We start from the raw sequence: 72,089 nt of genomic DNA, 5'->3' as shown, positions 1-72,089 counted from the left end.
CCGCGTTGCGCTGGTATAAATGGGATGAGGCCAAAATCGACGCCCTCATGCGCAAAAGCATCAAGGGCGTTCTGGGTTTACGTCTCACTACCAGCACCGCGCGTCTCATGCAACTAGGCACGCACAACACCCTGTCAGAGGTGATTGAGGCCCAATGAGTGGCCCAAATAATACGAATCTCATCTTCGCGAGCCGGGAGACGCATCCTCGAAACCGTTACATGTGGTCACCAGGAAATCATGGAGAGCAATGCGACCCTATCACGTGTGGTCCGAGATACGTTCCATGTATATCCCATGCCACGTAAGGTCCACCCTCAGTACAATGTAGGGCGCCGGGTAGCCCGAGCTCGTTCCCTGCTAAAAATGGCTGCGGGCACCCCGAATCTTGCATGTTTCGTTGATTCCGCCCAGTACAGGCGCTCTGATCACTATGACGTAGTTTCAGTTGACTACAATGGCACTCTCATTAACTCAGCATCCGTGCGGACTGTACAGGGATTTGCTTCTCACGTTAAATGCAATCTTGGCACATTATCAACTTGCTCGGCTGGCGTATCCGCTACCGCATCTTGGACTTACTAGACTTCGCCGATGCTCGTCGCGATATGCTCGCGGCCTATAGGGCGCAGGACATACTACCAGACTCCATCAAGACGCTATTGTGGCCGCAGGGCAGTGCGCGCACTCGTGAGCGAACTTTGGTGAGCCTCTGTGCATTCCTCGGACACACGGGCTTGATGTCCCGTCTGTTTACCTGCACGCAGTGACCGAATTCTCCGCGAGTTCTACCTTGAACGATTAATAACTTGACGCCCCACTCCAGTTGCAACCAACACAGTGCTGTGCGCGTGTGTGATTTAATTCCTCTAAAATGAACTAATCACGCGCACAACCTGGACACATTTCTTCTTGTGTAAATAGTTCGTACATATTACTTCTCCCCCTATCCTCTCTTCCTGTCCCCTCACCTCTTTCATTTCATTTCTCCATTCTGCCTGCTATCCTTTATTTACGCTGCCCCAGCTCAGGTGCATCAGTATTGATGGCAGATGCCGGGGCTAGAAAAAATTTTTTCCTTCCTTTTCACTATTATTTTTACTAAAACCACTACCACCACCACCTACTAGACCACAGTCGTCGGCCTTTCGCATGCTCCAAACGGAGTCGTTCCCCTCCAGGGGCCGATCCAGTCACTTCCCGCCTAATGTAGAACCCCACTGTCGAGACTGCGGGGACGCGTATTGCTCTTTATCTCATATGCTCCGGCAATGCTCTGCGTTACGCAGCTCATCGCTTACCACTCTATCCGACTTGGGAGGCAGCCCTTAAGAGCGGCGACCTCTCAGAGCAACTACGGGCTGTCCAGAGGACCTGCGACACGGCGGATGACCACAATCTTCCGACCCCGACGTGGGTACTGCCCGCGACGGCTGCGGGGACTCCCTGAGAAGGCAGGTACCCTAACGTGGTTCCTCAGGACCACCAATAAAGTTCTTTGTCTGTCTCTCTGTCTCTATCTCTACTGCTACAGAAATTGAAAAACTATAACAGGTTATGAGGAAAGGAAATGCCGCACTGTCTCACGTAGATCGGTGGACACCTTAACCGCGCCGTATGGAATGGGCTAAAAGAGTGAGTGAAAGAATAAAGCAAGAAAGAGGTGCTGTAGTGGTACAATCAATAATAATTGGTTTGTGGGGAAAGGAAATGGCGCAGTATATGTCTCATATATCGGGGGACAACTGAACCGCGCTCTAAGGGAAGGGTTAAAGGAGGGAGTGAAAGAACAAAGGAAGATAGTGGTGCTGTAGTGAGGGCTCAGGAATAATTTCGACCGCCTATGGATCTTTACCGTGCACTGACGTCACACAGCACACGGGCGCCTAAGCGTTTTGCCTCCATAGAAACGCAGCCGCCGCGGTCGGGTTTGAACCCGCGAACTCCGGATCAGTAGTGGAGCGCCCTAACCACTGAGACACCGCGGCGGGTGGTCTCCAAACATTATTTTGGATATCTTTAACGTGCACTCACTTCGCACAGCACAAGCGCACCGTCTGCGTTTCGATAATCATCGAAACGCCGCCGCCACGTGATGTGTCTCGCTTACTCTGCCGCAACTTCTACCTCCAAATTCATCGTCTGTGTGCTGGTATCCTTCCTCACGCAGCTTCACCTCGTCCTCCATGTCGGCACCATCCTCTTCTTCACTCCACGCAGATCCATTGTGTGGCACGAACCAACTTCTCTTTTCCACAACATATGCTCAGCTTGACGATGGACTTACTCTACGTTTTAGTGTCACTGACTGGCGATTTCTTAGAGCGTGTACATTTTATGCTTTCTCTGAAGATCCAAAGTGCAGTTGCTTCCTCCTGTTTTGAGATAGCCACCTTGGTTTTATTAGATACATTTAGCATAGCGCTAGCGCTCTCGCTTACCGCGCCCCGCTACTGCGCACGCGCAGATCGCCCTATGGAGCCACATATTGCCACGTTTTCGTCAACAGCGTGCAAGCATGCCGCGTCGGGACCAATCACCGTGTGCGTACTGAGGGGCCCAGTACGTGCTCTGCCAAAAGCACTTATGCACTTCCCTGCCCACCGGGACTAAAACTTTGTGGTGAAAGATACAAACATATTTCTACACTTCTTACGTCCGCCACAGGAGGAGGCAGTTTATTTTCATTATAGGTAATGAGGAAACCACGAATGCACTGCAGGACGTATTCAGCGAAGATGACCGCTTGGGGTTGGGCAGTGAAGAGCTCCTTGCGTGTATTGCGGTCAAACTGGAGAGTGCAAAGTCTGCCCGCGAAACGGATATCGTGGTTGGAAGGACGCAATCGCAGGAATAAGCTACGATGTCTTAATTTGACCCTTTTCTGAGCCTCTGTAAAATGTAGTTGCCGACTTGACGGCGACTTCGAATAGCTCCTACATTCTAGTATCACGACAATGCAGTATCGGCAACAAACCGGAATTTTTCGTGTCCTGCCTCCATTGAAGAGGGGCGGGGGGCGAATTCAAACCCCACTTCTGGGTCAACAGCCGATTGCCGAAGCCACTCATCTGTGGCGGCGTGTTCTTTTATTATATCAAAGCCAGCGATGATACGGCATAGAAATTGCCGCTTCAGAGGATGAACTCCCTGCGCGCTATTCCAGTAGTTCGCCGACTGTACGCATTTAATTAGAGGAAAGGAGAAGTATCATTTTCACCACTGAGAGCCTTGATATCTTTAAAGACATCATAAGTGTCCGGATATAGTGCTGAAAAGCAGACTCTGTGACCTGGTAACTTTTGACCATACCTGTACACGATGAGTCCAAAGTTGTTAGGCAACAAAGTGTGCCTCTGAGCAGTGCAGTCGGACATATGCAACAAACTTAAATTTCAAATTCTCTAAGGCGGTACGAAATGCGTCGTTGTCACTTGTAAAGAGCTTAATACTTTCACATGTGTCGCAGGTGGCAGAATGAGCTCCTGAATACTACACCCCCTGGTCTGGGAGCTTTTGGCGCACCCTGTACATGATTCCCCAAAGACACGATAAGTTCAGAAACATCACTGCAGTGCAAACGATACTATGAAAATCTCATCACACTATTAGCAAGCTGGATTTTAAGAGCAAACACCGCTCCAATATTTAGCAAACAAAGCGTGGTTTGTTCCTGAGGGAGTGTCTTCCGAGAGCGCATGACAGAACTTCACGCCGTCAGGATCCTTATCAACGAGCCCTCTTTACCGTCTGTTTTAACTGCATGTGTGCACAGGAAATCCCATATTGGTAAATATATTAACGCATAAATAAATGAATGATGCCGAATTACTGGTTTTGGCTACCTTCTGCGTTTGCAGTTTGGTGATAATCACAAGGCATCTAATCTACTGTCACATGAAGAGGTAGTGAGTCAGTGCGTGTTGGTACAAATTGGCTTGCATCGATACGGATTATCCATAATCGCTTCTCATTCGAACCGCAGCTAAAAAAATTCAATCAAAACAGGGTATGCTTCATTGCACTTTTCACTGCATATGCACTCCTTCGATCCATAATTCATAGGATGTACACTGTAAAAAAATTCCGTACCTATAATGTAGAGTATGTACGTTTTAAATACAGAACCACTTCTGCTTTCAATGAAACGTAGGGAATGACCGTATATTCAGTTCAGTATTGAAGGAAACGTCTGTGTTCCTCTGTAGTCGTTGCAGGGAAAAATACTAAACATTCAATTTAAGGGATCAAAACTTAACACGACAGGACGGAATGACCCCATCGACTATGTGTTGCACCAACCGCACTAATAACGTGCTTAAAGGCAGCAAAAACAGAAGATGCTTATGATGTGACGCCACTTTTACACGATGAACTGCTGGCCCGCGGACTATAGGCATCACATGACGGTCTGATTTTTTATTTGTCTGGTTTACTCTTAGCCAACAATGTCCGCAAACTAGCATGGCGAACGACCGTGAGCATGTCTAATGTGATTAACACAATGAAGAGCCGAGGAAGGGTGATAACGCATTACGTTGCTTCAAGGTTGAGTGATTGGTACAAATTGTGAGCAACGTTAAATAACAAAGGCCTCAATTTGCTATAATGTTAAAAGCTGACTTGATGAAAATATTTTTCGCTACATTGCTAGCCACATGATAAAGTAACATTTAATAAAAATGTTACTGCAACATTTGCTTTCTGTGAGAAATGCTGCGTAATGAGGTTAACTGTTAGAAAACATTTATACACAGACAATGGTTGGACAAATTCTCCAAAGTGAAACTGAACACCAGCTGAAAGTACATTGCAAACATGATGAAAGTGCACAAGTTGAAAGCCGAATTTCCATCTGCCATTTGGTAAGGAAATAAACAACTGAGTAAACCAAAAGCATGGGCAAACAAATCTGTGAATGCAGTGCTATGTAGCATTTACATCTTTGCTACACAACCATTAATCAAAAACACCAACTCTTTCATAGATAACAAAAGCACCGACACAACAACATATTACTCAATGCAGTGTTTAATTTAGTAGGTACCCATTGCCGCCCATTCATGCCTGCTCTTCCTGCAGATAAATGAAACACCACCAAAAAGCAGCGAGCAGCCATAATTGCTGCAGTGACAAGGAGGATGTGCACCATCGATGCTGTTCCCCCATCCTGAGTAGGAAATAATAGCAGTTTTTTTCTGGAAATACTCTGAAAGCACGAATTTTCTATCCATCGTTTACTTAGCTTGCACTGACACGACCCATTGTGTACTCGGTACCTTTGACAAACAAGGGGCCAGCCGATAGGCACACAAGACTGTAGAACCTTGCTAACTTGCAAAAAATCAATGCAGAGAAAGAAAAAGCTGACAAAAAAATGAGGAATTCCTTAGTTGCACTTTTTATACAATACTAAGAATGTGGCTAAGATATGGCATGAACATTGTTATTTTCTGTTCACTTACAAACTTTCCAGCCTGTGCTAGCATATTACTGTGATGAATAATGAAGCATGCCAGCACTGTACAATATGCTGTAACACTTATGAAATACTCCCCTTCAAGGCTACCGCATGCCTCTTACATGCGGTAAAGTTTAAATCTTCCAAACTAGCTAGTCTGCAAGATGAGACGCCAATGTGTACCTCCCATGTAATTAGAGTGATTGGAGATGCTCCTTTTTGATGGCATTTCAGTTGCTGGGTGTGGAAGGACCAGATATGAAGGGCAACAACTAGACACCAACTTTTTAAGCAACATCACAATAAGCAATGTGCCTTAGCTTTCCTTCTGTCCAAAAAGGAGTTTCATTATTTATGTTCTGTGTTCACATAACTGCTTGCATGTGGACATTTCGGCTTGCTGGGAGGTGCTTTCCTCTGTTAAACTACAGTTTTAACTCTGGCCTCAGTCTTCTGCGCCTTCTTAATTTTTTGCTAGCGTTCACCTTAAGTCGCGTACAAACTCACGCAGATCTCCACTTTTCTACGTTTCCAGCTGTCACATCTTCTCTGCCTTCGTCATGTCCACCACTGCATCCAATGCCTTCAAGTCTGCTGTGTATAATCATTTTAATTAATCTGCCTACACATGTATTTATGTTAGTCGCTCTCCTCTCTTCGATGCCAATTGGCCCTGAGAGTAAATAAGTGAAATGGTAGTCTAATCTAGGTCTGAGCAATCACGCATGATGTTGAGTTTATTTTACCACATTAGCCAGTAGAGAGTGGAAGGAAAAAAAGCTGCTAAGTGGAGCTCGACATGCCTCTCGACCCCTACACTGGAAAGCAGCAGACAACAAGGCATACGTAATCACTAACGACAACAGAACATGACAAGTGTGAAGTAATTCAGTAACGTTCGTCGCACTTACCACAGTGCATACTCGCTGCTCAGTAATTTATTACCTCATTAGACATTCTTCAAAGAGTGTACAATTATGTGTTTTGTTTGAACATGGCACCACAGTACAATGACAATCATTAACCTTGTGCCAACACAACATAAATTAAACTTCTGCCCAGTAAATGCATTGCTTACAGTGCCACCACGGCACCTGTTTAGAAAATAAGCTCAAAATATTAGTGACATTAAATTTGAGCAGACGGTAATTCCCCCACCCCCTCCCTAAAAAAATGAAAAAGGGTCCTCTTCCGACGGTACGTTTGTACGCTGTAATATTTGCGAGTCCAACTACGTGTGAAATTCAGATATAAATAATTAACGCCAAAGCATTCGGTTGAATGCGAGGCGCCAGGGCGCGGGCAAACAGTAATCGTCTTCAGGTATCCACTGGTGCCACGCCCTGAGGGCCACTGCTCGGCGAATACCATTCATGGCCACGTTCACATCCAACAAGCTTGCCACAAACATCACACAGGTGATGATGCAGCAGCAGTTCATCAGTGCTGTTGGCCGGTGCTGAAGAATTTTTTGGCGTGGTAAACGGAATCATCCACCGAAACGCGCGTCGACTGTTACTCGCCAGATTCTTGCAGTCCCACGAGGGAGAGCAGCTTTTCCGTCGGCTTCGTCTCCTCTTTCGTGCATGGCCACTGGCATTGTAACGCACATTCTGCATGATCGTTTTACTACGCACCGGTGCCGCACGGGACAGCGAGCTGTTGTATGTACACTCCAATGCAGCGTTCCGGCCACACACATACACACACACATACAAAAGACACACAACGCGCAGGACGCACGCAGCGAACACGGAAGAACAAAAACCCATTCCATAGCGCCTGTTCATTCAACTCCACACTGCGCTAACTGCGCACATGTTTCCGACTGCGGGCTCGGCTAGCGCTTCGACTTCGCCTGGCTAGCCATGGCCAAGCTGCGCTGCCGCTGGTGGTAATAACGTTCATGCAACAAAAAGAAAAAACAATATATCAAACGATTCAGGTTGTCAGCTAAAAAAGCTACCGTAAAATGAAATACATCTTATATGTTTTTGCCGTTGTGCGCCTTTGCGACATCAGCGACGTGAGCTTGAGCGCGAATACGCGAATGGCGCTATGAATTTCCCGTGTAGCTCCGTAAATTGCAAATGGCGTGGCTGCGCCGTTAACTTTTAGACATGCTTGCAGAGGTAGTCGGTGCGAACAGTTGGAAGTTCAATCGACTGGAATTGCTCAAGGAAAGTCAGCGGCACTGCATTTTTATTGTTTCTGTGCATTGCGAGTGACTTTGGCGGCAGCCACTCGGCAACGTCTCCGGTTTGGCGAACTTGTGAGAAGGTGAGCCTTTTGTTCTCAAATTTTGAAAGCAGTTTTTTGTTTGTATTGTAACCCCGCGTCTCGTCGCATGTTATGTTCACGATAACATCAGTACAACGTGCATGCGCTTTCTGTCTCTATTTAGAGTAATATTGGTCGATCAGCGTAAACTTTTGGATTCAATTAAGCACGAACTGTCCATGTTGGTACTGCGTGTCGAATGTGTTTTGAGATGATTCTGAGCGGGAGATGTTGTTCTGATAATTTGTGTACTACCAGATATAGTCTAGAGATTTGAAACCATTTATCACACTGAAACAAAGTTGGAAAACTGTTTTGTGTTCATGCATCTGCTGTCCTTAAACTTGAATTTTCGGCAATCATTCGCATGGCTCCTTTGGATCTGGAAAATTGACTACTGTTGCTAGGGGTGCCTGGTAGCAGAGCTCCTGGGGACGCCCAGTGGGTCATTTGTTTGTCCATGTGCCCAGTACCAAAGGTACCATTCCTGACATTTTTTCCCAGTCCGTTAACCTCATATTCCTGGCAAAGATTACAGTATGTAATCAGGTAGTAAAAAATTGGTAATTTCTGCATATTTCAGAACAGTTCAGAGAAATGCACATGCAGCATCAGTATTCTCTCGGTAGAATTTCTGAGACCTGGATTCATTTCTTCTAGGACTGTGGCAAGCAGTAGGTCAACTGTACATAAATTTATTTTCCTCTGGTGCAAAGTAAAGAGTGCAAACGTCATAAGACAAGTCACTAGTCTGTTTCATTCTCACTGCATTTGGCCAAAGCATAATATGAAATGCTGTATGTTTTATGCCCTAGTTTCCTTTACGTTTAGCAGTAGATATTGACAGTGAATAGCAAGGCAACTCCACTCGTTGACGGTTTTGCCTTCGGCAGCAAAACAGGGAATACCTTACCCCATGTGTTATCTCGAGAGACTCAAAACTGCGATGGACAGCTGCGTCCACAGCTGCTATCACCTCCCAAGTGCATGCGCTCGTAAGACACATAATAACTCTGGATTGCCATTAACATAGCCTTGCTCATTGCAGTTGCCGATAAACACCTCATAAGTGGTACTATTATGCACTCTTTTCTTTGGCACTATGTATGAGCTTCTGTTCTCGCACTTTCTAGAAATAATGCATGCAGTTTTGAAGTGCGAAATGGGAATTTACGTGTAACTATATTGTCATGTCAGTATGTTACAGCCAAATTGTACATTGATGTCAGTGCTGGTGGTTTCTTTTCATTATTTTAGGAGAATGTTATGATTTTACCTATAGCAAATAATAGCCCTCACTAATTAGCTGATTTTGTCCAGTATTTTATATGCTAAGCTACCAAAGCATGATTCAGAATGTTGTCAGAACTAAAGGCACTGAGTCTTTCGTGTCAGTAAAAAATGTGCTTTATACCCCTGTCACATGGCATTCCTCGAAGGCCTTTCCAGCAAAGGCACCATTTTTCACCAAAGGAGCGAAAGCTTAAAGGAGCAGCGATGCAGCTACACGGTGCAGCCCAAAGGTGAAAGTCGTTCAGGCTTAGCACCCGCTGCTATACTCGAGATGGCTGAAGTGAGTGTTCTAAAATTAAAGTGGTGTATTCTGTTCATTCGTTGAGCTTTGACAATTTTTTATTCTGATTGCTTCCTTAAAAGTACTTCAACAGCTACTCTCATCAGCAGGAGCAGCTTTTGTACGTGTATTGCCTTGGCCACTATGGGCGCTCGGTGTTGCCGCAACACTTTCACTGTCTTGAAATTTGAACATAAAACATAAACACCCGTACAAAAACCAAAGCCAGACACACCTTTCGTATTTGAAAAAAATGTTTTCAAACATTATTAGCTTATCTATTTTTTTATTGCTTTTACTTTTTGAATTTGAATGGTACTGCGATCACAGCTTCTCGAATGCCGCATCTTCGGGCTCCGAAGGTCTCGGTTGAACGCCTTCGCCTCCAAGGCCCTTAGCGACAAAGGCGCAACATTTGTACCGGGTAGCTGCACTCCTTACGCCTTTGGATATGATTCTCAAAGGCCTTTGCGGTGCCCGTGTGACAGGGGTATTAGTGTGGTATGGCTGCTTGAACACCTGTCCCTTGTATCTCACAAACTGAATAAGGAAGGGAAAAGCCTCAGGGTGCTTGCCGACGTTTCGACAAGAGGACTTGTCTTTGTCTGGCAAAGTGTTCATCATTGGTGGGGTTTAAATAAGGTTTTCACTTCGAGGCGAAAGGCCTGTTGTGTGGGACGAGGGTGCGATATGGGAAGGGCGTTACGATGTGGAGCGTGAACCTTGACCAGGCATGATAGCTGCTAAAGAAGATTAACCGGTTGACCTGCAAAACTGTGAAAACAAGAAAGCCCAATTCAGTAGAAACGAATCTCGGGGTATGGAGTGTGGATAGTGGGCTTGAATGGCTTAATGTCTAGCCGCAACAGGTGGCTTGGTATGGCTGGCTACCTTTTTCTGAAAAACTAGGATAAAGGAATTAAGCAGCATGGCAGAATAAAATACCAGGGGGGGGGCAAAATAATTTGAAGGAAAAAGAGAAAATGAGGGCAGGTTCGGAGAAAAGGCAAAAAGAAGGGGTAGGGGGAGGAGTATGGCAGCCAAGGTTCCGAGAAGTGATGTCAGGAGGTGCATGGCGTAAGGTTAAAGTATAACGATAAATTAAAGAAAGCAGGAAAGGAGGGGGAAATTATGGGTTGGGAAACCTCTGACCATGTGCAAGGCCTTTTCAAATAATTATGCCAATTCCGGAATGTACAGAGCTGGCCACATTTAGTGCAAACATGTGAGCGCATGGCCGCACTCTTTAGAGGTCCACTGTGTGCGGCGCAGCCACTCATCGCTGCAAAATGGCGCAAGAGGAGATGCACCTGGATGTGGTGCTTCGTGTCATGTTACACTTCGATGTGTGGCAATGTCAGACACAATGGCCCAAAGAGCACAGCCATGTGCTCGCGTGTTCGCACTAAGAGTGGACAACCCTGTACTTGATTCTAAGTTTCCTCTGTATATGTTGACCCCCGACGAAAACAAGTTGTCTTGTCGAAACTGCAAGCACCCTGAGATTTTTCCTTCCCTTGTTCACTTTTTGAGTGTCAAGAAACCATCTGCCTACTCTCTCTGTACCATGCACTCCACATCTTGTACGGTTATCTTTGTATGTATACACCAGTGATAAATCATGAAGGAAATCAAGGGATTTGTATTTGTATTGTTTAACACTTACTTTAAAGCTATATCATGAGGGTATAGTTGAAAATGTGCTACGGGGGCTTGGTTGTGTGTCGTGACTGGTTTCTCTTTATCACGGCTACTTGACAGCCACCATGAAACGCAGACTTTTGAAAAGTCGTTCCTCAAATAAAACAGCGTTTCCACTGTTACAATGAAAAAGTTATTTGTAAAAACTTCAATCATTGCAGTTCAGGGATTGATATTTTTCAAATAACTAACCTGAAGTTCAAAACCTGCAGAAGGAACTATGTAACTTCTTTCCTGCCTTAAAAACCCAGTACTTATTTGCCAGTTTAAGCAAGCAGAGGTCTGTTTCATGGCACATACTTTCCACTACCTTGCATGAAAATTGTGCAGTACAGGCCCACCATAAAACTAGGGGCATAGTATACTGCTTGTATGCAACTACTTTGGCGTTAGAGCATGCATAGCATGGTCTTAAAGTTATTCTTTTCATTTGCAACTGGTTCATAAAAGGCCTATTCTGGCAAAAGGCATTTAGCAAAATTATCTTCCTCTGAATGCTTCTAAGGATAACTTTAGTTCATTCAGGAAAATATATATTGACAATATCTCTTAAAGACATGATTGTCCATATTAGCTCTTGTTACCTCACAGTATTTAGTTTTGTGCCTCCAGCATGACTGACTTGCATCATATGTTAAATAGAGTAGTAAAAAGCTCGCTGTAATTTTAAACCACAACTCATGATGAGGCTGTGCACTTTTTGTTGTGTTACATGAAATATACTTATGTATGAAACAATTTCTTTCAGCTGCACCTCACATGATTCAAATTCCACCAGAAGAAAGGCTGCAACACAACATTGCTCACACTCTGTTGCTTTCCCAGCACATAACATGCCATAACACCACATAGCAGGTAAGATGTGAACAAAAACAGTGCATGTATATGTTCCACACATGCATTTTGTGTACGACCAACACTATGATATGATTAACTATGTCATGTAAGAGAGAGCACACAAATCATTTTTTGTATATATTGCAGCATGGTTATTTCAAGTTTTAAACTGGCCATTGAAACGACCCATTGTATCACCGCTGGTTACCCGGTGGCACTGGGGATCGAACTCCGCACCTCCCGCTTGCGAGGCAGATGCTCGGACCACTAGGCCACTCCTGCGGTCTCCCCACTAATGTTGCTTACACCAGGTGCTGTTAAAGCCCCGGTATGTATGTTAAATGCATTTTAGAAAACCATTCACTTCCAAAGTACCATTTCATCTTGATAGCAAAACCACAGTTCGCCTAGCTAGACAAACCTGCTGCATACAAGCCAGCAGAAGAATTGCACGTACATGCTTCGTTAGGAAAACATAAAAATCAAGCAGAGCCTGCCCTTCATGATGCATTATACCCTGATTTTGGGCAATGATCAAGATAGGCAGATGGTCATTTCATTGAACACTTGCATGATACATTCGTAGAATCGAAAAGACAAGTACTATTGCAAAATCTTCAAACAGTGTTTATTCTCAGAGAAAACATATCATTAAAAAAGTGTTGGATTAGTTATGGTGCACCTTTTATGGGGAAAGGGGCTCCCACTTTGTGAAAGGCTTAATTTTGGAATAACGACAGCGTTTAGACTAGTTAGGTTACCATGTTTAGATAGTGGATGTGCTCAAAAAGACACTGGAAGTAAGCGCACTGTGTGGAAATCTTTCTGTATCCTTGTCTTTTTGAGCGCTTTCACGATCTAAACTTGATTTTGCAAGAGAGCAAGGAAAACAAATATTTAAATTCTGATAATTAAGGATAAAAGATCATGTTTCATTGTGTTGCTTAAAGTGTACATTGTATCGCTATTGCTGTATTGCAGCACTTCTGTCGTGGCCTTGCATTGCAGCCTCTTGACTTTTGTTTATATAATAGGCAGTCCTTTTTTTCATTCGATTGCAACACTTTAAGAGTTACTACAGAGTTGCGTGGTAGCGAGCTCTCAGATTAACGGTTGGCATTATTACGCCAGCATAACTTGCTAAGTGTTTCACTGCAGCCTCTTGAAAGTATTCAGCCTGGTGGTCATTGAGGGTTACTGTTCACATATCAAAATGCCGGATCAGCTGTATACTCTTTACAGCTACCAGAACTATGGTACATTTCATGACATGCTGGCTGAAGAGTGCTGGAGCACCAGACTGGGGATTTGGATGAAACAATTTTCAAATGTTTGCTCAGTATCACGCTGTTTTGTTCCAGTTGTGGAGAGGTATTTCTTTTCATATTTGTTCTGTCAAACATTTAAATTTTGGGCAATATGTTGTTGCCTTTATCTTGTGTTCTCTTTGTTGTTGAGGTTTAGTATTTTTGGCACAAGCACTCCACTCTATTACTTTTCAGTATAATTTAAAATTTGTACAGCACGTCATGAAGAATAAAACTTCTACTTGAATAATCTGCATGTGTTTATGTTCTCATTGTTGATATAAAAACTTAGTTGAGACAGCTTGTATTTTAGCTCTGGCTAGAATTTTTAGGAGAGCCTCAGTAACATAATCACATGACCAACACAAACTCGGTATTATTGTTTGTGCAATGAAAAACAGTTTTAAAATAGTTATTAACAGCTGTCAGTGTAGGACTGGCCTAAAATGTTTTGTGCTCTATGTAGCTCTTCTATGAGGCAGGATTAATTCATCTGCACCGGCAGCCTGATACCGCCAAGATACCCATTCTTGGGTGAACTTATGATTTTTTTTCACTGAGCAAACTTGCATCATCTTGAAGCATGGAACTTGAGCTGATTCTTAACAGCTCTAGTGTAGCGAATTTCATTATCCTCATTGCTTAGTTTACATTCACCTCAGGACAATGGCCTTTTCCAGTTTAATTATCTGTGTCTTGCACCAGCTACATGCCACACTATCAGAAATCACCTAATCTTATCTAGTGAGCTTATAATCAGCTATCTCCTGCTATATTTTCCTTAGGGTGAAATTCATTTTGTTGCGATACAATGCACAAGCTGTTTCCTGGCGTGGTGCTCAGCTTATCTGGAATGAAATGCTTTGGAAATGGGTCTCTGATTTCACATTGAGTAGACGAAATTAACTTGTGCTAAGGCACTCTTTCGCCACATATGCCCTTGTGCCAATAAAATCCATCAAATTCATTCTGTTGCCCTAAGATACCATTGGTGATTCATTCTCTGCATTGTATGCCCTGACCAGAACCATTTCCTTCTTTTAATTTCTGCCAGAATATAACAACTTCCTTGTTCATCCCTGTTATGGTATCACTCGGTCAGTTGTTCTATTAATAATTATAATCACTTTATTGAAAACATATTTTGGGCTAAATGGCATCAAGTTTGCCACTCTGCACAATGATATATATGTTTGGTCTTGTATGTCTTCACTTGTGTGGTAATGTTTATTTTGTGCTCACTGTCTAAACAACCTTATTTGCCTATGATATCCTAAGCCCTTCTATACCTATTTTCCTTCCCCCTGGCTCTTTCTCTTTTCAGTCATTCCTCCTCTTTCCTTTACACCGGCCATTGGTCACAAGGCTGCTGTGGGAACGACAGTCAGCACTGGGCCCTTTTTTGTTCATGGAACCTGCACTGCTACTATTAACACTAATAGTACGTTATCAGTATTTTTGTGATACTGCATTTATTGTTATTTATGAAGTAGTTGGCTAAGGCAATGGTAGCAGTGTTGGATATTGCAATATATTATGCATATATCTCACTTGCAATATATTAGTGTGTTCACTATTACACTACCCGCTATTTCTTTCAGTTCAGTTATTTGGCTATAGATATATTGTGCTGCTTTCCTAGTTTAGTCCACTCAAACTAAAACTTTGCTCTTTGTGTCACAGGTAGAATCTACAATGATTGCTGCTCTGTGTCTTGTAAGCAGGAGGCAGTGTTCAATGGAGCCATGAACTTTCCTTGGAATTGAAAAGCCTTTGCCGTATAATGCGCTGAACCACGAGTGTGAAGAGGAAAATGTCATGCCTTGGATTTCTGCAGAGGGGAGCCATTGCGGTGAATCCACCAGCGCGAAAGACAGGGATGAGAAACGAGACAAGACAGGTGCTGACTCGCGACTAAAGTTTATTGGCTTGAACAGGGAATATATAAAAAGCCAAGCAATACCATAAACCATGTAGTTACAGATAAGCATACAGGACAAAAAGAGTCAAAAATCGCCCTCAACATTTCCCTGATCGAGGTAGTCCAACTCATTGTGTGTTAACACGATAGACAAAACACACATTCTTCACGGAGTCATAAGATGTGTCTAGCCTCGATAATCTCCCATTTAATCTCTCTGAATTTACTGCCAAAATGCGTGTTGCCAAAAGGGAAGGGTAGCAGACTTCACATCCCGTGCAGTGTACAGCAGAGTTACCCCAACCACCTAGCCAAGCCCCTACCCTCTTGTGTTCCTGTAGTCTTACATTCATACACCTTCCAGTTGCACCTACGTAAACCAGACTACAAGATAATAATATGTGATACAACATTCATTTTACAAGGTACATATACATTTCACTCTACACGTGTACTTTTCTCGAGCCACATTCACAGAATTATTCTTAAAATTTTACATGCTTTAGACAACGTATTAGGGGCCGAGAGAGCCACTTTTACATCATACCTTCTGGCCACATTTTTCAAATTGTGCGACAATTTATGTACATACGGTAACACAACTGGTCTTTTGGCATCTCGCTGGCTGGCCCCAGCCTGATTGTGCCGGTCACTGCAAAACTGTCTCAGCTTCTTTAACAATTTATCATATGCTCTTGCAGTAACAAGGTTTGGAAATCCTGCATTCGTTAACCTTAAAATCTGCTCTTGGAAACTAGTCGTCATGCTGTGAAAGCATAATTTCATCAATTCTGAGCCCGCGCTAGAAAGTGCAATGCTATCTTTCACTAGCTTGGAATGGTCGACATGTAGCCAGGTGGCAGCTTAACACTCGCCAGCACACATGAAGTGTGCTGAACATCAAGGTAAGGTCCAGAAACCACAGCTCTTTTTCTAGGGACATTTGCTCCAAGGTTAACCTGAGATAAAGGCCTTGCTCCTTAAACAACTTGAGAAGATGTACAGGTCCCGAACTATCACAACCTTTATAAAAGACCAGAAAATCATCGACATAGCAAAAGATTTTTCCCCCAGCCCATGCACATTCTGGACAATTATGCTATCCACCCTACTCAAGAAAATATTGCTTAGCACAAGGTCAACCTTTGAACCACTACATATTCGAGACTTTAAAACACATACCGCACTGCGCTACTCTACAAACATGCTCTTCAAATAAATGGTATTGAATAACATGCTCTTCAGATAAATTTCAGAAAAGGATTCATGCAAAATTATCTCTGGTTATTTGCAAAAGCATCTGTCTACTTCGCATCTTGAAGATCCATTTCTTGTACTCAATTCGCAGTGTGGTTGAGTATCTTAAGAATGACAATCCAGCGGATTGTCTTGTGATTAGTGTCGATGTAGAACTATTTTATTCTATCCCGTATGAAGATCTTGTGAAAAACTTATGAATGTGTATATCGGAGCACAACGATGAGCTCGTGTTTAGGAACGGGTGTGTAACATGTCTTTTTTGGCACTTGCCTCCTTTTATTTGAAGTGAAGAGCATGTTTGTGGAGTATGGCAGTGCGGCATATGTTCAAAAGTCTGCTAAATGTAATGATTCGAAGGTTGCCCCTGTGCTAAGCAATATTCTCTTAAGCAGGGTGGAAGGAATGATTGCCAAGAAATTGCATGGGCTGGGGGAAATCTTTAGCTACGTCTATGATTTTCTGGTCTTTTACAAAGGTTGTGATAGTGTGGGACCTGTACATATTGTGAACTTGTTTAAGGAGCAAGGCCTTTGTCTTAAGTTTACCTTGGAGAAAATGTCCCAACAAAAAGAGCTGCGGCTTCTGAACCTTACCTTGATGTTCTGCACACGCCATGTGTGCTAGCGATATTCACCCAGGAGTGTTAAGCAGCTACTTGACTGTTGGTCGAACGATTCTAAGCTAGTGAAAGATAGCATTGCGTCGTCAAGTCTAGGCTCGGTATTGGTGAAGCCATGCTTTTACAGCGTGACAACTGGTTTCCAAGAGAAGATTTTAAGGCTAATGAAAGCATAATTTCCCAACCATGCTATTGCAGAAGCGTGCGATAAATTGTTAAAGCTTAGCATATAAGATTGGGCAAGTTGGTCTGACATGCTAAAGATAAGAATGGCGCAGCATCAAGTAACGAGGACAACAGGAGAGCACACCCACGCACAAGTGCCATCCTTGGAGCGGATGCAGAATCTAAGAGCGTGTACTTGACATTCAGCGTTGGCAGCCAAGGATCGGGCTCGTTCAATCTTTAGCGTTCAAATCCGTGTTTCCTCGCTTCCTTGACTGTCAACGCTGAATGTCAAGCACGCGCTCTTGGATTTTGTATCTGCTCCAGGGTTGGCACTTGTGCGTGGGTGTGCTGTCCTGCTTTCCTCGTTACTTGATGCTGTGCCATTCTTCCCTTTAGCATGTTAAAAGCTGAAACCCCTTCGCAGGAACTGGCATAATCAGGCTGGGGCCAGCCAGTGAGATGCCAAAAGACTGACTGTGTTACTGTACATACATAGATTGGTGCAAAATTTGAAAACTGTGGCCAGAAGGTATGACGTAAAAATGGTGTGTTCGGCCCCTAATAAGTTGTCTACAATCTGTAAAATTGTTAATAATTTTGTGAATTTTGTTAGGGAAAAGCACATGTGTCGAGTGAAATGTGGCAACATATATTTGCCTTGCAACCATTGCATGCATTGCATACCATTATCATGAGGTTGGGTTTATGTTGGTGAAACTGGAATGTGTATCAATGTAAGACTACAGGAGCATGAGAGGTATTTGGATATTGGTAGGGGTTGTAACTTATCTGCATATTACAATGGATGTGAACGCTGCTAGCCATTCCTTTTGACAACACGCATTTTTGCACTACGCTCACAGCAGATTAACCAGAAAATTATCGAGGCTAGACACATCTTATGACTCGGTGACGAATGTGTGAGTGTGCTGCCCATAGCGTTAACATGCAGCGGGTTGGACTGTCTAGATGAGAGGAATGTTAAGGGCAATCTTTTACTTATGTTGTGATGTAGCTTATGTGTAATTGTGTAGTTTGTGGCGTGCGGCTTTTCTGTATACTCTCTGTTCACTTCAATAAACTTCAGTTGCGAGTCAGTGCCTGTTTTGTTTCTTTTCTCGTCCCTGTCTCGTGCTGATAGATTCAAGTACTTGTAGAGTAGATTCACTGAATTGTGTACTTGCAGAGGCTTGTGAAAAAACGAGAGGAATTTTCTGTCCTTTATGCGGAATGGAAGGTTGAAATTTTTTTACTTAAATGTTTGCAGCATTAAATTCCATTCGGAAAGGTAAAACCCACTTTATTGTACATTTTGTGTGCAATGGTGCCGGTGGCTGCATGCAACTGAAAACATTCGTCCAGGTTATCTAGCGAGCGTCCTGCTTCCTTGTGCCATATTTTCTGAAATAATATTTTGTCAGATTTATTTCAATCAGAATTTCTAAGAACATATTGGTGATCACATAATGGTGATCACATAATTTGGTGATCACATATGACATAATTCAAAGCGTGATCATTGGTATTTTTTAGTCTGGGGCAGTACAATGAGAAGTACATAGTATATAGTAAAATTAAATATGACCAGTCTAACATAAACAAAACTACTTTTTTTAAAGGAAAATTTTGCTACCGAAGTGCTGGAGTGATATGGCATTATGAAGACGTGGACAGTGTGCTGTATTCATGATGGCACGAGAACTTGCGTACAGTGCTTCAGGTAACTGGTGAGTACCTTGGTGCTGTGCTTCTGCTAATGTAGCCAAATTATGTTTTTAATCTAAGAGTGTATCTGAAAACTTAAGCAAAAATTGAGTAGTATTTAGATATTCTTGCACCAGATACCACTGTGAGAATTAGTTATTAATGATATGTCTCACATGTACCCTTGTCTGCTGAATATAGTAAGCATGGCTTTCGAGCTGAGTGCCTCCGACGTATGAAAAAAAAATGGCCACGGGGCTGCTCCACGATGCGTGGAGCAGCCCAGTGTAGCACATTCAGGCTTCATGGAGTGGAGAATGAAGGCAGTAAATAATTTAAGAGTAGAAAACACAGCACAAACCACAGGACCAGGAAACTGACAAAACACACCGACCCTGATGACACTCTTTGCATGAAGGGTGTTATAAAGTTGCCTGTCATGTAGTGCAAGATGGAGGTCGCACAGGACGGGTGTTAAATATGAGTTGATGCAGACACCTGTCATTACGTAGTACTCACTGTAGAACTCGAGCAAGAAGCAAAGGTAACAGCTGAGCATGGCCACTCTTGTGCTTTCCTCCGCAAGCAATCTGGATTTGCACTTAGAAATCTTTTATGCTTTCTCTTGACATATACATCATTGCTGCATGTGGCGAGGAAAAGTACATACCCTTGATGTCAAGTGACAGTGAACTCACAGGGCTGGTAACAGCTCACTGAGGTGTTGTGATATATCTACAGGGCACCTCCTGAGAACAAAGAGCCCTTGAAGGAATTCTCTCAAAGTTTGTTGCCACATGGACCTCTTCGTAATCAATGACTCTAAAAGGCAAGCCTTCCTTTAGTGTCACAAAAAAAGGCCTAGGACATGGGTCTTTTTGCTTCTCCATTAGTTCCAAAATGTTTGCTAGCGAGGTCTTTCGCAGATATATAATTATTTCACAAAATGTCAAGAAGGAGACTGAAGCTGCACCAAACAGTACCAGTAAAAAACTTATCACAGCTGTTCAAAAAGCAGAAAGACTCATGCCTTCATCCTTCTTTTGCATCAGACACATGAGGACACTTCGTCTTTCTGGGTCATCATTTTGAAAAGGTTCGCATGGCAACGGCCTTTGGTTAAATTTCTGCCAAGAGCCCTTTTTTGAAACTTGAGCATCCGTTCCTTGTGAGGCACACTGCAGAGATATTGGAATGCCTTAGTGAGCTGCTTCCGGTACGTGTGACTGCATTTTCACTGACATCAGATATTAGTACATTTTCTTGCACATGCTGAGATAATGGAAGCTATGAGTGAAAACATGCGGTTTTGGGGAAGTGTGCTTCCTGGGGCCGTATTCCAAGTTTGTGTCATAATAAAAAGCGTCATAATCTGCCGCCACGGGCATGCCCGGGAACTGGATATAAACTGAGTGCGGGACTTTCGCTTCGTCTTGTCTTGCCTATAACAAATTGGATGGACGATAAATTTGGCAAGCGTCTCCCACCTTTTTCAGATGTTACCAATGTTCCTTGCTCGCTAAGTTGTGCATTTAGTACTATGTACAGAAAGGCACCTGCATTGAATTGCATCTGGCCCCCATCCTGAGCTACTTTCTATTTGCACAAAATGATAAGCAACTGTAAAGACTTTCATGCGCACAGTGCCGCCCGGGAAAGCGCATTTTGTCTGCCTCTTTCTGGACCTGTGGTTTTTACTGTTTACTGTTATGAGAAATGAATTTTGGGCAATAAATTATAACGGGTTGGTTCTCGGTGAATGGCTTTTGAAAGCTTCTACGAAAGCCGATTGTTCAATAGCAGATGGTTGAAATGTATTTGTGAAATTTATATTTGGTGTTGTGTGACCACTAAATGAGGAATTTTTTTATGCTTTCCAGATGGATCCGACAGCAATGTGCAGATGTACAATGTGTGTAGTTTGCCATGAAAATAAAACGTATGTACTTGTACTCACCCAAACACTTACCACTCTTTCATTCTAAGCTCCATTCTTTGTACGTATGCACTACATAATATGCGTAAAGGAAAGCCTTGTACATAAAACATTTCTTCGGCACCTGGACGGCTGTATCTGCAGTGAACATTGCGGGCAGAAGCTATACGAAGACGCATGTTCATGTACTACAGAAAGTACATAATTACAATACAGATAATTTCCGCTCTAGATGAAATGAATTCCGATTGAACGGAGGACGTATGCATACACATTGCGGAAACTTCAATAAGAACAAAACATAAGCATTCGTCGTGAAAAAACGATTTCGGTCTCGTGCATAGCATGGCGTAACTTTCCGTTACCAAGAATGTGACAGTCGTCATACGGAGTCTCTGTTTCTGACATTTAGTCCGTACCTCATGTTGCGGAAAACCCTCCGGCAACGCATTACCAGCGGGTTTCTCTGTACTGCGGAGCATTTTTTTTACAGTGTATATATGACGTTTTCTTAATCACGTCTTCGAGAAAAGTGCCATGGTTTGGAGCCTATACATGTTGACAGAAAATAAATACCAACCAGCCGTTATGATTCCCGTTCCAGAAGCTAATATATCATTCACCAGTAGTATCGGATAGACTCCTTTTTTACCGAATGAAATAAAATTTTGACCTTTACCTTTATTCAAGGTGTGCTGAAGATGCTAGTGGTGAAAACACTAATGGACACAAGGGAGTTTAGGACACGCAGGTCCTTGGGACCCCGCACGGCCCCGCTGCACTCAAATGTTCATGTCCCTGAGGCTCATGACGCTCGGAGCCCAGCCTGTAGCGATGGCTTGACTGGCCGAGTCCTCGGAGCGAAGTAGGGTCTCCCAACTATCCCAAGTGGTAAGGTGCTCCAGGCCCTGAGAGGGAGGATCCACCGGGAAGAGGAAAAGGGTATGATCAAGAGTGGCTTTTTGGGGTGGTGGCAGAGGGTACTCAAGGGGTTTGTGTGGACATGGTGATAGCGCGAGCGTATAGAAGAGGAGGGTAAGGTGCGTGCTTGCAGCCGCCTCCAAAGTGTCTGCTGATAATTGTCAAGGGAGTGATGCGCTGGGAAGTAGAGCCGACGCTGGGCTTTGCACGCCTGCGTCAGTTCTCTGAATGAATGCATGCGCTCCCGTGAGAACCCTAGATTGGAGGCCGCCGGTGCGCGGTTGAGAGAACCTCTGGCTAAAGCGTTGGCATCCGTTAATTTTAGCTAACCTGTGAACCAAGGCGCTCGTCTGCTGAGCCGGAGTACCCGGAGGCGAACCCGAATGCGGCGATCGGGTTTCGATGGAGGAGAAACTCAAAAGCACCCGTGTGCTGTGCGATGTCAGTGCACGATAAAGATCCCCATGAGGTCGCAATTATTGCTGTTGTTATTAGCCTATCAAAAGATGGCACATACCCACACTGGGGGATCGGCCAAGAATCGGGTGGCTATTCATCTGAACGCAGTTAATAAAAAGGAAAAGCACGTGGAAGCGCAACACCGGTGAATTCTTCCTCATGAACAGAAATGGGATGAGAGTTTTGACTTCAAAATTATATGAATAAAGATAGGAAATAAATATTAATGATTAAGTCAAAGTGTAATAATTGATAAATAATGATGGATAAATAACTGATAAATAATTAATAAATAATAACTAATTGTTATTAATAATTGATAAATTGAATAATTGAATAATAACAATTGATAAATTATTCCGGAGTCCTCCGCTACAGCACCTCTTTCTTCTTTTCGTCTTTAACCCTTTCTTTATTCGTTCCATACGGCGCGGTTAGTGCCTCCACTGAGATATGTGAGACAGTTACTGCGCCACATCGTTTCCTAGAAAGCCAGTTTTCATTTTCATAATCGATACTAGGTGTCGCTATGGTGTACGCTTGCTAGTGGTCCTGTAGTACGCAGTCTGCGGTCTTCATTGGCATATTATTTTCGATGGCGTCGGGGACGAAAAAAGAACGCGCTTCTTAAGGCGTGGGCGAAATCGCGGTGGCTTTTTCCTACTGCAGCAGCATTAATTGTTGCACTTCATCTACTATTTTCTCGGTGCATCGCGAGTGTAATCTTCGAAAGGCACTTCATACACTCACTGCAATGAAGCATTGATAAAAAAAATTATCCAGAGCGAGCCAAATAAGCCGCCTTAGTTCACTTTGTAGATTCAGCAACCCAGCTAAAGAAATCGTTTCGAAATGAACTACTCGATCTCTTCGGCAACAATGGGTCATCTCGGTCAACAATGTGTCTGTGGAGAACCGTATTTGCGGAATATTGGATATCCCTGCTAAGAAAAGGGAAGTGATTTAAGGATTGTTTTCCTACACCGATAATTGGCATGGCGTTGAAGTTGTTTGAATGTATTTTATAAATACGGATGAACTTCAAGGTCGAGCTTGTTGAGGCTAGAAAAAATCTCTAAAATAGCAGGAAAATTGCCAGCTGGGTTGCATCCACCTTCACCCAGCTTCAAGGGGACGCTTTCGAAGTGTATCGTTTCTTTACCTGCCATTTCTAAGTTCCTAGGAGAAAAAAAATTTATCATGACCAAGAAAATGGTTAAAGAAAAGAAGCGTGGTAGCATTGCGTGCGATTGAGAATACGAGCTAGTTCTTTTTGTTTGATTTGTAGCGAATCATGACGGCCGTGCTTGATTCCGACTAGGCAGATCAGTGACGAAACGCTGGCGAAAGACGACGAAGAAGAGGCCGCTTTTTAAAGGATAGATTTTTCTTCTGTACAGGCGGATCTTTCTATTCTAATACGAATTTTCAATCGCAAGGATTTGCTTTGTCTCCACTGCTTTCCAACCTATAGGTTCTGATCATACCCATTCGTCCAAGCATTACAGTTTATGTATACGCATATGATATTGCTTTTATCGCATCAGCAAAGACATTTATAGAGTCTACGAGTATTTGCAGGCATACCTGAACGCTATTGAAGTCTGGTTGAACCAAATTAAGTTATCACTCAATGTCAGCAAATGTGGCGTGCTGGTATTTGCGCCCGACACTCCTTTGTACATCTCGCTAGTCTACCGCTCATCTCCAATTCCGCAGGTGGAGTCGGGTAAATACCTAGGCGTTACTTACGACCAAACTTTGGACTGGCGACACCATATTAAGAATAATGTTATTATAGGGAAACGCGCTCTGTGCTGGTAGACACGAGTTGGCAATAAAAAGTTTGGAATGCGTCGCGACACATTTCTGTTGCTCTATAATGCTTATATGAGGCTGATTCTTGAATTTGGTTGCGTCTTGTTCTCTGGTAGCGCGAACTGCAAGCTGCAGCAATTAGCTTTACTGAAAAGGCATGCGCTCCGGCTATGCCTCGGGCTTCCAAAATCAGCTTCAAACGCTGTCCTTTATTTGGAAGCCCATGTCCCCGATCTCTTTCCCCGCTTCTAACATTTAACAGTGCGTACTTTCCTCAGCTCCCTTGACCCGGCCCCCGCCGTTAGTATTCCCGTTTTTCTATGCCAACCACACCTGTTTTTCACTAATCATTGGCCACGCTAGCAGCTTCCGCAAGTTAGTTTTAAGCAGAATCTGTCAGCCCTGCTTTAGGTTGATCTGATCTCCTTGCAGCAAGTTGCAGATACGCAGGCTGGCTCCGTCCTTTTTTCCGACCATATTTTCCCATCCCATGCGAAACTTATGCCCGCAAATATCCTAAATGGTCTTCTTTCTGAATGCCTACAGAATTTTTCTCATCATACTGTTATCTCCACTGAAGCCTCCGTCAGCTTTGAGAAGGGGGCGATTGGGATATATTCGCAGAAGCTGGCTTGGAGCTATTTTGTTCGTATCCCTGATTAATGAGGTTTGAGGTTTATTGAGGTTATACATAGTTCTTGCCATGCTCCTATATTCTTCGCAGAGTTTCTGGCCATTGGTTTGACTCTTCTCAAACTTCTGGGCACGCAGCATGGGTCCTTATTATTGCACAAGGCCTTTCAGTTCCAGTCTGTCTATAAATTTCGGGAAAATCTTTATTGAATCGTTCGCTTAGGTTTTTTGTTCCGCGAACAGTGCGTGAGATCCGCTTTGCCTGGGCACCTGGGCATTCGGGCGTCTATTTTAATGAGGTGGCTGATTTATTGGCAAGGTCAGCTCTCAGCGCTCCTGTAATCTATCCCGTCCCTCACCTCATTCTATTAGAAACATCACGCTTCCAGTGGTTCCAACATATTTCAGCCATCTTGAGTGATCCATTGATCAATATCATGGATTCTCACCACTTAACGTACCCATGAAATATCCGGCGGTGTAAACCGAAGTTTTTTTAGGTGTCAATGACGCTTCTGCGATGCAGAATCTCTCACTTAAAATTGCACTTATGCAGATGTGGGTTCGCTGCGACAAACCATTGTGTATCATGTGGCAAGATGAAACAATACATCATTTTCCCCTATCTTGCCGGCGGTTCGCAGTTGAGAGAAAGCAGTATTTGGAAGTCTTTCCTTCGAGGTTAGGACTCCCTCTGTGTCTTCCATTTTTTCTCTCGTTCGGTGCAACCGCAAAAGGATTCGCGTTAAGCAGTGTTTGCGGCTACCTTCATTATTACATATGCAACTGATCGATTACCTTGTTAGCTGTATACAAAATTTTGTCGCATCTGCAAAAATGCTTGTTTCTATTCCTGGTAATTTAAATTCCTTTAATTCATTTCAATTTTCTCATTTTTATCTTGATTCAGTATTCCAACGTCTATTTTTCCCCGCGCAGATACCTCAGTGGCATTCTTTACTGTACCTTGGCCGATCCCCCTGCGTGCCTTTGTGCCATGTATACTAAGATCAAGAAGAAGAAGTTTGGACACGCCGTGTTCTGTGTCTTGGCCACTCCCCCGTAGTGGGTATGTGCCAGCAACGTCTGAGGCCTTCCTTCCTTCCTTCCTTCTGCGCTGCCCGTTGTTTTGAGCCGTCAGCCGTGAACTTCATTATCCGTTTTATTCAATCCCCTCCATCGTAGCCAGCCGAAGCCATGCCCGATTAGCCACTCATTCCCGAAGGTGGAGTCAAAATGTTCACCAACGTAAGAGTGGCCGAACAGTTGGAAGGTACGACGTGTACATCTTCAGCCCGCACGGGCAAAAGTTTTGATGCCGCAAGCAGCTGTCAGAATACCCGATGTGTACGAAAAGCTCGCCGACAATTGCCCAGTTCGAGTTTGGTGCTGCCAGCGAGTCGTAGAGTCGCCAGGCAGGACCAGTGACGCGAGCGCCGGCTCTGGATAGTGCATCGAGTGCGTCCAACTCCAACGACGCTCCGAACGAATCCAAGGAAACCAGTGGGCCAACGAACGGGCCTTCCAGCGCCGCTGAGTCAACACCGTCATCGCCTCGTTCGTGTGGATCGAGATTGGCAAGCCGGCATAGTGCGACGTCACGGCGTCTACTGTGCCTTCCGGGGTCCCCAAGAGCAGCAGCCTGGAAGCAGCCGCGGGGGGATGCTCGGGAGCATTGCTGCAGTTGATGGCGACGGGAACGCTGACACCGGCGAGCGAGAGTGCCTGCGAGAGGAGTCAAGGAAAATGCGCCAGTAGCGAAAAGGCGCAGCGGCCGTCATCGTTTGCTACAGATTGTGTTTTGATCTTTTCGCAGGCAAGGAAGATTGATCGATTGATTGTTGGTCGATTGATTGATTGAAACAACTTTTATTTCCATCAGAAAAAAGGTGCCTTCGTCCCTGCGCCCATTGCACCCAGGCCTGGGAAGACGGGGAGCTGTGCGCCCGCCGATTACAGGCTGGCAGGCAGCCATATGATTGTTGCGGCCTCTTCCGCCAGATGGATGGTGCGCCTTCTATGCTTACTGTATTTTATCCCACCCCTGAGAATTGTGACCACGCCACCATTACGTGGTCGAGGGTCCCTCTCACCCCAGTGGTTGCAGTGATCGTTATCCCTAAGCTATGGCAACACGTGAAACGCCCAGACCATCCGAGGCCACAACATAGAGACTGCGGTGGAAGTTGCGATAGCGCTCGCTTGTGTAGGAACAGAAGCCAAGTTCATAATTAGCGGCAGCAAAACCACCGTCCAAAATTTTGGAAAGGGGAGGATGTCACAGGAAGCAGCCAAAACCTTCACCCAAAGAACCATGAATGGGAAAATTATGTTAATTAGGAGACCTGCTCATGCTGCCGTCCCTGGTAACGAGGCGGTTCACGAGCTATCGCTGCCTAACTTCCAGGTAGCCGTCGGGCCCCCCGCTCACTGGGCATACGACGAGCGCCAGCAAAACGGCGGGGAAATCATCGACCATTATAAATTGGGACGTAGACTGGTACCCCCGCTAGATGTTGGCCTAAATAATACACAAGCTGTCGCGTGGAGGCGGCTCCTTTATAATATTTCCTGCCAACGCATATGTAGTTCTCCTTGCCTATTAGAACGCTGGAGAGTGCGGAAAGGCGTCGAATCAGACGGATGCCTACCAGACGCCCTCCAGTATCTCCAGCATTTTAGATTCACAAACAATTGTGTACTTAATTAACATCTTAACCACACATCAGTGACAGAAGCAGCAACAACGGGCTAAAGGCTTTCGCCTTACCTCACTTTAGGTAAGCAAAGTGGCCGTCTGAATTTTTATGCTAATCCGCTGTCCCAGAGTGAATGTTCATGTATCACGTTGCTGTTCAATTGCACCTGTGTAAACTTTTGTAGCGAGAGCTACACTAGGCTAGCCAGCGGCACATTTCAGCTAAGCGTCACTAGTGTACCGGGCATACGCCACTAGTTGCACCTAGCCACAAGCGTTACCCCGCTGTGCCCCGCAGCACCTTTCGTCAAAATCCAGTTTGCAGTATTCTTTCTTTTTTTCTCCTTTCATTCCCTCCTATCCCTTCCTTTACGGCACGTTTCGAGTGGCCACCGAAATATGCGTGACAGTTACTGCGCCATTTCCTTTCCTCAAAACCCAAAAACAGGTCAGCCGCCGGCGTTCATTCTCGTTGACAACATAGTAGAGGCCGTTCATTTTCACCAATGGAAAGGCGCCAAACTGGCTCCCTCTGGTGGCTTCATTTTCGGAGGGGAATGGCTCCCTGGTTCAGTGGAGACCTCAATCTAGCTTTCATGTAGGTGTCACTGGTGTCCAACTGCAGAAACCTGCTTTTATTGCGTTCCGCACGCTGTAGAGGCGGAGCACCCATACCTATCCTTTTGGTTAACTGAGTGCGGCTTACGGAAGCGCCACTCTCCATCGACTGGACGACCGCCCTGGTCACCTTCATTCCTAAAGCTGGCAAGGCCATCAACACCGACGACCTCCATCCAATCTCTCTGACTTCCTGTGTGGACTAACTCATGAAGACGATGATATCCGACAGGCTTTCCGAGTTCATGTAATCCCAACACCTTTTTGCAAACACCGTGTTCGGGCTTCCCCACAGAGATCTGCACAGGATGTCCTGCTACAACTCAGTCGGGCGGTCCTCTACCCAGTCGAATACCCCACAGTGACAAGGTCGTGCTCGCCTTGGATTTGAAGGGAGCATTCGACAACGTTACCCACAAGATCATTCTCACCAACTTCTTTCAAACTGCGGCGCGGTGACTCAGTGGTTAGGCCGCTCGGCTACTGATCCGGAGTTCCCCGGTTTCGAATCCGACCACGGCTGAAGCGTTTCGATGAAGGCGAAACGCTTAGGCGCCCGTGTGCTGTGCGATGTCAGTGCAAGGTAAAGACTCCCTGGTGGTGGAAATTAGTCCGGAGCCCTCCACTACGGCACCTCTTTCTTCCCTTCTTCTTTCACTCCCTCCTTTATCCCTTCCCTCATGGCGCGCTTCAGGTGTCCGCCGATATGTGCCATTTCCTTCCTCCCACCACCCCAATAAATGTTCAATACATGCGGCAATTTTTGACCCACAGACAATCTTACATTCTAAACCAGGATAGCGAACATGGCGCTTTTCATTTAGGAGCCAGGGGTACACCACAGGGCGCGGTTCTCTCTTACCTGTTACTCTATTTGGCTAAGATGCACCTACCGGCCCAGCTGGGCGATGTCGCCAGTGTGCAGCATGCTCTGTATGCCGATGACCTCACACTGTGGGTAACAGCGATTGTCCATACCCGTGGAGTATCTGTTACGGGTCCAAGTTGGACTTATTTTTGGAAATGTGGCGGAGAGTTTGAAGGATGCTTCACTCCCGCCACTGGTTGGCCCGGTATTGCACTACCTCCGGGATCGGCCTTGTCTTTAGCGCGTCTTTACTATCCTGTCTTTCTATCCCCTCTTTCAACTCTCCTTCTATCTACAGGTGGTAGCGATTGTGGCTCGGCTTGAGCCAGTGAGCAGGCCTGTGCACTTTCCTTTCTTCCTTCCTGGCTGTAACAGACAGACAGACACACTGTGAGCCACGCAGGGCTCCCTTGGAGATATTGAGGGCAACCTGGAGGAGGCGGCGACCATAGCGGACTGTTATGCTTGCCACTGCGGCCTTCAATGCTCCCTCCAATAGTCTCAATTGTGCACATTTGTGCACAATTCAGATTGCAGCGCATGCGCGCTGTCACGTGGTATATTTCATAGTTCGCAGGCTTTCTTTGCAATGCGGAAAAAGGACCATGTGAGATATATCGTGTAGGAAACAATTTTTTAGAGGTTTCTGAAGGTGCTCTACAACATTGCGTATCACACTTGGGATCGGCAGCGAATACTTAAAAAGTGAAATTAAGCAAAGCTGATGAATTAGTGAAGGGAAAACAAAAATAGCCTGAGTAACTCTAGGCTAGCTCAAATATTATGCACTCAATTCCATTCTCGTCTGACGTAGCTTTCATTTTTAAAACCTTGCCTCAAGTTATGTAGAAAAACCTGTATATTCGATATTGCCGAAACATAGCGATTTATAATTCGTCATTTTCATGATGCAGGGCAACAGTGAACGTTGTTCCGCACAGTTATCGGAGGCTTACGCTAATGTCCCTTTGGTTTAATTCATGGTTGTGTATAACCAATCGGAAAAATAATCCAAGTCTATTTCGTTACTACGCAGTTCACATATGGAGTTCCCGGGTTTGAACCCGACCGCGGCGGCTGCGTTTTTATGGAGGCAAAACGCTAAGGCGCCCGTGTGCTCTGCCATGTCAGCGCACGTTAAAGATCCCCAGGTGGTCGAAAGTATCCCGGAGTCCTCCACTACGGCACCTCTTTCTTCCTTTCTTCTTTCGCTCCCTCCTTTATTCCTTCCCTTACGGCGCGGTTCAAGTGTCCGACGATATATGAGACAGGTACTGCGCCATTTCCGTTCCCCAAAAGCCAATTATTATTATTATTTATATTAATTGGAGGGACATTTTTGCTTACCGTAAGGCGGTAGGTACCCCGAATGAATGAAATAATTAATTCATAAATAAATAATTAATGAAAACTTCAATTTCCTCCGAAAAAGAGCCCCCAAATCCGCGGTCCCGGCACGCAGGCATGGGTCACGGGTAGGGAATCGTCCGCAGACTAAGGACAAGTGAATATTCATTGCTTTTTTGCGGCTTCAGCCGTTAGGCGGCTGGCTTGCTGCTGCAGATGGCGGGGTCCCCGCTCCGCAGCGAAACTTGTCAGTGTTCTGGACTGTTGATGTTTAGGCCGACACCCGGGAAATCGGCGCATTACCAAATTATGAGATGAAAAGTGCCCCTCACAATTCGCCCCGAGGTACGCAATTGTGACCTACCGGGTGCTGGCTTCACGGTCGTCATAATAAGCCTGACCATAACTAAATATTTACCTGATTAGTCGATACTGGGGTCTTACATGTTGTGCTCTTCGAGCCAATTACGAAATGCCCCAAGTAAGATTATGACGTCATCGGTAAAATAATTATAAGCAATGAATTTAAGCCTAATCACAACTAAATATTGACTTCATTAACTAATGTTGGTGTCTAACGAGTTATACTCATCTAGACGATTCCAAATATCTAATTTGTTTTACGATGGCCTCATTATTTATTTAGTATAAGCTAGTAACCATAGTCAGGTGAACAGTTAATTTTGACGTCCCAAAATCAGTGACTTCAACAATCATTCACCAATTCAATATTCTAATGACATCAGCAATCAATCACCAATTGGGTTAATAGATCGATTTGCTGAATGCGCGAATGTCCGGACCCCGTAGAGTATCTGTTACGGGTCCAATGGACATATTTTTGGAAATGTGGCGGAGATTTTGAAGGATGCTTTACTCCCGCCACCGGTTTTCCCGGTATTGCACTACCTCCGGGATCGGCCTTGTCTTTAGCGCGTCTGTGCTATCCTGTCTTTCTATCCAATCTTTCAACTCTCCTACTATCTGCACGTGGTAGCGATTGTGGCTTGGCTTGAGCCAGTGAGCAGGCCTGTGCACTTTCCTTTTCTTTCTTCCTGGCAACAACAGACAGACAGACAGACTGTGGGTGGCCGCCATCTTCAATACGTCGGTTTCAAGCCGAAGGGAGGTGGTAGCAGACCCCTCGCAATCGAGAAACGTCATGACTGAGAGCTAACGCTCTTAAAACTTTATACATCTTTAAAATATTTTGAAGGGCCATCTTTATACTTTGCCTGTCTGGGTACTCGATTTTGCTTTCCTATTATTCTCTTAAGGTACTTAACAAGACAGGTGTGATGAGCGAATCGGAATTGCCAGGGTATTAATAATAATTTGTTTTGGGGGAAAGGAAATGGCGCAGTATCGGTCTCTTATCGTTGGACACCTGAACCGCGCCGTAAGGGAAGGGATAAAGGAGGGAGAGAATGAATAAAGGAAGAGAGGTGCCGTAGTGGAGGACTCCGGAATAATTTCGACCACCTGGGTATCGTTAACGAGCACTGACATCGCACAGCACACGGGCGCCTTAGCGTTTTGCCTCCATGAAAACGCAGCCGCCGTAGTCGGGCTCGAGCTCACCGTATGGAAAGGAAAATGAAATGAAAATGAATTTCTCTGGAAAGGAAGTGACGCGTCTGACATATCTCTAGTTTGGGAGCAGTGGGGCCGTGAGTGCACGCAGGAATCACGCGGGGAGCGGCGAACGACACAGCACTCATCCAAAGCGTGTTCACCACGAAGCTTGCGGCTTGCTGCCCGTTAATTCGGCGCGGAGGTTATGGCGGCGTTCGTAGCATCGGCTTTGGCGAGAACTATGTGCCGACGAACTAAGACTTCAACTTGACGCTCGCGCGTTTCGGCAAGGCGCCTGGCAGCGCTTCTACGTGATTTGCCGCTCCGCGCGTCCGTTTCACCGTACGTAGCAGAGCGATTTGTCCAACGGGCAAGGTGTCGCGCCGAACGGGCAATGGCGCTCCCTGGGCTCCCTGGCAGTACTGCAACACACTATCGCGTTCCACTCTTAAAGGCGAAGCTTTAGCGTCCTACGATGTTTTTTTACAATATGAAGATGGTGCGACGGTGACGAAGAATTTTGCTGTCCGCCAAGTCCACGAAGCTTCGGCCCTTCAGCAATAAGGGCACTCGACAGCTACGCCAGAGTACACGCGATCAATGCAGTCGGCCGAGGGAGCGTTTTGATAAAGCCGAACCACAAAAGCGCCAGTGGGCTGCGCATTGTCAGTGGACGTTAAAGACCCCCCAGATGGTCGAAATCATTCCGAAGCCCTCTACTACGGCACCTCTTTATTCCTTTCTTGGTTCGGTTGGTTTATTTGGTTTATGGGGGTTTAACGTCCCAAAGCGACTCAGGCTATTAGAGACGCCGTAGTGAAGGGCTCTGGAAATTTCGACCACCTGGGGTTCTTTAACGTGCACTGACATCGTATAGTAAACGGGCCTCTAGAATTTCGCCTCCATCGAAATTCGACCGCCGCGGCCGGGATCGAACCCCCATCTTTCGGGGCCAGCAGCCAAGCGCCATAAGTACTCAGCCACCGCAGCGGCTTCTTTCTTAGTTCCTTTTTTTTACTTCCCCTTACGGCCCAGTTCAGGTGTCCACCCAGACTTGTGAGACAGTTTCTGCGTAATTTCCTTTCTTCAAAAATGCAAATTGTAAATTGATTGTTGGGGAAAGGAAATGGCGCCGTATCTCACATCTCGGCGGACACCTAAACCGCTCCGTAAGGGAAGGGATAAAGAGGAAACTGACAGAAGAAATGAAGAAGTGCCTTAGTGGAGGTCTCCTAAAAATTTTTGAGCACCTAGGGATCTTTAGCGTGCACTGAACAAATTTTGTTTTCAGTTTTGCTGTGTTCTTGTAGTATAATGGAAATGATAGTGTGTTCGAAAGACAAGGCGCCCGTGTTCTGTGCTATTAAAGATCCATAGGTGGTCCAAATTATTCAGGGACGCTCTGCTACAGCAACTCGTTATTTCTTCTTTCACTGCCACTTTTCTCCTTTCTGTTACGGTGCAGTTGGGGTACCCACCGGGATTAGACAATTTTTGCACTGTTTCCTTTCCTCAAACAACCTATTTTAATAATAATAATAATTGGTTTTCGGGTGAAAGGAAATGGCGCAGTATCTGTCTCATATATTGGCGGACACCTGAGTCGCGCTGTACGGGAAGAGATAAAGGATGGAGTAAAAGAATAAAGGAAAAAAGAGGTGCCGTAGTGGAGGGCTCCGGAATAATTTCGACCACCTGGGAATTTTTAACGTGCACTGACAACGCACAGCACACGGGCGCCTTAGCGTTTTGACTGCACAAAAACGCAGCCGCCGTGGCCGCGTTCGAACCTTGGTGCTCCGGCTCAGTAGAGGAGCGCCGCATCCACTGAGCCACCGTGGCGCGTAACCTATTTTTCAAAGGCCAATTTTCTTTGTACAGCACACGGCTTTTATTTTTACTTTTTGCGGCGCGTCGTCAACAGGGTAAATCAAAATGAAGAGTAACAATAATATCTCCGCTTCGCCAAAATCTCAGATTCTAATTTGACATTGATTAAAACTTCGATGCAACGCCGCCAGTACACAATCAGCGCTGAAAGCAAGCAAGGGTTTCACTTAGACGTTGAATTTGTTGAGCAGAAGCCTTTTACTGCAGGACTGATTTTTTCTGCGCTGAATGCATTAGCTAGCGGTACCTAATCAAGTAAGCACCGGCTCCATTTGCAGTGCTTCAGGCTTCGCGTGCAAGACGCGTCTTTGACCATCAAATACTTACCTGGTGCTTGGTCACCAACACAAACTAGGAATACGGGGCCTGCACTCCACTCTGAACGCGAATACGCCCATATTGAAGCAAAAAGGAGAGCATCTGTAATCTAGCGCACTCGATATCATAAAAGGTAGTGTGATAGAGGACACCTCACTACGTTTTGCACCTTTCTGTTTAGCGTATGCAGTGCGCAGAAAGACACCGATGTCTGGTTGCGCATTCAAGACCAGTAGAGCACCCACGATTCACGCCAGAATCGACGTCGACACCACATAGAATGCAAGCCAGCTACACCGAATCTTTGTTTGGACGCCCATTCGCCACTGTGGACTGAGTGAAAATGTTTTCGCCGCTACTTCGGGTCGTACAAGATTATTCGACCACTACGACAACAGGACTCTGAAGTTGTTCATGATGGAGTGGCAAGATACAAGCGACGTCGACCCCGAAAATTGGAGCGTGACGTGCGTTGAAAGCCATATGAGCTCTAATATAGCCATGCGTTTCTATTAAATCACTTTATTCCAAGGCGAAAGCTTTATATGTCGCATTATTTTAAACCTGCAGCGGTGGCTCAGTGGTTAGCGCGCTCGGGAACTGATCCGGAGTTCCCGGGTTTGAACCTGACCGCAGCGGCTGCGTTTTTAAGGGGGCAAAACGGTAAAGCGCCGTGTGCGGTGCGATATCAGTGCACTTTAAAGATCCCCAGGTGGTCGAAATAAATCCGGAGCACTCCACTACGGCAGCTCTTTCTTCTTTCAGTCCCTCCTTTATGCCTTCTCTTACGGCGCGGTTCTGGTGTCCAACGATATATAAAACAGGTACTGCGCCATTTGCTTTACCACCAACCCAATTATTATTATAATTAATATTATTATTATTACTTTAATGCCGGTAGTGTTCATTGCGGCACAAAAAATCGGAGGGCCATCGAGATGGCAATAAGTGAAGAAAGAAAGAGAGAGAAAACTTTAGTCGCCACAGGTGTCGGGAATTAGGACAAGTGGGTCATGTGTGGCCCCCAGGGGGAGGCGATGTCCTGGGCCCACGAAATCATTGCAAGTTGAGGGATCTTGTCGGGCTGGATAAGAAGTTGGTCCCAGCTTTCCGCAGAGGATGCTGGAAGGAAGGCCAGTGGGGGCAGGATGTTTTCCAACCCCAAAAGATGTGCGCCTGAGCGGCGGGCTATCCGTGCGTGCTACTTGGGCATGTGGTCTCGTATTCCTCATCGGTGATTAGTGACTGCCTTGAGTGTCTAAGAATTGAGTGGATCTGGAATCTGCGCTGCAGGATGGTATGTGCTCGGTCGAGGTGGGAATCGGCGTCTCGTCTTTTTATGAAAATTGGTGACGCCGGCAAACGTTGGGGGGCTTGAGAGAGGGCGCCTGGATACGTGGGGCTAGCTAGCTGTCCGGATTGTTAATCCCTGGGCAAGTCGCTCGGCCCCTTCGTTTCCAGCATTGCCCGCGTGGGCGGGTACATAGATTGGGTTAATTTAGCGGCCGGGAGTGCAGCCGCGCAGGATGCGTGCGACAGGAATCCAGATGGAGCCTGCCGTGTAATTTAGGATTGCTCGTATTGAATCACTGATGGCTGTGCGCGTACGGCGTTCAGCTAGGGCCAGCGCTATCGCTGTCTCTTCCTCTGCGGTCGGGGAGAGGGCAGGCACCGCTGAGGTGGAGATAAGGGTAGATTGCGGAGTGGTTGCACGGACCACGCAGGTTGTTGCATCTTGCCCTGCCGCGCCCACGTGTGTTGCGTGTGCGTGTTCGTCGGCACGATAGAAATCCAATGCTCGGGTTTTGTGTTGACTGCGTGAGTCGTGTCGCCAGGAAGCATGTTCTTGGGTAGCGGTTTGACAACGACGCGGCTATGTAGTAACCTGGCCAGTAGTGGAGAGGGAAGTGACTCGAGCAGCTTCGCAGCGAGGAAACATTTCCGGAGAGGGCGTCGCAGTAGAAAAGGCTCTTGAGCACTACAGAGAAATAGGACTGCAGATGGCGTCGGAAGAGAAATAGCCGAAAAGCATGCTTCGTGTGCAAAAGTACCGGAAGGGGCGGAGCGTCGGAGGCAGCAGGTGATGTATCAGACCACTCGCCATATGACTTAGTCGTGCCAGTAGCGCTCACGCGATAGGAGTCATAAGTGTCTCTGCGAAGGGTTTCGCTGGTGCCCGTGCGTCATTGTATTCAGACTCCAGTGTTGATGGTGTGTGATGCAGTGTGATGTAATGGCGACGCCGTCAACGTCTGCGACCTGCGAGGCGACCACCTCTACGTCAACAAGAAGACTAGGGTGCCCACGAAGGTAGGCTACTGCTCCAAGGCATGGGAGTCGATAAATGCTGTACGACGGCTGCAGAGGCTGGCAGCAACACCGACGATCACTGCTACGGTAAAGAGCGCGGAAAGCTAGTCTGTAACGACTGAAGCGCCATAGAGACGAACTGCGCAAGCGAGAATTGGACATGACGCGACCGAAGCGTGCGGCCAACGTCGAGTTGCGGAAAGGTGAAGTGGAAGCAATGCTGCAGAGGCACGAACAGGAGGCTGAGGCATGGGCGCAATCGTGAGCAGTTCATCCTTTTTTAAACATTTCCCCCGCGGGACTGTAATGCTTTGTAATGCATACACGTAACCAGTCTTATGCGTCTCTGGCGATTTTTTTCTCGACACCTCTTTGTTGTTAGGCATCTGATCGATTCTTCTTCGAAACAGGGCAATCCCGCAAAGGTTCTAAATGTTTGTTTGTTCTTGTTCAGAGCCGCTGTTACGCGGCTTTAACCTTTCCTGACTCGACAGGTGGATAGCTTTATCTAGATTGACCGCAGGCACGTCCAAAGACTTCTACATTGCTCGAGATTGCGTAGATACATTTGAGGTTCAATAAGAGTTTTTTTGCCACCTTTAAGGTCACCGCGGCCGTTGGAAGTGGAAATCCTGTTTTTCGAGGTCCCTTCAACACTTTTTTGCGATCTACGCAGCCTAGTTGTTCGGGAATCTGTGACCAAAAAGCAGCCCATTAAGGTCTTTTAATAACCACTTAAGCAAACGCCAACTAGACAGAGAAATCATGAACATTTTGTCGTCTCTCTAATAAGGTTGGTCGCCGTCTCCGAAGCGGCTCAAGCGAGAATCGAGCTCACAAACTATTGGACACCTTTAGCATACCGTGTTGATGTTCCAGCCATCCCCAGTGTTCGAGAGTCCGGCCATCACCGATGCGCCAGGCGCGCGCGCAGCTGCCGGGGACGTGGCGCCATCTGACGCCCTCTAAGCGATCTGCACATGCGCACTGACGGCGCCCGGACTCACGGTACTACGATAATGGTAGCATGGTACGCTGAATGCTAAAAGGTGTCCAATGTCAGCGCGGATGGTAATCGTGTCTCAGATGACTAAATAACATGAACAGCATGTTTTATCTTTACATGCGAATGAAAGCACGCCATTGCTCTCTTGGACAAGATGGAGTAATGTGTATTTCGCTGTGAGCATTCTTAATAAACGCGAATCGTTTCACTCGGCTATCGACACGTGCGAGGCTGATATCATCGCAATAATAGAAGCCTGGCTTCATCCTAACGTACACGATAGTGAGATATTTGACGATTCATCCCGCTTTTCAGTTTACAGACGCGATCGCACTCAGCGACCAGGCGGTGGTGTCTTGCTTGCTATATCAAAAACAATACAGTCCTAACACATTCCTGTACAAACTAATCTAGAATCCATTTGGGCCTGCGTAGAACTAAGCCATCACAAATACGTTTTTGGTGTATGTTATCGACCTCCCTATTATCCTTCCACGTTCACATCAGAATCGCATGATGTGCTTGACCTTGTTGTTACGCGGCACCCTGCCGCGCCCATTACTTTGTTAGGCGATTTTAACTTTCCTGAGCTGACATGGTCTTCGGAAATAACTCCTAAATCATCCCGATCGTCGCAAGGCAATGAGTTCTTGAACCTTTGTTCACTCTTTTCCCTCTCTCAGCTAGTATCCCAACCAACCCGTCTATCAGACACCACTGCTAACATATTAGACTTAGTGTTGACATCCCATTCTGATCTCGTTTCAGACTTGACCTGCATGCCCGGCATAAGTGACCACTTCCTAGTCTCGATTAATTTCTGCATTCCTTCAAATAACGCTGACAAGAAAGTCAAGCGTATCCGTGATTATAGCAGACCTAACTTTCAGGCTGTCAACGAAGAACTATTTTCATTTCTCGATGCATTTTTAACAGATTTTGATAGCCGGGAGGCGCAGGTGAACTGGAACATTTTCGTTGCTAAGGCTAACGAACTAACGGAAAGATATATCCCCCTACGCACCATTACAACTCATAGAAATGCACTTTGGTACAACGCTCACATAAGAAGGCTTTGTAACAGGAAAAAACGCTGTTACCAAAACGCAAAAAAATGTAACTCCGTTTCTAAATGGGAAGCTTAGCATGCGGCAAATAGCGTGTATGTATCCGCAATGAAAAACGCCAAAGATCATTTTCTACAGCACACACTGCCCAACATGCTCACAAATGATCCCAAAAAATTTTGGCGTGCCATTAATCCCAATAGAAATCATTCAATTAAATTGTCAGATGAAAACGGTTCAACTATCGCTGATACTGATTTCCTAAAATTCTAAATGAAACATTTTGTCGCAATTTTGCTCTTTCTTCCAACGTAACGTTTCCTACAGTGGAGGACTGCCAATTCTCAATCATGGATGCAATATCCATCGAGCCCCTAGGAATAGAAAAATTAATAGAAAATCTTAAGAAATATACAAGCCCTGGAACAGATTTAATTAACGCGAAGTTCTTGAAGAGTACTAAACTTTATTCCTCAATCATCCTTTCCAAAATTTTCCAGCAGTCACTTGAGACGTCAGTGCTTCTAGCGGACTGGACGATCGGGAAGGTGGTTCCGTTGCACAAGTCAGGTAGTACTAATTCCCCTCTTAATTACCGCCCAATATCACTAACCAGCATACCATGCAAAATTTTTGAGCACATCCTATACACTAACTTAGTTACCTTTCTCGAATTTAACTCCTTCTTCACTGACGCTCAACACGGCTTTCGCAAATCATTCTCGTGCGAGACGCAGTTACCTTCACGCACAATCTTCACGCTATTCTGGATTGTTGTTCATGCGCGGACTGTATCTTTCTAGACTTCTCCAAGGCTTTCGAGAAGGCTAGTCACAAACTACTTCTTTTTAAACTTAGCAAGCTAAATCTTCTCCCAAATGTTTTAGCATGGTTAGAATATTTCCTTTGTAATAGAACACAGTTTGTAATGGCTAATAACATTTGTTCTCCATTCACTTCCGTGCATTCTGGGGTCCCACAGGGGTCTGTCCTTGGGCCACTTATGTTCCTGGTTTATATTAATGACCTTCCTATTTCCGTTACCTCCCACATTCATTTATTTGCAGATGACTGTGTAATATTTGGTGAAATTAACGACCCTAACGACTCTCTTCTTTTGCAAAAAGACATTAATGGAATTCTTGAGTGGTGTAATACGTGGTCAATGGAACTAAACAAAACCAAATGTAAAGTACTACGTGTGTCACGCATTTCTATACACCCCACCTCTTATCATCTAGATAACATCGAACTAGAACAAGTGTCTTCATACCGCTTTTTAGGCGTTCACATAGCAAGTGATCTAACTTGGTCTTTTCACATCAATTCAATGATTAACAACGCCAACCGTGCCCTCGGCTACCTTCGCCGTATCTTTCTCTCTGCCCCCACTTCCTTGAAACTTCTCTATAAATCTGTCGTTCATAGTAAGTTGGAATATGCTGCGTCCATTTGGGATCCCTTCACGGAAAACTTGATCAGTTCCCTCGAATTAATTCAGAATAACTTGGCACGTTTCATCCTTCAGAAATATAACCATACCGCTAGCGTAACCTCTATGAAGAATACATTACAGTTACCATCTCTTGCTAGCCGTCGAAAGCACGCTCGCCTTTGCCTAATGCATAAAATAATGTATCATAACCCCAGACTGCACCGCGATCTTATACTTCCTCCATCATATGTTTCATCACGAGTTGATCATGCGCATAAAATCGGCATTCCTTTCTTTAAAAGAAAATGCGCAGCTGAGTCTTTCCTTCCACGAACAGCAAATGACTGGAACCACCTTCCCGGAAGTACAGCCTCCATCATCGACCATCAGCGTTTTTGTTCCGCCTTAGCTATTATTTTATAATTAGAAATCAAACGCCTTGTACTAAACCCCTGTATACAACCACTCCCCTCTTCAATGCCCTCGGGTCTTGAGGGTAGAATATATGAAATGAAATGAAGGGCGAAGTCGGCGGTTGGTGACGCTCCCTCAAGAAAAAAGTCTGGCTAAAAGCGTAAATGCGAAAGCCTTTCCCTGTCCTCATTCTACGTTAATTTTTCACTTCGTGTTTGTTCTGTAATCTTTATTTTGTTTTCCTGTTTTTATGTTTATTTATTGCTTATTTTTAGTTTTCCTTTTGATTTTTATTTTATTTATTCTTACTTTTTGTTTTTATTTTTCTGTTCCTTGTTTATATCATTATATATACGTTGCTTAAGAACTGCTGCTTAATCAACTTTTACAGTTTAACGTGGTAGCGTTAAGGAGCTCGTGTCGCAGAAAAGCCGGTGTTGTCGGCGTCGACGTATATGGCCGTGAGCGAAAAATGGCGCATCTCGGTGGACACCTGAACCGCGTCGTAAGGGAAGGGATTTTAACGCGATAGCGTTAAGGGTTGGTTGGTTGATTGATGGATTGATTGATCGGTTGATTGAATGATTGATAGATTGATGGGTAGATCGGTTAATTGATTGATATATTGAATGAATAAATGATTGACTGATTGATTGGTCGATCAATCGATCGACTTTTCCTTCCATTACGGCGCGATCCGGGTGTGCAGCGAGAAAGGAGACAGGCGTAATTTCCTTTCTTTAAAAGCATTTGTGCATTTCATTTTCCTTCCCTAACGGCCCGGTTCGGTGCCCGCCGAGATATGTGACTGGTGTCATTTCCTTAAATTGTACAACGGGCCACGCGTCGTGCCGAACGGGCGATGGCGTTTCGTGTACTCCTCGACAACGCTGCGACAGGCTGTCGCGTCTCACTCTTAAAGACGAACCTTAAGCGTCCTCCAATTTGTTGTTTTATTTTCCACACAACTTATGATTGACAGTTCGTGCCGACGACTTCCATCTAGGGTGTCCGTCTACAGCTTCCGTGTGCAACTTCCGTCCACGGCGCTCATGACCCAGGGAAGGCCTTCGCCTTATAATGTTCCCTCCGACGTTGCGCCACGCGACTATCCACGCCTCGCTGCAGCTACGCGCGCTGAGCCGACGGCGCTCGCTCGCCTTGCAACTATCGAATCACGTGACGCTGCGTTGCGGAGCCAACGCCACTCGCGAAACTGCCGGAAATCGCGTGACGCGCGATTATCTCTTCTTTCACTCCCTCCTTTATCCCTTCCCTTACGGCGCGGTTCAGGTGTCCAACAATATATGAGACAGATACTGCGCCATTTCCTTTCCACCAAAAACCAATTATTATTATTATTATTATTATTATTAGCTATATAAAAACGTGTATCATGTACTTACCTTCGTGTGGTTACCTTAACAGATCCTTCGCTCGTCTTACTGTGGTCAGCCGGGTTGAACCACAGCTAACTTTTTGGAGCAAAAAGCTCCACTTCTCGAATGCACACCTGAAGATCAAATGACGCATGAATTTCACCCCTAACGCACTGGACGTGAGGCTGAGACGTCATAACACGTAACTTTTAGCACTAGCCGCCGCGGTGGCTGAGTGGTTATGGCGCTCGGCTGCTGGTCCGAAAGACGCGGGCTCGATCCCGGCCGCGGCGCTCGAATTTCGATGGAGGCGAAATTCTAGAGGCCCGTGTGATGTGCAAGGTCAGTGCACGCTAAAGAACCACAGGTGGTCGAAATTTCTGGAGCCCTTCACTACGGCGTCTCTCATAGCCCGAGTCGCTTTGAGGCGTTAAACCTCCGTAACCCTAAACCTAAGACTTGTAGTACTTCTCCCGCTCGTTCCGCCGCTGCTCTGACCACCGTTCTGACCGCTCGCTCTCGCAAGTTGAGCCATGTGACCAGTCACGTGATCCGCTTTTTCTGAGTAAAGGCCAGCGCTCACCACCTTGACACCCACACCACATGTGTGAAAGCCCCTAGATCTTAGCCCCGTAAGGCTAGCACTTTTACTTATAATCTTCCTTCATTCGCAACAACCACAGACACCGCAGAAGGCGAGGTGGCTTCCTGACCCTACCGGAACAGGATCTAGGAGCTCTCACCAGTATGGCGAGTGCTCCTTGTCACCGGATGTTATTTGATGCTTCCGATGACGTGGTTGTCAAAACGCTAAGCCGCCCGTGTCCTGTGCGCTGTCAGTGCACGTTAAAGATCCCCAGGTGTTCGAAATTATTCCGGAGCCCTCCACTCTGCACCTCTCTCTTCCTTTCTTCTTTCACTCCCTCCTTTACCCTTCTCTTACGGCGCGGTTCAGGTGTCGAACGATATATGAGACAGATACTGTGCCATTTCCTTTCCCTTAAAACCAATTATTAATATTATATTATTATTATTATTATTATTATTATTATTATTATTATTATTATTATTATTATTATTATTATGACGTGGTTGTTGCGACGCGCGTCTTGCTCAATCTTTCCTCTCACATCTTTCAACTCCTCTGCTGTATGCACGTGGCAGCGATTTTGGCTCAGCTTGAGCCAGTGCGTAGACCCGTGAATTTTCCTTTTCATCCTTGCCTCTGTCGCAACAACAGCGTAGACACCGCGGCGGGGAGGGGTGGGGGGTGGTGGTTGCAACATTGTTGCCACAAAATGAAAGGGATAAGCTGGGCATAGGGCGTGTCCAGGGTGGCCTCAAGTCGGGGGCGACCTCTTGAGCTTTGCGTGATGAGGGCCAACTGCGTTGTTTTTCTTGAACTGTCCAAGAGCTTGTCCCATTCCCATTCCTCTGGCGAGAGAGCCGGCAATAGCGTTGTCGCAGGGAATATGCTAGCGCATTCCCATATTATATGGTCCTGGGGGGCGTGCGACCCGTCACCGTAGAGCGGGCATGCAGGGTCGTATTCACCGTTTGTCATTTAAAAATAGGTAGGGGCTAAGAGTGGCCTTTGTTTGTAGGCGTCTGAGTGTCGTGGCTTGCACCCTGTCCAAGTCGGGGTCAGGAGCGAGATAGTACATCTTAGCTCGCAATAAAGGTTTGTAATTTCCGCGTACGAGCGAGGCGCCTCGGCGGGGGCGTCCATTCCTTGAAGGTCTTCTGTGCCCCGATTGGTTAAAAAATCGGGCTAGACGGTCGACCCCCTCGTTTCCGGAGCTACCTGCGCGAGCAGGAACCCATACGAGATTGATGTAATAGAGAGTTCGGTTGCGCGCATTTCCCATTGCGAGCGCGTTTACCGAGTTTTTCGCGAATTTTGAATGGCGGTCTTTGGGACTCTCAGAGTAATTTTGATGCCGGGCTTCACGATGCCGAGAGGGATAGCTACTTCCTCTGCCTCGGGTATAGAGCTGGCGTCAAAGGTTGTGGCGTTAACGACGGCCGGCTTTGGAGTGACGATATATGGCACGTATGTTCCGCCTTTGATGTATTGAAGTTTATCCACCGTACGCTGCTCGTGGTTCGCTGTCGTACTGTTTCTCAAGTGCCAGCGCCCTTGCTTTCCTGCGGGTGGCCTGTCTGCCTGGCAGCATGCTCTTGGCTACTTCTTTTGCAACTAGTGTACTACTAATTTCGACTGATAAATGTGATGTTGCACATACTTCCGCAGCGGAGAGGATGTGGAGTTTGTCAAGAACTAAGCTTTTCGCAACAGTGCGTGACAAGCGGGTCACTTGTGTCGTGTTAAGGGCTTCGATTAGCACAGCGAGCGTGTAAAAAATTCCCAACTGCAGGAGTCGATCTGATTTGGCGTACGCCGGCAGGCCAAGGGCCGCCTTTATGCTGATATAATGATGCTATGAAGTGCCTCTTTGTCATGCCCCTGCGAAGGATGGCAATGCGCCTCACTAGCCCGCCTACCCGGTGCGCCGTGACGCGTATACCGGCAGCGCATGTACTTGTTTTGATTATTATCCTTAATCAATGTGTCACGAAGACTGAACGAAGCTAACGGGGTATTGGGTGGTTGTCAGTGCAACTCGATGGGTTTCCGAGGGTCGGGTGCTGCCTGTGAGACTTGTTTGTTCCTGTTAACTGAGAGTTCCGAATTAGCCGGTGAACACGAGAGGCCATGCCCCAGCACTAGAGTACCGTGTCGATAGCTCGTTGTAATGATTCTGCAAACTCTCCATCGGATCCAGAGTTGTTCCATTTGGTAACGTATTCGGTGTATATAGAATGATATATATTTGGGATAGCATCTAACAGACGCCGGAGGTGACTCACAGTAATGTTAAAGAGAAAAGATGAAATTTCAGCGCCTTGCCGTGGCGGTGGTGGTGGAAACATTTGTTGCCAAATGCAGAGGGGGCAAACTCCTTAACATGTCATGAGGCAACCCTTAGGAGGCAGCCGTTACAGGGCATACGACAGACCTGGGAGCGCTATCCGCTTCAGGGCGTAGGTAATGATCCGGCGCTGGTCAGCGGCCGCCGAGCTGGCCAGCAGAGTCTCCCAGTATGACTCCCCCGTGGTGGGTGATGGAGGGTGTGGGAAGGTAGGACATGTGAGGAGGACGTGAAGGAAGTCTCCCGCTTTCCTGGAGAGCTTACAAGAAGAAAGGAATTGATCGGGGTAGCGGGCAAGATGGACAATAGGGTAGGGAGCAGTTCGTGTCTGTAGTCGGCGCCAGTGGGAGGCTTGGATGAAGGTTAGGGAGGGAGCCGGCGGTGCGTAAACGCGCCGGGTATCTCGGTAGTAGGCAAGAATATCTTTGAACGCAAGCAGACGCTCCTGGGTTGGTGTAGAAGGTGCTACACTGGCGGGGTTCCTCTAGTGCCTAGAGTAATTTTGTCGCTACTTTTGTCCACGAAACGCAAGGTAGCCGTGCGCTGGTTCGGAAATGTGGTGATGTAGTCGCATGTCCGTTTGCCTCCGTTCATCAGTGACAGGTTAGGGAGGATAGCAGCGTATGACGCGCTGTCAAAAGCCTTAGTCACATTGAGTCCCAGGATGGTACGCGTGGCTCTTAAGCACTTTGGATGTAGATTCTCTTGCTGTATCTGCCACAAGATGTCCCAACTCGAGAGAGCTGCTCGAAACCCAGTCATGGACGAGGGAATCGTGTTTACCGCGTCGGCGTGCCTTTGGAGCCTGTTTAAGACAACGTGCTCGACTACCTTTCCTAGACATGACGTTAGCGAAATTGAGTGGAGGTTCCCAATCTCGAGTCTTTTTTCCTGTTTAGGAATCGTATCTGTTACAGAAAGTTTGAAATTGGATTTCTTTTTACCCACTGCGGTAGCGCAATTGTTAGGGCGCTCGGCTTCTGATCCGGAGTTCCCGGGTTAGAACCCGCCCGCGCCCGCCGCGTTTTGATGGAGGCGACACGCTAAGGTGCCCGTGTGCTGTGCGATGCCAGTGCATGTTAAAGATCCCCAGGTGGTTGAAATTATTCCGGAGACGATTATCAACTGGACGCCCCACACCAGTTGTAGTCAAAAGGGTGCTGTGCGCGTGTGTTCTTATTGGTTCATCATGCACTAATCACGCACACAATCTGGACACATTTCTTATTGTGTAAATAGTTTGTGTATATTTCCTCAGTGGTTACGGCGCTCGAGTACTGATCCGGAGTTCCCGGGTTCGAACCCGACCGCGGCGGCTGAGTTTTTATGGAGGAAAACGCTAAGGCACCCGCGTGCTGTGCGATGTCAGTGCATGTTAAAGATCTCCAGGCGGTCGAAATTATTCCGGAGCCCTCCACTACGGCACCTCTAATTCTTGCTATCTTCTTTCACTCATTCCTTTATCCATTCTCTTACGGCGCGGTTCAGGTGTCCAACGATATATGAGACAGATACTGCGCCATTTCCTTTCCCTAAAAACCAGTTTAAAAAATACTACTTCTCCTATCCTCCCTTCCAGTCCCCTCACCTCTTTCGTTTAATTTCTCCATTCTGCTTGCTATCCTTTGTTTCCGCGGCCCGCCCTCAGGCGCTTCAGTATCCATGTTATATGCCGGGGCTAACAACAATTTTTTCCTTCCTTTTTATTACTATCTTAATAAAAACCACTTCCTACTACTACCTCCACTACGGCACCTCTTTCTTCTTTCAATCCCCCCTTTCCCTTACGGCATGGTTCAGGTGTCTGCCGATATGTGAGAGATACTGTGCCATTTCCTTTCCTCAAAAACCAATTCTCATTTTCAAATTGGTTTTGGCGCTGGTTCTCTGCTAATTGGAAAATTCTGTTCGCTGCCCTCGTCCCATTTGCGCTTTACATGGGTGCGTTCTCACTCTTAATAACGCAGGAGCGTGAAAGGCCCCGTTCCCCAGAAAAACCGGTGTTGGCGTTGTCGGCATCGCTGTTGTCAGCGAATGGCTAGAATGGCTAAGGCAGGTGGTTCTCAGAGAGCAATCTATGAGACAGGTGGGCCACCTATGACACGGGACCTTGCGGCGTCATCGCAACCTGCCCACCAGCAAATGAGCAAGCAGCCCACCGCGGCTGGTGGTAGTTAAATTACTGATTGGTCGCTCGGAAAGATGGTTTATGGGGGTTTAACGTCCCAAAGCGACTCAGGCTATGAGAGACGCCCTAGTGAAGGGCTCCGGAAATTTCGAGCACCTGGGGTTCTTCAACGTGCACTGACATCGCACAGTACACGGGCCTCTAGAATTTTGCCTCCATCGAAATTCAACCGCCGCGGCCGGGATCGAACCCGCATCTTTCGCGCCGGCAGCCGAGCGCCATAATCACTTCGCCACCGCGGCGGCTCGCAAAGAGGAACATGGGTCGCACAAACCCACCGCTGGGAGCATCTGCCATCGCCGGGCAGTGGCGCATCGCTTAACCGCTGCACCACTGCGTCAGGAGTGGTGTGAGGACTTCCACGGATTTATGATTGTGAAGTACAGTGACCTTCTGGTTTGGTTTGGTTTATGGTGTCCTCTGGTCGACACCTTTACCTCTGTCCCATAAATGAGCAAATATCGTGCGGCTCTTTATTGGAATGAAATGTAACAGTTATTAAAGTGGTGTGATTCTATAAAACAATGCGTTGCGCCTATTATATTATGAAACATTCTTCGAAAATCCACACACCGCAAACAAAGCCGATGCACAACTGCCAAGGCACACCATGTTATTGTATTCAGGGGCCAAAAAAGTAATCGATTAGCAGAAATTTTTAGTAAGTTAGCTTAAAGACTATTTCTTTTAAAGCATTCCTGCAGCCTCGATGACGCTCTGTTACAGTTGTTGCAGCGAAATATTCGTTCGGTTATAGAAAGCAATTAAGATTTGAGAAGAATAATGATTACTTTCGTTGTTTCTTTAATATATTGTAGTTGTATTGCGCGCGGAAGAAGAAAAAGGGTTTTCTGTACGACGTCAGTGCATGCACATTTATTTCCTCTCGTATTTGAAAAAAAGAAGCTTGGTTTTCAGGAAAGGAAGTGGCGCATTAACTGCCTTAAATATCTCAGTGAACACCCGAAAAACGCCGTTGGGGAAGGGGTAAAGGAAAGAGTGAAAGAACAAAACAATGGAGGTCGCTTAACCTTCGCTTTAAGAGTGGGACGCGACATCATATTGCACGGTTGCCAAGGGGCCCACGGAACGCCATCGCTCTTTCGACACGACGCGGGGCCCGTTGTACAATTTAAGGAAAAGACGCCTGTCTCACATGTCTCGGGGGACACCCGAACCAGGCCGTAAGGGAAGGAAGATGAAATGAAAATTGGTTTTAAGGAACGGAAATGACGCCTGTCTCGCATTTCTCACTGGACACCCGAATCGTGCCGTAAGGAAATTAAAAACACCGTATTCACTAGACGCGCTTCTGTTCATTCCAAACCATCGAGCTGGCGTGGGAAAGTGCATGTTAGCATGCTCTTCTCACACTCCGGAGGCCCTGGTTCAATTCCCCAACTCGCCCTATTCCCTACACGGTTTTATTTATTAATCTGTTTCGCATTTTTCGCTCACGGCCAAGGCCGCCGACGCCGACGACACCGGCTTTTCTGCGACACGGGGCCCTTAACGCTATCGCATTTAAAAAAAAATGATGCCGTAGTGGAGGGCTCGGGAGTAATTTCGACCAGCTGGGGATCTTTAACGTGCACTGACGTCACACAGTACACGGGTGCCCTAGCGTTTCGCCTCCATCGAAACGCGGCAGCTGCGGTCCGGTTCGAAACCGGGTGCTCTGCATCAGAAGCCGAGTGCTTTATCCACTGAGCAACCACGGCTTTTTTTGTAATCATTGCCTGTTTCAAAAGTTTACAACAGATGGTGGTGGTGGTGAAAACATTTATTACGGATGAATAGGAGGTATGTTTGGATCAGCCCGTAAGGGACCGATCCTTACAAGCACTAGGTGGAGGTCCCTAGTATGGGACCCCAGTGGTGGTTGCCGCCGCCCGGGCGCGCCCGACTAAGGCTTGTTGGGCCTGTAAGTCGTGGCAGCCGAGCAGGGTCGCCTCCCAGTCCTCCCGGGTTGGGTTGGGGATGGGGGGAATAGCGGGGTTGGAGGGGCAGGCCCAAACCATGTGATAGGTGTCAGAGGACACTGCACTACAGTTTGGGCAGCTGCCACTAAAGGAGGGGTCAAAATGTTTTAGCGCTGCCGGGCACAGCAATGTATTGGTGAGAAGGCGGAGAAGGAGCCGCTCATCCGCCTTCTTCAGGCCTTTACATGGACTAGGGTAAAGGCGATGACAATTCTGATAATTTGTTGTAATATCTTTGAATGTATAGACCGGATTAAAATCGGGTTCCTGATCGGATGGGGAGGAGAAAACAGCCCGGTGAGAGAGCGCGCGGGCGGCTGCGTCTGCTGCCTCGTTTCCTTCCAACCCCTGATGAGCAGGGGCCCATATAAGGTAACGGTGTGCGGGGTCCGTATGCCGTATGCAATTTTGGTATATTCGATAGGCTAGGAAGGGAGTGCAGCCTTGTTCGACGTTCCGACAGGCCCCTCGCGAGTCGGTGATTATGTATTTTGAATTGGAATGTGAGGCCGCGAGAGCAATCGCGACCTCTTCTGCTTGTGTTACACTGCTGGCTCTGAAAGTTAGGCCGTTAACTGTATTGCTGTTGTGAACTACCGCGGCCGTGTACCATCCCCCGTGGTGAGGGCCGGAGGCGTCCACGTAGTAGGCACCTGTTTTGTTGCCATAATATCGGGCTAGCGCTTCCGCTCGTGCCAGGCGCCGACCTATGGTCTTCGTGTGACATGTTTGCTGGAAGAGGCCGCACGTGGAGGGCACGTCTCCACAGTTCCGGGATGCGAAACCTGTCTTCCATTGGAGGGGTGTGTTGGATATGGAGTCGAGCAAGAAGGCGGCGACACGACTCCGTTAGCGACAGGCGCGTGTACTGGTTTGTAAGGTGCGCCTCCCGGAGCTCCCGGAAAGTGTTCACCACCCCAAGAGCCATAAGCCGGCTGTTTGAAGTAGTGATGGGGAGGTCAAGGGCACGTTTAACAATTTTGCGAAGGATGACCTCAAGGGCGTCCTCCTCTTGTTTCCGTAGGTGGAGATAAGGAGTCGAATAGAGAATTCGACTAGTTACGAAGGCGTTTGCCAGCCGCAAGGCATCCTTACTTCGTAACCCTCCACGTTTGTTGGAAACCCGGCGGACCATGCGGCCCACCTGGTCCCCCACCTTAGGGAGTTTGGCCAATGTAGTGTCTGGCCGCCTGTGTTTGTGGATGTAGAGTCGGAGTACCCGTATCTCATCACTTTCGCGTATGGGACCGCTCTCAAGAGAGAGAGATATTTTAGTTGTGCACTTCTGTGAGGGGCGGAGGTGCACAAATTCAGATTTTTGAGGGGAACATTGAAGACCGCAGCGGCGGGCGTAGCGGTCTACTATCGTCGCCGCTGTTTGCAGGCTGGTTTCAATGTCTCCTGTGCTGCCCTGTGTGGCCCACAGAGTGATCTCATCGGCGTACAGGGCGTTCTGCACGCCGGCGACACCACTCAGCTGGGCCGGCAGGTGCATCATGGCAAGATTAAAGAGCAGCGGGGAAAGTACCGCGCCTTGAGGGGTTCCCCGCGTGCCGAGTAGGTAAGGACCATGGTCTCTATCTTGAATTCGAATGTAGGATTGACGATCCATTAAAAATTGGCTTATGTATTGGAATGTGTTGAGGCCACAGTCGGTGTGACTTAGGTTAGTGAGTATGATTTCATGTGTTACATTGTCAAATGCCCCTTTAAGATCCAGGGCGAGTACTACCCGGTCTTTATGGGGGCATTCGAGGGGGTCAAGGACTTCCCGATTGAGTTGCAGGAGGACATCCTGTGCGGATCTGTGTGGGCGGAATCCGAACATGGTGCTCGCAAAGACTTGTTTGTGTTCAAGATATGTAGATAACCGATCCCGCACCATCGTCTCCATTAGTTTGCCCACACATGAGGTGAGAGAGATGGGGCGGAGGTTATCTGTGTCAATTGGTTTGCCAGCTTTAGGAATAAAAGTCACCAAAGCCGTTTTCCATTCGATTGGCAGGGGGGTGTCCCCGCGCCAAATCGCATTCACGTATTCCAGGAGGGACTGGTATGCCAAGTCGGGCAGGTTCGTCAAAAGCTTGACGGTGACCTTATCCCGTCCTGGCGCAGTGCCCCGTTTCATTTTGGCGAGAGCCGCCCGCAGATCATGGAGCTGGAAAGGTTGATCCAGCTCCGTGTTCTCTCTGCCTGCATAAGAGTACGCAGATCCACGGGGGTCTTGGGCTGTACACAGATACTGGTCCCGAAGTTTCTGTGCCAGTTGAGTCGTGTTGCCAGGAAAATGGTGCATGGCTCGCTGCAAATGTTTTTGTGTTTCGGTTCGTGTTTGGGTTGGGTCGAGTAGGGCTCGAAAGAGACGCCAAGTGTTTCGGCTGGACATTTGTCGCGCGGCCGTGTTGCATCTGTCTACCCAGTTGGAGTCGGCGAGTTGGGCCGCGTACTCTGCCGCTTTCTGGGTAAGCTCGGCAATTCGAGCTTTAAGCTTTCTGTTGTGTTTCTGGCGTCGCCAACGGCGGACGAGGCTACGACGGGCTTCCCAGAGGTGTAGAAGGTGGTTATCCACGTCCGTGACCGCCTCTTAGAGCTGGATGTGCGTTTCATGCGAGGAAAGGTGTGCCAGCAGCTGTTGGGACCATGCTGTGTAGCCTTGCGCGGAAATGGGTGTATTATCAAGTGAGTTAAAATTTTGCCTGAATTTCGTCCAATCTGGGATATGGGCTTGTGTTCTGGGACGCTTGAGGGGGCGTGTGCGTAGTGTAGTGTTAATGATGCAGTGGTCGCTACCGAGGGTCTCCTCGGTGTTGAGCCAGTCTGCGTGCTGTATGTTGCGAGTGAAGGTTAAGCACGGACACGTATCCCGTGTCACGGAATTTCCTAGCCGGGTTGGGTGGACAGGGTCCGTGTGGAGGGTGAGGCCCAACGTGGACGCAAGCTCCGCCAGCTTACGCCCGCGTGACTCCTCCTTGCGATACCCCCATTGCTGACTGGGAGCGTTAAAGTCGCCCACAGTAAGCAGGGGATCGCGGCCCGCTACTCTTAGCGCGCGGCTAAAGAGGTCCGCAAAAGTCACTCGCTTTAGTTTGGGAGAGCAGTACACGTTGAGTATATGCAACGGTGGGTCCCTGCGGCGGACTGGTAGGAGGGTCACCATTACATAAGAGTACTCTAGTGGGAGGTCGAGATCCACTAGATTTGCTGTGTAGTCTTTGTGGACAAGAAGACAAGACGCGGGATCCTGTTGGAACGTCGTGTAATTTGAAATTGTGGCGCCCAGGCCTGGCTCTTGGAGGGCAACCACGGCTGGTAAGGACTCGAAATTTTCATGGTAGAGGCGGAAATTGGCCCGCTTAGTGCGGTCCTTAAAGCCTCTACAGTTCCACTGTGTTATTGAAGTTGACATGGCCGAATTGGAGATGGCGGAATTCCTTTGATTAAGGTGTCTCGCCATGATTAAAAGTTCTTGGGGGGGAGGAGGAGGGATTGGCTGCCTCAGAGCCAGCTACTTGCGCCATCAAGGGGGTGATGACGGAAGGAGCGGGGCAGTTGTCCTCATTGTCCGAATCAATAATCAGACGGGTGAATTTTGAAGGGCGGAATACGTTCCTAATGGGTCCCGTCCGACGGAGGAGGCGGGGGTTGTCCGAGATGTGTTTTGAGACCACCGCGGGGACGGCAGATTTGACCTTTGTCAAGATCTGGTCCATGGCGGTCTCGATCATATATCGCAATTTAGAGGTTAAGCGCTCCTCCATCGCAGAGATAGCTGTCACGAGGGCAGGCGAGATCTCCGCGTCGCTCTCCATTGCGTCCGAGTTCTGCGGGCTCGGTGCGGCGGACGCCAATTTTGAATCTAAATTTTGAATTTTGTTGAGCAAAAGCTCATTCTGTGCCCGGAGCACGTCTATCTGTTTTTTGTATTCCGCGTCGAGTGCGGAGACGGTTACGGGGGAGGGTGAGGGATGGGAGGAAGAGGAGGCGATCTCAGCCCAGCTGCTCACCTGTTTGTGGTGTTGAGGCGCTGATGCCAGGGCGTCGGCAGCGCTAATTGTCTTGAGGGCCGGTAAGTGGCCAGTGTCTCTGCCGCTGGGCGGTGGAGGCACCGTCTTCTTCCCGGGCGCTGGTTTCACCGACGGTGAAGAAGGTGACGATGTCTTGTGGTCGGTGCCGTGAGCACCACGCGGCGTTCCGCCACCGGCACCTGGTTTTGAATGACTTGGCTGCTTGCCAGGTCGCTGGTTTTTTGGCACCTCTGGGCGCTTAGCCTTGGGGCCATGCACCTTGAGCTGCCGGAATTTTCCCGTGCAGTCGCGGGAGTTGGTAGCGTGGGCTTGCCCACAGACTGCACAGGACAGACTGCATTCATGCTGCGCCTTGACTCCGTCGACGGTCGGCGCCGTTTGGCCACAGAGGCCGCACTTTTCATCCGGGCAGGGGCAGGTGTCTGCTCGGTGGCCCACAGTGCCGCACCGCACGCAGGCCGGAATGGTTCTCTTGTACGGACGCACAAGGGTCACCTCAGAGTTGTAATGCACATATCGCGGCACCACTTTTCCCACGAAGGTGAGCGACGCGACGTCGGATGTGCCAAGCTTGCGGATATCGGCAAGCTCTCGAGCACGCCACTGGATCTTGTTTTGGAGGGACTCACTGGTTCGTGCTTGGCCACGGTGATGACACCGCAGCACACGTCTCCAGTGAGTTTCAACTGGCCGTACATGGAGAGCTGGCCCTTCGGTAATGTTAGTTGAAAATCCCGCAGAAGCTTGTCCGCGACGTGCGGCTCTCTGGTGCCTGCGACGATCAGGTTTTGCTCCCATGTGGGGAGCAGGCTGAGGGATGCTGCGGCCTTGGCGCCCAGGTAGTCCGCGAACGCTGCTCCCAGCTCGCCATGTTGGCAGACATCCCTGAGAGCGACGGTCACCCGGGGCTTCAGGATGATGACGATGTCTTCTGGATGAAGACGCGGCAGTGGCTTTGGTTTCCAAGAGGGTCCGGTCTTAGACTGGGCCCCTCCGTGAAGCGCTGCAGCGCGCGCAGCAGCGCTGTGCCGTGTTGAGCGGCCTGCCGACGTGGCGTCCGCTTTCTTGGAGGTGGCGTCCCGCTTGCGGGAGCGGCGTTCCACTAGTTTGAAGAGCCTGGGGTTCTCGATGGGCGCAGAATCCGGGCTCTCAGGCGTTGAAGCTGAAGGAACCTCGGACCAGGCCATGGCGTCCGGGTCGTAGCCGCGTTGAACTTTTTGGGCAGCCATCTTGACACGGGTGGGCGACTCACTCACGGCCGAGCGTCGGCGTAGGCGTGAGGCCTAGCGCCGCCGCCACGAAACGCAAGTGAGGATCGGCCCTAAAATGCGTAAATGTTGCCCCACCTGTGTGTGAGTGGTGTCCACAGGTAGCTGTCGACTTCGCGAACACAGACGCGGCTGTGTTGACGGGGTTCCGGCCGAGGAACCGTGGCTCCAGCCAAAAGTTGGTGGAGACGATGCGCTGTATGTCCACTCGCTTCGCGCGCTCACAGCGCCACCCTACAACAGATCAGAAACATGTTCTGCGCTACGTTCTCAAACATCAAGAGCGGACATGCGTTTCACTCACGTGAGAAAATCAACACTTATTCAAAGAACACAACTCTCCCATTAGCTCGATAACTTCATGTCCAGAACATAGCTCCTTGTGCACTTCACGTAGCTTAAGTATGTTTTCTATGAAGTAATCTCGGACAAAGCGAGCATCTTCATCGCAGTATCGTAGAGCAATCCTGATTCGCCAAATGCTGTGCCGGCCAAGAAAGAAAATTACATCGTATGTATAAAGATCCGCCTCAACGTCCAGGAATCGTATCCCATACGGCGTCAAGGGTAAGTCTTTCTTCATTGTACGCTGAAGCACGTCCCAAAAGAGCAGCGCCTTTCAGCAATCAATACAGACGTGTTCTGTTGACTCTGGTTTGTAACATAACAAGCAGTCAGCCCCCATGGTAAAGAATCCCTTGTCCTCCATCCATGTTTTGACCGGCAACGTACCGGTGTGCAACTTGAAGAAAAACGTCTTCACACCCGCCCGCACCACCATTTTCCTTACTCTTTTTAAAATATGTCCTCCCTGGCCTCCACTATACAGAGATCAAAATATTGGCTCAGGGGAGACACAGACAAGCAAATCTTTTAGCAAGTTCTTACGCCTGACATTTGAAAGGTATCGCAAACAACAGAGCATTTAGAAATCGGAAAGCAAAGACCACTTCTTTCAAAAATCCAATTGCACTGCATCGCATCTTGTCCACAGTGGAAATAACACAGTTTGGAAAGCCGAAGAAAGCCTAACTTGAATAAAATTTCTCAGGGAAGGGTCGCGTTGATCTCGAAGAAACAAATCTTGACACCACCTGCCTCAGGTACAACTGTGGCAAAGAAAGACTCCATTTTGTCAAAAGCAGAAATAAATTATCAGGTTTAGTCCTCTCTCAAAAAGACTGCCAAAGAAAAACTGAGCCACCACGGCAGGTAACGTGTTCGGCATGAAAACTTGTTTTTAGGAAGGGTAAAGGACTATACCGTAGAAGTAAGCCAGTTGTATTGCACCCTTTCATGTCCTCAAAAAAAAAGAGCGCAGTAATTTGGAAAGGAAATGGCGCAGTATCTATCACATCTCAGCAGGAACCTGAACCGCGCACTAAGAGAAGGGATAAAGAAGGGGCTGACAGAATTAAGGAAGAAAGGAGTACTGTAGTGGATAGCTGCGGAATAATTTCGACCACCTGACATCGCACAGCTCACGGCCGCCTTTGTGACGTTTGTGACGAGATGGGCATCTCGGAGTTCCTGATAGGTGTTGACCACCCCCAGGTCCAAGAAACGCTGGTTAGATGTGGTAATGGGAAGGTTAAGAGCCCGTTTGATTACTCTGCTGTGCACAACTTCGAGTTGGTCCTCGTCGTGTTTGCGCATGTGAAGGTAGGAGGTTGGGTAGAGAATTCTACTCGTTTCAAAGAAATTTGCCAGCCGCAAAGCATCTTTCCTTCGTGAACCTTCACGCTTGTTGGAGACTCGCCGGACCATACGGCCCTCCTGATCACCATACATGCGGAGTTTTGCGAGTGTTATGTCCGGTCTGCGTTCCTGGTGAATAAAGAGACCGAGTATGCAGATCTCCTTGGCCTCTCTAATCGGGAGAACACTGGAGATGTCTGCAGCGTAATTGGCCACTGCCTCCGCTGCTTGTTGTAGGCAGGTCTACATGTGTCCGAGATTGCCTTCTGTTGCCCAGATAGAGATATCATCCGCACATAGGGCATATCGGATGCCGGGGATGGAGCTTAATTTAGCGGGAAGGACTTTCATTGCGAGGTTGAAGAGTAGGGGAGATAAGGGGAAGAAGAGGAAGACGACGCTGCTCGATCTGTTGTCACCTCAGCTCAGTAATTTTGCCTTGTTTTTCTAATTATTAACTAGGTTATTTCCATCCTTGGAAGACGGCCGCGTCTTTAAGGCGGTACTGTCCCTACGGGAAGGGTACGGCAGCTCCGGCGCCGGTATCCTTAAAGGGACAGCGCCATCCGAAGGAGACCAGTGGGGCGGAGGCACCCATGGCATCACATGGCGGGGATCTGCCAGTCATCAGGGACGTCCAGCAGTGCAGTGCGTCATCATCGCTCAGTAGGGACGACTCAACTATCGTCACCTCTGACGAGGAAGTGGCTGACATGGCGGAAATGGACAACGATGGCTTCAAAGTGGTGAGTCATCGGAAGCACCGGACAGTCGGCATCCCAGTGATAGTTCGGCCAAAAGAGAAAGGTGTTGACTTCAGAGAGTGGAACCCTATCAGGCTGTTCGATGATATTAAAGTACTACTGCGATCTGCTCCGATTCGCAGTCGCTTAACAACGCAAGGGGCTCTTAATCTAGATATCTCAACGGAAGAGCAAGTAGACAGTCTTCTGCGGTGCTCTCAGATCGGTGGCATACGAGTTCAAGCCCGGTTGCCACACTCCATGACTAACACCTGTGTTATAAGGGGAGTACCAGTGTGGTATTCGGAAAGTGCCCTTCTTGACTACTTGAAACCGCAAGGAGTTCTGCACGTGCGGCGGGTAATGCGCCGGGTGGAGCCTGGAGAACAACAATGGGCAGCGAAGCCTACAAACTCTATTGTGCTTAAGTTTGCTCCCAACACCGAGCGCCCTGGAATAATTGACCTTGGTTTCACCAAACGTGCAGTCCACGAGTTCGTTGAAACTCCTCCCCGGTGCTTCAGGTGCCAACGCTTTGAACATGTAGCGAGAGTTTGCAACAAAGATCAACGTTGCAAGCGGTGTGGTGGTGGACATGATTACAAAGAGTGCAAGGCAGATTTTGCTTGCGCTAATTGTGGAGGTGACCATCCAGCGAGTTTCAGTGGCTGCACGTTCCGTGTAAGCGCCTTACACCGTCACAGGTCCTTCATTAGTTGCCCCAAACCACAACCTACTGAGAAGCCGATACATGGAAGTGAAGAGTTCACTGCGCTCGAGTCGGAAGCTCTAGACGTGGTAGCAAGCGACGTCGCTTCACGACCTGATCCGAGCAAGTCGGCAACGGCCTCCGATGGTGAGCTGGCTGTTCGATCTGATTCTGCAAAAAAGTGTCCATGTTCCTCAGCGACCAGATCACAGCAAGACTCGACAACATGGAGGACATCCCCTTGCCTTAAAAGAGATGCAGACACCAGCTACCGTGGCCAAGAGTGGGTCCCAGTCCCCGTCTTTTGTCGAAGTGGTGCGCCAGTGCGTGCAGCAAAATAAGGAGCTCAAAAGCCGGAATCTCTCCGATCTTCTACGCGTTTTGTTTGATGTCCTGCGATCATATAGCCAAGCGATGCAGCCTGGCACTTTGAAGAACTTTATACAGCTGGTGCTTTCCTTTGAGACCTTGATCACCGCCTTCGCAGAGAACATCAACTCCTAGATGGCTAGTTTTCTTTAACCTGTTGCAACTAATAACCCTAGAAAAGTGCCGTTTATCATGCAATAGAACTGCGCTGGGATTACAAGTCGATTAGCAGAACTAAAATTGTTCTTGAAAGAGACCTGTGTTCCAGTACTGGCCCTCTTGGAGGCTGGCTTGCCAAGCGGGAGGTCTTTGCCGGGATACGTCGCCCACAAGAAATGCAGCATAAAGTCATTTCCCGCAGGAAGTGCCGCCCTTTACATATGAAGGGAGATTCCTCATGTGGCTTTGAACGTCACCGATCTTTGCACCGACAGTATTGAGGTAGTGGCTGTGAGGATTCGGCTCGCCTTCCGAACTCTGTCCATTGCATCAGTATACGTGTCCCCGCGGAAGAAGGTCGCTGCCCAGCACCCAGAGTCATCTGCGGTGACTTCAACGCCCACCAACCTGTCTGGGGTGACAGGAACACAGATCCTCGCGGACGCCAACTTGTAGAAGTCATCGACAGTTTGGACCTGTGCGTGGCCAATGACGGAAGTCTCACTTTCTTTCGGCCTCCGACCTCACCCACTTCTATAGACCTAACCTTACATTCACCTGACGTCCGTGTGCAGTGGTCAACTAGAGCTGACCGAATGGGAAGTGATCACTACCCGATATTTGTGTTTACTGCCGACTTCCATCTGCGTGGTCCTAAAATTTGCCATGTTATTAATTGGGACAAATACAGGGAGCACTTAGCCTGTGTTTCCGGTGATGTGACAGACAAAATGATTTATGCTAAGATGGCTGCTACCACGGCGCTCAAGCTACCTGATCATTTTCCGACTCCGGATTTAAAACTCAGTAACCTCTGCGCAGCGCGCAGAAGGGTGGAGCGACAACTGTTGCGGAAGAAGGACGACAGAGCCTTGAAGACAACTTTCAACAGGCTCAACTCTGCCATTAGACGTCATGCGAACAAGCTCTGTAGGTCCCAGTGGGCATCCTTTTGCGCTAGTTTGTCTGTTTTCTCACCGATAACGAGAATTTGGCGTGTCGTTGGCAGTCTTGCTGGTGGCTCTTGTCCGAGTAAACCTTTCGAGGCGCTTGCATTGCGCACACAGAAACATCTCGTGTGCTTGGCAGAGGAATTTGCGGATGCATTTGTAAATTCCAGACCAGGCATTCATCCCTGCGCTCTGCCTGCTACGTCTCCGTCTGTTATGGACGCCCCGTTCACACTTCGAGAACTACAGACAGCGCTCCGCAGCCTGCGGCGTCGCTGTGCACCAGGTCCTGACGGCATTACCAATCAAATGTTACAGAACCTGCCTCTGGAACACCGGAAGATGCTCCTAACCTATCTCAATCGAGTGTGGGAGTCTGGTGACGTTCCCCCTTCATGGAAGGTGGCAAGTGTAGTCCCACTGCTGAAGGCCAGCAAAGAGATGACAGACGCGGCCTCGTATCGTCCTGTATCGCTGACGTCGTGTGTTTCTGAGCTCATGGAGAAGATGGCAAGTAAGCGTTTGTCTTGGTTGCTTGAGGATAGAAGGGCACTACCAACATGCATGACTGGATTCCGCACAGGTTTAAGCGCGCAAAATAGCGTCCTGGACTTGATAAGCACATTGAACATCAGAGTGCTTTTGGACACACTAGCTATTTTCCTAGACGTATCAAAGGCTTATAATAGCGTCCTCCAGAGCTCAATACTGAATAGTCTGCATGTCATAGGCGTAGAGGGCTATCTTCTGCGACTCATTCACTAATTTCTCAGTGATCATAAATTTCGAGTGCGGTTTGGCCGTACAATGAGCTCCGAAAGGGCGGTATCGCGAGGGGTACCTCAGGGTAGTGTCCTGTCCCCAACACTTTTTAATGTTGTCATGTCTGGTCTTCCCGCAAAAGTGCAAAAACATTGTAGGCATGTCCATATGTCGATATATGGAGACGACATTTGTCTTTGGTTAACCGGATATCAAAACAAACGCTTAGCTTTATTAGCGCGACAGGCCGTGCTTTCAGTTAAAAGTTACCTTCAAGGTGTTGGGTGGACTCTCTCGGTGGAAAAATCTGGCTTCGTCCTGTTTCCAGGTAGGGGACGACGGTATGCGCGGCTGAGCATAGACCTTGATCAGTCTTGCCTTCGTCAGGTTAACCACATACGTTTTTTGGGCGTCACTATTGACTCACTTCTACAGTGGCGACGAGCTGTGGACTCGATTATGGCTTCACTATCTTCGCGTCTCAATGTGCTTCGTAGAGTTGCTAGTGAGCAATGGGGAAGCCATCTTGCTTCAATGATGAGGATTCACGATGCCCTGGTGACAAGTCGCATAATGTACCAGCTCCCTTTAATTTCTCCCTCGCTATCGCAGCTGGAACGCCTTGAGGTTTTGCACAGAATGGGACTAAGCAGGGCTCTCTGCGTTCCGCAGGCTGCTCCAAACAATGCAGTACTGTACGAGTCTCAATCGAACCTCTTCGGCTAGCCGCTTCACAAAGACTTTTGCTGCAAATTGGCCGCCTCAGAGAGGCTGTTGCCGGGAGAGCACTTCTACAGCGCCTTCGAAAGAGGTTTTGCACAGAATGGGACTAAGCAGGGCTCTCTGCGTTCCGCAGGCTGCTCCAAACAATGCAGTACTGTACGAGTCTCAATCGAACCTCTTCGGCTAGCCGCTTCACAAAGACTTTTGCTGCAAATTGGCCGCCTCAGAGAGACTGTTGCCGGGAGAGCACTTCTACAGCGCCTTCGAAAGAGATCTGAGTCTCGGGCGTACATGGCTTTAAATACTCTTCGTTCTCTGGGTCTCGACCTTCGAGATCGACCTAAGACGTTGAAGCCACCTTGGTCCTTTCCGAGCCTCAAATGTTCCTTGACAATTCCCCAAGTTCGCGCTAAGCGGAATTCTCCTTTAGCGGCAATGCGTTCGCTCGTACTGGAACATCTTGAAACCGAATATGCCAGGCATCTTCATATTTTTACAGACGGCTCTGTGGACAAGGTCAGAGGATCTAGTGCAGCTGCTTTTCATATTCCGTCTTTGAAGTATGATTGGTCTGTTCGTTTTACTAAAGTCGTGTCCTCCACAATGGCCGAAAGCGTTGCCATTGAGGCAGCTCTAAAGAAGCTACGGTGTTGGACGCCTCAACCTACTGTCATAATTACGGATTCAAAATCTGCCCTTCAAAGGTTAGAGTACGGGTTCCCCACTGATTCCTTGAATCTTAGATCCCTACGTTTGGTGCAGAATCTACATAGCAAAGGCTTCTCTATACGGTTTCAATGGGTGCCCTCGCACATAGGTGTCTTAGGCAACGAGATAGCAGACAACCTCGCCCATACAGATCTCTCCGGGATTCCAGTACATACAGTCCCTCATGAAGTCAAGCAAATGTTCAGAGATGTGGTGTTGTGCCACTTCAGTTCTTTGTCGAGCTCTCCTCATCAGCCATGTCAAAAGGTACCAAGCCACTTTGCTGCACCGCGTTCGCACGGATTCTGCTCGTACGCAGGCGTGGATGTATAAGACTGGCTTAGCGTTGTCACCATTGTGTTCAACGTGTGGTGTGTGTGGTGACATAGAACGTTACCTCTTGTGCTGTACTTTGTACAACGCGGAACGGGCTGTGTTAATCGGAACCCTCAAGAAAGCAGGATTTCCTCACAGTTCTCTTCAGGACATTGTTTTCCCGCGTGGGAGCCAGTCGAGTAGAAGGGATGCTTCTCGCCTTCTTCTACTTTACCTGCAGGACACGGATTTGGCCTCCCCATGGTGACCTCAGGAGTGTCTATTTGGGTTTTTGCGGACAGTGTTTCTGTGATTTCTATTTAAGTGTCGCTACGGTGGAGCAATTGCCTGCAGCAACTGCAAGGCTAATCCCACCGGTAGTTTACAACCACTCAACTCAACTAAACTAGGGGAGATAAAACCGCACGCTGTGTTGTACCCCGGGATCCGATAGTATAGGGTACATGTTCCTTGTCTTGAATTCGAAAGTAAGCCTGTCGACCCGCGAGAAGTTGCCAGATGTATCGGTATGTATTCTGACCACAGTTGGTATTTCATGTATCACATTATCAAAGGCTCCTTTGAAACCCAAGGCCACGACTACCGTGTCATTGTAGGGAGTTCTTTGGGCTCTAATATGCCATGATGGAGTTGTAGAAGGATGTCTTGTGCGGACTTCGGTGGTCGGAAACCAAAAATGGTGTCTGAAAAAGTGTGATGTGTTTGGAGGTAAGCGGACAACCTGTCTCGCACCATACTCTCCATCAGCTTGCCGACACAAGATGTGAGGGCGATAGGGCGCGGGTGCTCCCCATCAATTGTATTGCCTTCCCTAGGAGTAAACGTCACTAATACCGTTTTCCATGCCGGGGGGAGAGGAATCTCTCCAAGCCAGATATGGCTGAATCCAATGAGGGTACGATAGGCTGCATCCGGATGGTTCGTCAGGGAACCTAAAGATCCCCGGGTGGTCGAAATTATTCCGGAGCTCAACACTACGGCACCTTTTTCTTGCTTTCTTCTCTCTGTCCCTCCTTTCTCCGTAACCTTACGGCCACGATTCAGGTGTCGGCCTAGATGTGAGACCGATACTGCGCCATTTGCTTCGCCAAAACCCAATTTGAAAAATGTTTTGGAGAGCGGAGATGGCGCAGTATATGTCTGACATTGGCGGACACCTGAACCGCGCCTTAAGGGAAGGGATAAAGGCGGGAGTGAAAGAAGAAAGAGGTTCCGCAGTGGAGGTAGCAGGATAATTTTGACCACATGAGGATCTTTAACGTGCACTGCAATAGCATAGCACACGGGTGCCTTTGCGTTTCGCCTTCATCGAAACGCGGCCGCCACGGGTGGGTTCGAACCGGGGAACTCCGGATCGGTAGCCGAGTGCCCTAACCATTGCGCCACCTCAGAGGGTAAACAAAATTCAATTTCAATTTTTCTGTAGCAGATATTATCCCTAACCGGGTAAAAGGACTCGAGATTGGGAACCTCTGCAAAATTCCGCTAACGTCATGTAATGGAACACGTTGTCTTAAATTGGCTCCAAATGCACGCCGACGGGAAAGACAGATTTCCCCTGTTCATGATGGCTTTCGTGCAGCTCTCTCGACTCGGGACATCATGTGGCAGATACAGCAAGACATTCGAGATCCAAATCGCATTAGAGCCACGCGTACCATCCTGGGACTCGATGTGACTAAAGCGGCAACTCCATGACACTTCCTCGCGAATGTGCGGAGCGCCTGCGCACCCAGCGCCGCGCCGCGCCGCAATGGGCGTCGAAAAAAGGCATCCACCTCTATGCTTCCTGTACTGGCTCGTTCCCCCTCTCGAGGCGACGGAGAGAGTTTAAGGCGTGAAGGAAAGGGATTTGGGGGGCGCTGAAAGGACAACTTAAACAGCGAAAAAAGTTCCAGGAACCTAAAAGAACTTCAAGACGTGAAGAAAGAGTCCCCGGAAACCCCGCGGTCCTCCTTTTGTTGAAAACCGGACCTCGCTTCGGACGCGCGCAAGCGCCCGAGTTCAGGCGCGGATATCTGACATGTACAGATATCTGCGTGACGCACCTGATGCATGCGCAGATAGACTCCGTCGTACGCACATGCGCCTAGGCGATCCGCCCATACGCCTACGATGTGTCCTTCGATTTCTGGTTTAAGGCCTTTGACAATGTGTCAAGCGCTTCCATCCTCTCCCACCTGTCACTGATGAATGTAGGCTAATGGACATACGACTACATCGCCATATTTGTGAGCCAGCGCACGACTACGCTGCATTTCGGGTATAAAAGTAGCGACAAAATTGCACCAGGCGCCAGAGGAACCGCGCAAAGGCCTGTACTTTCATCTTTTCTCCTTAGCATTACTATGAGTGGCCTCCGGCGTCTATTAGATGCTACCTCACATATACACCATGTTATATACGCCGACGACATCACCATATGAAACAACTACCGATCCGATGGCGAGTTTGCAGAATTATTACAACAAGCTTTCGACACCGTGCACTCTTTTGTGCAGGTAAACGGCCCCTGGTGTTCACCGGCTCATTCGGAACTTTCAGTTATCATGAACAAACAGGCCTCACAGGCAGCACGCGACGCTCGGAAACTCATCGAGTTGCACTGACAACCACGCGATACCCCGGTAGCCACGTTCAGGGTTCTTGACATGTTAATTTAGGATAATACTCAAAACAAGGACGTGATCCGCCGTGTACGCGTCACGGCGCACCGGATAGGTGGGCTGGTGAGGCGCATTGCCACTTGTCACAGGGGCATGACAAAGAGCCACTTAATAGCATCATTAGAGCCAAGTCAGATCGACTGCTGCAGTTGAGAATATTTAACACGCTCGCTGAGCTTATCGAAGCCCATAAGACGGAAAAAGTTACCCGCTTGTCGTGCAATGTTTCAGGAAGCATTATTTTTGAGAAACTCAACATCCACCCCGCTGCTGAGGTATGTGCAAAATCACATTTATCAGTCGACATTACTAGTAGACTACAGTTGCAAAACCAGTAGCCAAGAATATACGGCCAGGCAGACACGACGCCTGCAGGAAAGCAAGGGCCCAGGAACTTGAGAAACAGTACGACAGCGAAGCACGAGCAGTGTGCGTGGATGCACCTCAGACATCAAAGGCGGAATATACGTGGCATATATGCCCACTCCAAAGCCAGCCCTCTGTAACGCGACCACCTTTCACGCGAGCTCTATATCCGAGGCAGAGGAAGTAGTTATCGCTCTGATCATCGCGGACCGTGCATCCAAAGTATTCTAAGCGAATCAGAGAGCGCAATTCAAAATTTCGCCAAAAACTCGGTAAACGCGCTCGCACTGTGAATTCTGCGCAACCGAACTCTCCATCACAACATCAATCTCGTATGGGTTCCAGCTCAAGCGGGTAACACCGGAGACGAGGAGGTTGATCATCTAGCCCCATTTTTAACCAACCAGGGGACAGGAGACCTCGAGGGGACGGACGCACCCGCCGATGCGCCTCGCCCGTAAGCGGAGAGTACAAATTTTTATTGCGAGCTACGATGCACGTATCCCGCCCCTCATCCAGGCCTGGACAGGCTGGAAGTCACTACCCTCAGACGCCTATTAACAAAGGCACTTCTTACCCCCTACCAATTATCTTTAATCACAAACTTTGATGACGACCCTGCATGCCTTCACTACGTGGACGGGACGCACGCCCCAAAGACCATACATTTAAAAAAGGGTGTAAGAAAGGAGTAAGGAAGGGGTAAATTCGAATTGTACCCCTTGTCGACAGGCATGGAATAACTTTGCGCCCTTGAAATATCTGCTGCGAGACGGTTAGTCTGTTTCGTGATAGTTTCGTGAAAGCCCTCGTTAACGCCACAAACTTTGACGCTAGCTCTATACCCGAGGCAGAGAAGGTATATAGCTATAGCTCTGGTCATTGCGGATCCCTGCATCAAAATTGGAGGACGTTTAAGCTTCACCTTTAAGAGTGGAACGCGACAGCGTGTTGCAGCACTGCCAGGGAGTCCACGGAACGCCATCGCCCGTTCGCCGCGAGCCTTGCCCGTTAGACAAATCGCTCTTCTACGTACAGTGAAACGGACGCGTGGAGCGGCAAACCACGTAGAAGTGCTGCCAGGCGCATTGCCGAAACGCGCGGCACTGAAGTTGCAGTCGTAGTTCGTCGGCACATCGTTCTCGACAAACCCGATGCCACGAACGCCAGCAAACTACTGCGCTGAACGGACGGGCAGGAAGCCGCAAGCTTCGTGGTGAACGCGCCTTGGATGTGCGCTGCTTTGCTCGCCGCTCACCACGTGATTCCTGCGTGCCTATAGCGCCCGAACGAGACGAGCGGGAGGCGCTGCCGTCACGCGCTATCTGTTGGGGAGTGGCGTGCATTGCGAGGAGGAGGGGAAGGAGTGCGAGGATGACGATTTTCGCTCACTGCCAACGCCGCAGACGCGGACACCGGCTTTTCTGCGACACGAGCTCCTTAACGCTGTCGCGTTAAATATATTCTAGGCGACACTAAGAAGCCATTCAAAATTTTGCAAAAAAATTGGTGAACACGCTCGCAATGTGAATTCCGCGCAACCGAACTAGCCCAATTTTTATCCAACCAGGGGACAGGAGACCTCTATAGGAGACCCCGCGCGGAGGCGCCTCGCTCGTACGCGGAAATTACAAACTTTTGAAGCGAAAAGCTTCACTAGGCTTGTCAACACCGCGCTTCGCGCGAGCCGGCGTGTGTCGGAGCACGAGTGACGTCACGTACGGCGCAGGTGGCCGCAACTGATTCTTTCTCTCTCTCCCGCTTCGTAGTGACTACTGCGCATGCGCCACTAATAGCACTGAGCCACAGGTGTTGCCCACTCTCTTTCTTTTTCCCTCCCTTTTTATCCACTACCCTCAAACGCCTATTAACGAAGGCAATTCTTAGCCGCTACCAAACAAAACAAGCGAGTCGACGGCGTTCACGGAGTTCTTTGGCGTCGAGAACTTGCAAGGGACGACCGTTTTCACGGAAGGAAAGCCGTAAACCGGCCCCGTGGTTCAGTGGAGACGTCAATCTCGCTTCCATATACGTGGCTTGGTATTCAACTGCAAAAGCCTGCTTTGATTGCGTTCCGCACACTTGATAGGCAGCGTGCCCTCCCTATCACCCTGGGAGGTGGCATGCAGCGCTAATGCATTCTGGCCACATCTCGCTCTCTCACTACCGCCACGTGTACCAGAACACGAATGAGGCATCCGCATATACAGGGAGCCAGCTATGCGCCTTTAATATCCTCGAAGCCATCGCCGTCTGGAACATTCTCAACACCAACGCCAATGAACACAGTGAACGCCGACATCTTTCGCTTTGTATATCCTCAATTAGCTGAGCTAATCGACATTAATTTTTATTGCGAGCTAAAATGCACATATCCCGCCCCTATCTCTGACCTGCACAGGGCGCAAGCCACGACACTCACACACCAACAAACAAAGGCTATTCTTAGCCCCTACCGATTGTTAAATGACAGAGAATACGACCCTGCATGCCCACACTACGGTGACGGGACGCACGCACCCCAAGACTATATATTATGGGAATGCGGTAGCAAATCCCCTGCGACGACCCTCTTGCCAGCTCCCTCGGCAGAAGAATGGAACAAGGTCTTGGACAGTTCGAGGAAAACAACACAGTGGGCCCTCATCATGCGAGCTCAACAGGTCGCCCCCGACTGCGGCCACCATCTACTTGACGCAGCCCCAACTGATCACTTTCATTTTGCGGGAACAAAGTTAAAACGACCACAAGCCCCTCCTCGCCGCAGTGTCTAGGCTTTTGCGACTGTTGGATGAATGAAAAGTTCACGGGCCTGCCCAGTGCCTCAAGATGAACCACAATCCCTGCCACGTACCGAGAGTAGGAGAGGTAAAGGAAAGTGAGCGCTTAGAAGAACCAGCGCAAGAAAGGATAGCGGACAAAAAAAAAGGAGGACGACTGATTTGCTCTGGTTCTTCTCAGATCATGTCTTAGCATCTAGCCCAAGAACAAGTTTTGCTGAGATGTGAGAGGAAAGATTGAAAGAAACGACGCGCGTCGCATCAACCGCGTGATCTGAAGCGACGACGACGGTGTAGCAACAGATACCCCCTTTGACAAGGAGCTCTAGCCGCAAGGAGCCCTTGCCACATTGCATTAAGGGGCTGTGAGCTAGGAGCTCTCGCGGTGCCTGGCTGTTGTTTTATTGCGACTGAAAGAAGTATGGAACGGAAAGTACGCGGGCCTGCCCAACGGCTCAAGCTGAGCCACAATCGCTGCCACGTGCAGACAGGAGGAGTGTTGAAAGACGTAGGAGAGGAAAGACAAGGTCAAGCGCGTCGCAACAACCGCGGCAGACAAAACGACGACGATGTTTTAGCAACAAATACATCCAGTGACAAGGAGCCCTCGAAAGATTGATGAGACCTCCTAGATCCCATTCCCGTAGGGCCAGGAAGCCCCATCGCCTTCTGCGGTCTCTTGTTGCGACTGAAGGAAGATTATAAATGAATGTGCTGGCCTTACGGCGCTGGAATCTGGAGGCTCTGACACGTGTGGTTTGGGAGGTGCCTAAGCGGTGAACGCTGGCCTTTACTCAGCAAGAGGAGCGAATCAAGTGGTTAGTCACATGACGCAACTTGCTACAGCGAGTGGTCGGAACGGCGGTCACCGCAGCGGCGGAACGAGCGGTAGCAGTGCGTCGAGTCAAGTGTTACGAGGTCTCAGCCACACATGCGGCGAGCCAGAGGTCAAATCCATGCGTGATTTCACCTTCAGTTTTGCATTCCAGAAGTGGAGCTTTTCGCCGGAAAGGTAGCTGTGGTTCAAGCCGGTTGACCGCCGTAAGACGAGCGAAAGAGCTGTTAAGTTAATCACACGAAGGTAAGCACACGCCACACGTTTTATATAGCGAATGGCGCGTCACGCGATACCTGCCGCGGTGGCTCAGTGGTTAGGCGCTCGACTACGTATCGGAGTTTCCGGGTTCGAACCCAACCGCAGCGGCTGCGTTTTTATGGAGGTCAAACGCTAATGCGCCCGTGTGCTGTGCGACGTCAGTGCACGTTAATGATCCACAGATGGTCGAAATTATTCCGGAGCATTGGGGGGCGCTGCGAGCAGCCGAGGCGAGCGGACGCGTGTTACATGCGCTCCGCAATTTTCTGGTGTTTTGACCCGGTCAACCCTATTGTATCCACCAAATTCTTGCTGGATCCGACGCATAAGAGGAAGAGGACCACGAGGACACCAAATTCAAGCCGGTACGTCCAGATTTTTGGAATCTACCGACCTCTGACTTTCCCACGTGGCCGGCCAGGCGTTAAGCCTAACGAGGGTTAGCACGAGTACGGGGCCCGGAGGCCTACCCCCGGCGACGGTCGGCCGGGGCAGCGGACCCGAGCGAAGGCCCGACGCGACAAACTGAGTTACGACCCCCCACCCCCCATCACGTTCAAGGGATTCCGGCATGGAAACCCAGGATATATATGGATCAAGACCTGCATGAAGCGACCGCCGACACCGCCGACGCTGCCACGTCGACGGCGACGGCCACGCTAGGCCTAGGCCATAGACCACCCCAGGCTTTATTGCGCGGCACCCCAGCTTCAGCGCCGGTCTCTGGGCCGGCGCCAAGCACGCAGGCGCACCAGTCGGTTCAAGACACGGACGCAGACTGGAAAATCGCGATGTCGAAGAGACAAAAGAGACGCCAGCGCGGCAGGCCGGCCTCGGCGGGACCGGCGCATGGCAACAGCCAACCACAGAGCTCGAGCGTGACGTCAGGCAACACGCCACCCGCACCCGGGGAAGGAGGAAAAGAAGGAGCGCAGCTGCAGACGCCGCCAAGGCGAAGACTGCCGCCGCTTCCACGCGAAGACTTAAAGGTCGTCCTGAGACCGAGGGGACTGCCAGTCAAGGAATTGCACACGCACCAAGTGGCGCGGGCGGTAATCACTGCCACCGGCCAGACTTGCAAGACCGAAGACCTTATAGTACGGCTACGAAACGGATCGAACATCATAATTATCAGCACTAACAACGAAGAGGTTACCCGAAATATCAGACGAATCACCGAGCTGAATTTTGGCGGGAAAGCCTTCGCAGTCAACTGCCATATGGCGGCACCGGAGGGAACGTTGCGCGGGGTCATCCACGGCGTAGACCCGGGAACCCCGGCCGAAGAACTAAAGGCACACCTGCGAGTACGCACCCAGGGAGTCAAAATCCTGGCGGCGAGAATGCTCGGGCGTTCGAGTACCGCAGTCATAACTTTTGACGGCCCGCGTCTCCCCAAGCGAGTCATCTATTACGGCGGGGAGATGTGGTGCTACCCATACCGACCCACGAGGCAAGTCTGCTACACCTGCGGACAGCAAGGACATCGAACGGACGTCTGCCCAAGTCCAGATTCCAGAACCTGCCGACAATGCGAAGGACGGCATCTAATCGAGGAGCACGAGTGCATACCCAAGTGTCTGCTGTGCGGCGGTGCCCACGTGGCAGGAACCAGGGACTTCAAGCAAAGACTGAAGACAGCGAGCGAGCTAAGATGGGGGAGACCCCAACAGCAGCAGCAGAGGCAAAATCGCAGCCGGAGTAAAAGCCGAGGCGGCGGAGCCAGACACCGGAGGTGGTTCTCGTGGGAAGAAGAGGACCAGAGCGGGTGGAGCAGCAGCCGTAGCCGCAGCCGCAGCCGAGCCCGGGACGGATCATGGACACCGCCACCCAAGGGGAAGCAGCAGCAGGCAGAGAAACAGCAACAGAAGAAAAGCGGCGGCACGAAGGTGAGCTGTGGAGCCGGCCCTCCCATTACAATTCACCCAGATACTCCGCACTCAAACCCAAATGACCACACAAACAATGATAAACAAATTATAAACGAGTTAAGAAAGGAAAATCAACAGCTGAGGAAACAGCTAAATGACATAATCAAGGAACTACAAGAGATCAGGCGACAGGGTCTAACACCGGCAACACCATACTCAGCACCCATAAGGGTGGCCACTCCGCCGCCTAAGTCCCCTAGCCCCGAGCCACAGGCAGCGGAAGGGATTAGCGAAATCAAGAACATGCTACTAAATCTGCAGTCACAATTTCAGAACATACAGAAGGAAATGCAAACCACACAACAAAAAGTAGCCCTACAAGAACAGGGATTCCGGAATTACATAAAGAACCAGAACGTGAAAAAGATCCAGGACTCTAGAGATAGGCTATACAACGAGCGCCGCTTCGGCGGGAACGCAGAAACCCCAGGAATAGCTAACGCTAATATTCACAATAATATCAACGCCCCAATATGGCCGGAGGCAACAAATCAGAAATTTGGCAATGGAACTGCAGAGGCTACAGGCATAAACAGGGGCTCCTGCAACAATTCATCAATCACAAAGGTACGATGCCAGACCTAATACTATTACAAGAAACCTTCACCACCTTGACACTTAGGGGCTACACGTGTTTGGAGAGAGGCAAGGTCGCAACCCTCATAAGCAACTAGATAGTCACCATAGCACACGACGAGATTAAGGACACAAACATCGAACACACAATAACAGAGATCATTCCGAAGAAGAGGAAAGCGAAAAGCAATTTCGTAATTAACGTATATAGTTCATCAAAACGGAGGAACGGAGAGTTTATAAAGCTCTTCGCCGAAGCTAAAAAACTAGCGGGACAAAACACGCTAGTCGTAGCAAGAGACTTCAATGCCAAGAGTCCACAGTGGGGTTACGCGAAAGACGACAAAAAGGGTAGAGAGATTAGCATTGCGGCAGAAAACGTAGGATGCGAGCTCCTAACCGATGAAGCCCAACCAACCAGAATAGGAAACAGCGTCAGTGTAGACACCTGCCCTGACCTAACCTTCGTAAAGAATGCCAGAAACGTGGAATGGGAAAATACGCTCGAGAATCTTGGGAGCGATCACTACATTCTACGCCTGCAACTGGAGGCAGACCATACGAAAAGGAAGATCGGCACAGCCAAGCTTACGGACTGGGACGCTTTTCGAGAACACTGCAGAGGGATGAGCGGCGACATAACCTCCCCGAAGGACTGGAGCCACCAGCTAAAACAGAGCCAAGAGATGTACACGCGAGAAGTGGACAGGACCGAGGAAGCACCGGAGGTAGATAGGCGGCTGCTTAGGCTATGGGAAGCAAGGCGCGGTCTCACCAAACGATGGAAAAAACAGAAACTAAATAAGAAACTCAAGAGGAAGATTGCGGAGATCAGTAAGAAGGCGGAAGAGTACGCTACGCAACTGGCTAGACAGGGGTGGCAACAATTCACAGACTCGCTGAAGGGCACCCTCAGTACAGCCAGAACGTGGCAAATACTCAGAAGCCTGATGGATCCCAGCAAGAGCAAACGGGAAAGCAGCAATTCTATCCAAAGATTAATACACCAGTATCAAGGAACGGACGAGCAGATGCTCGAAGAGGTTCGCAAGAAATGCTACGGAACGGGAGAACCGGAGGGATACCACGGTGAATACCGAGGCGAAGAAAACCCGAACATGGATCGACCCATCTCTAGGGAAGAGGTCATTGAGGCAATTAGATCAGCCACCAAGAACACAGCAGCGGGCGCAGATCGAGTATGGAACTCCCTCATTAGAAACCTCAGCGACGAAGCGACAGACCAGCTAGTCCGCTACTTAAACAAATTATGGCAAGAAGGGAGAGTCCCGGCGGCATGGAAACACGCCGTCGTAGTGATGATCCCCAAACCCGGCAAGAAAATCCAAATCGATAATCTGAGGCCGATCTCTCTCACATCGTGCCTGGGCAAACTCAACTAGAAGATAGTCACCAAACGCATCCAACAACACCTGGAGAGCGAAAAGTACTACTCAAACTTAATGTTCGGGTTCAGAGCCAACCTCTCGACGCAAGATGTCCTGCTACAGCTCGAGAAGGAGGTCTTAGAAACTATGCCAAGAAAGGGCGAAAACGTGGTCATGGCGCTCGATGTCAAAGGAGCCTTCGACATCGTAA

At 48.2% G+C, this 72,089-nt stretch overlaps 1 pseudogene; it reads left to right on the top strand.

Annotated features, from left to right (window-relative positions):
• The first annotated feature begins 28,880 nt into the window (after positions 1-28,880).
• LOC144111537 (U2 spliceosomal RNA) lies at positions 28,881-29,020 on the top strand (annotated as a pseudogene).
• The last annotated feature ends 43,069 nt before the right edge of the window (positions 29,021-72,089 follow it).

This window comes from Amblyomma americanum, chromosome 11 (genome assembly GCF_052857255.1).
Source record: "Amblyomma americanum isolate KBUSLIRL-KWMA chromosome 11, ASM5285725v1, whole genome shotgun sequence".
NCBI classification, from domain to species: Eukaryota; Metazoa; Arthropoda; class Arachnida; order Ixodida; family Ixodidae; genus Amblyomma; species Amblyomma americanum.
The sequence above is the reverse complement of the archived record's forward strand: the minus strand, read 5'-3'. Positions and strand labels throughout refer to the sequence as shown.